The sequence below is a fragment of the Sorghum bicolor genome, chromosome 3, assembly GCF_000003195.3.
Source record: "Sorghum bicolor cultivar BTx623 chromosome 3, Sorghum_bicolor_NCBIv3, whole genome shotgun sequence".
In the NCBI taxonomy this organism is placed as follows: domain Eukaryota; kingdom Viridiplantae; phylum Streptophyta; class Magnoliopsida; order Poales; family Poaceae; genus Sorghum; species Sorghum bicolor.
In genome coordinates this window covers 71253501-71323656 of record NC_012872.2, presented here as the reverse complement: position 1 = coordinate 71323656, position 70156 = coordinate 71253501, and the positions used below count along the sequence as shown (strand labels likewise).

Sequence of the window (70156 nt, the reverse complement as noted above, 5' to 3'; positions counted from 1 at the left end):
GCGGATCACACGCACGCACAGCGGCACGGTCTGGTCTGCGGATGAGAGACGACGGGTGGAGAGTGAACGGACCGGGAGCGCAAGCGAGAGTCCCGTGCGCGGACGCGTGACGACGGATCGATCCCATCCTCCATCCATGGATATGCGTCTACGTCTGGACGCGGGGGAGCCGTGCAGATCTGCCCGCGCCGCGCGGATTGGGTTATCCGCTGCGCGGCGCGCAATCCAGGCGCGGGGGGGTCCGGGTTGGCTGGGGCCGCGCGCTCCGAGCCCCCTCCGCTCCCGTCGCCTCCACGGGCTCATCGCGACGCACACCTCACATCGCGCGGCACGGGTGCGTGCGTGGGTTACCTCTCCACGTTTAACCACCTCGGCCGCAGCTTCTTCCGGCGCTGCCGTTCATTGCCGAACCAAGCGAAGCGAGCGATCCCGATCCATCGGGGTCCTCAGGTGGCCGTTTCGACCAGTAGTTTTTTTGTGTCGGGTGGATGGGGTTTCAATTTCGTGTGCAATCCATCCAAAGCGCATGCAGCAGCGGCGGCTAAAATGCAGGGGACGGAGCTTCGCCTTGGGAAATATCGTGCGCGTTTTCGGTGGCGCCTGTCGTCCGTGCTTTCATTCGGGGCGTCGCGTCTTTGATGTGATCCCGATCCCGTGGAGAACATTCGTGGCCGTCCCGATAGCAACGTTTGAGTTATTGGTCAAGCCATGGATTTTGTGCAGCCAGCGAGGTTGAAATTGAAAGGAAAAAAGAAGGTGCTGCCGAAGACATATGTTTGTATTATATCAATAAGAGTTGGCGTTTTTTTTATATAAAAATTGTATCTGTATATACGTACGTCTTTTTCGCTTCCAAAACCCATTAAACGCTCAGGCCCAAATATATGGTACATCGTTTTGTCTCGTCCCATCATCCATCCTTCTCTTCGCATCATGGGCGTGCCGTCCTGGTGACAAAGTCCACAAGGCTGCGCAACGCTCCTATTCTCAGTTCTTAATCATCATGCTAGTGAACACATTATTACCATCCTTTGACACGTCGAATTTCAAAATCCCGTACTGATTTTCGTGAACTGTCTTTGTAGTCAACATTTTCCTTGAAACACGTGCTGGTGCACGTGACCAGTAAAATTGAGAGCTATGAGTGTTATAAAGTTTGGAATAAACTTGCGTTACACAACTAATAACTAAAATTGCTGTGTAACACAAACTTTCTTAAACACCATATATATCCGGGTTGATACATTTTAGTTACAAGTTTATCTAATACCCAGTCATGCTATGTTCGTTTTTATGGCCGACGCCAAGAACCTAGGTTATCTTCTTCACCGAGGAATAGGCTAGCGTCATATCGAGTCGAGGAGGGCATCGGCTTTGTTGAAAATCTTTATGTCACCCCGTTGTAGTCAAGATATTCTCTCTTAACACAAAAATGTGCAAGTCTTTTTGTGTGATCGTGACCAAAAAAATGTTCGTGCACCTCCATGTATGCCTAATATTGTGTTTATGTCAAGCCATACATAGTATTTTGTTATGTCAATAAACCCATGCTTTCATAAGTACATCCCTGACACGTTGAGTTATTTTAGTAGTAATGACACTTGTGGGTGATTCAGAAGGGTATACAGACTAGATATAGTTTAGAGTAGATTTTAAGTGTTTGGATGTAGATTTGGCGTGGTTGCTCTAGAAAAAAAAAACAAAAATAGATCTGATGACTAACTGTTAGTATAAGTGATTAGCTGGATGATTCTAGCTGTTTATGTGTTTGTAGCTAAAGCCTTTAGGGTCATGAAATTTTGCTACGCATGTCGTGATAAACAAGGTGGTTGCTCTATAAAGAAACCCCCAACCAGCAATAGCACACAATTGTTCTTTTTAATACTATCAAACTCCACATCTTATTTCCTAGCTGTCGACCTCTACACCACGTCCATGTCCTTCGTAGGTACATTGACACCGAGCTAACATTGTCCTGGTAGGCAAAAAAAAAAAAAAAAAGGTCGTCGTGACATCCAAAGATGTGATAGACCTAAAAAAATTTAAGATTTCTCGTTATATTGAATCTTACGACATATGCATAAAGTATTAAATATAGACGAAAATAAAAACTAATTACACAGTTTATCAATAATTTAGGAGATGAATCTTTTAAGTCTAATTAGTTTATAATTAGACAATAATTATCAAATACAAACAAAATGTTACAGTACCCAAAATCTAAAAACTTTGCCAACCAAACAAGGCCTAATTCGTCCATGTTATCTTGGTTATCTATGTGGCCTCTAATTTGTTGATAACAATACTCCTAAAGCCTGATCCGACGCTGGTCGATGCTACCATGTAGTAACTGTGTATCCGATGATCCACCAGGCACGATCACGAGGACCACAGCCTTTTTTTCCGCATTCCTGAAGAGATTGACGAGATCGGTACTCGGCTTTCTTCTTGAAGAAATTTGCAGTTTGCATGTACCACATGGATGGATGGCATGTAGCAAGGCAGGTCACATTGACAGCACATGCAATGCAGCCACTTCCGTGTGTGTTGCCTCGCTGCTGACCGTGCTCTGCGCCTCCCTCTGCGGGCGCATGGCATGGCATGGCATGGCATGGGGGAATCCTCCTGCTCTCGTGAAGGCCCTGGCAGCACCCGACTCGTGTGATGCTCTCCTTGGCCGTAGCAGACGGATAGCCGAGCGCCGGACCGAGTGATGAATACTCTAGAGGTGGAGGGGACGGACGGACATGGCAAGGGATGGGCAATAAAGAAGAGCGGGGTCAGGGTCAGAGGGCGGCAGCGGCAGGCAGGGCGCGGCCACGCGAGGCAGGGAGAGGGACCCGAGGCGCGACACATGGAGCGCACCGCACCGCACCGCACCGCATCGGCAGCGTCGCGCCACACGCAGGCCGCCGCGCCGCCCAGCACGGCAGCCAAGGAGGATCCCGGTTCTGGTCGACCCACCCCCACCCCACCCCGAGACGAGGCGACGCACGCAGACCCAACCCAACCCAACCACCCAAACCCAACCACAGGCAAACCAGCTGACGACCTGCACCACCGCCCGCCGCTTCAAACGCCGGCCGGGCTGAGCTCACTCTCCGGGTCCGCGGTCAGGTCAGGCCGGCTGGGGGCGGAACGCGGGGGCTCCCTCTCGCCAGCCAACGCCCACCTGCCTCACCGATGCGGCGAAAAGGAGGTCCTCCCCTGGCCTTTGTCCTGTCTCTCCACGCGCCGATGCATGTGGCTGCTCGCCGGGCACCAACGACTCGGCGTCGCTCCTCACGTGCCGCCGCAGACGGGAACCAACTGCCCAAGTGCGGTGCGGTTCCCTATCCGGGAAATGTGGCAGTAGGGCAGCAGTACACTTCCCGATCCCGATCCGAGCAGTTTTTGCATCTGCGGGGAACACTTCCCGCATGTACTACAGTTGCACGGCGAAAAGCCGTTTCACTGATGGCATTGCACGGGGTATCTTTCTCATCTCTTTCAGCCTTTTGTTGTACAAGTACTCCTACATCCGTTGAATTTTGATAACCTGACCCCTTTTTCTTTTCCATCTGTTGTAGTACTACGTGGCAATACTGATGAAGGCCCTTTTGTATACTTGCCTACTCTAACTCAAGTAGAATTTAAATCTATGCAGTATGTTTGATAAGTTTGCTAGTAGTCGCACCCTCTGGGTCTTTGCAGGCAACGTTCTTCTACAAATTCCCTTGCTATCACGAGCAAGCTCAATTGGCTCGTCGGGTCTCGCAAGTCTTAAGCCTTATGTATAGCAAGGCAAGATAAACTTAATAATTTGGGATCTGTGTGACATGACTTCTTTAGGGGATTCAGAGTCGTTTTGAAGAAGTTCTAATTTGTGGCTTCGTCAAAACAGCTTCGTCATCAAGGCTTTTTTACTTAAAGTGTGTTTGGCATGACTTCTCATGAGAGACTTCTCTAGAGGAGCCAGAGCCGTTTTAGAGCCATAATATGTGGCTTCGCCAAAATGAATGTGGCTTCTCTACTTATATTACTTAAAACGGCTTCTCCAGCAAAATATTTGATACGACTCCCTATATGAGCCGAAGCCGGAGAGGCGCCCTACCAACAGGCGTTCAAAAATCCTTTTTCAGAAAAACGTTTGGCAGAGATCCTCTGGAGGAGTGAGAGCCGAAGCCAAAGAGAAACCCTACGAAATAGGCCCTTGGTCATATAAAAATATCATTGACATAGTCATAGGCTATCATTCATGCAAGATGGTGTAGTCTAAGAGTGTATTTAGATCTCGAGCATGGCTTCAACTTACCTTGACTAGCTAGAAAATATAAAAGTATCTTATTTAGTTTGTGACCCTCTATTCGCTTGGCTAATAAGTCGTGGTTGAAAGCACTGTTCGTTGATTTATTATGATAGAAAAATAATACTGAATGGCTGATATATTTGGCAGATAAGCTCAAGCGAACAAATTTCTATATTATAGCAAATATATAATTATAGTTATTAGTATTCAATTATAAACTAAGGCCCTGTTTAGATTGGTGATGAAAATTTTTTAGGTGTCATATCGTATGTGTCGGAAGGATGTCGGGAGGGGTTTATAGAAACTAATAAAAAAACAAATTACATAGCTCGTCTGGAAACTGCAAGACAAATCTATTAAACATAATTAATCTATCATTAGCACATGTGGGTTATTGTAGCACTTAAGGCTAATCATGGACTAACTAGGCTTAAAAAATTCGTCTCGTGATTTTCAACCAAACTGTGTAATTAGTTTATTTTTTTGTCTACATTTAATGTTCCATGCATATGTCCAAAGATTCGATGAGATGGATAAAAATTTTTAGGTGGAAAAACTAAACAGGGCCAAATTAGACTTAAAACGCTCATCTCGCGAAATAAATACAAACTGTTTGTATATATGTCTTAACATTCAATATAATAAGACGAAAAAAATTACATAAAAATTGAATAGAGCCATAACTATGTTCACCAGGAGCAATCCCCACTTTTAAAAAAAGGACAGGCAATCCCACTCGTCTAGACCAGCAAGGCAAGACTCGCTCGAGAAGACTAGGCAAGACATAATTAGGCCTTGTTTACTTTAAATTTTTTATAAAATAGAAATAATAACATTTTCGTTTGTATTTTACAAATATTATCCAACTATGGATTAATTAGACTCAAAAGATTTGTCTCACAAATTATAAGTAAACTATGTTATTAGTTATTATTTTTATCTATATTTAATGCTCCATATATATATGCCGTAATATTCGATGTGACGTAGAATCTGAAACTTTTTTTAAAATTTTTTGGGAACTAAACAAGGCCTTAGCCTAGGAACCGAATACATATCCTAATTTTGGCAAATCATCCACCTAAGTCCCATACATCGCCTAAACGACACCTCCATGAACAAACCAACAAAAATTCTAGCCATTTCAGATTGTCAGATTGGTCATATGCAATTTTTACAATCTGCTACGGGCAAATGAGAGGTTTATAGTCGGATTGTTACAATCTACTATGTTAATTAAGATATTATAAAAGCTCTTTATACAAACTGTCTGTTTGTTCCAACTTCCTACTTACAGTAAAAGCCACCGTTACAATGAGAAACTGAAACGAGGGCAGACAAATTTTGTAAGCTTTAAAGTCATATGAAAATAAAAGCAATCAACAGTACTCCATCCTTCATCCGCATCTGCTACGAGGTAGTAGTATAGTACTCTGTCGAGGTAGTAGTACTCAGTACGGGTATCATTCGTCTCATTCTGACTGTACTCTCCCCGGACGTTAAACAGTTCAGTATAGTTAAATAATTATAAAGTTATAAATATTAAGGCCTTGTTTAGTTTAAAAATATGTCAAAATTTTCTGTCACATCAAATATTTGGACACATATATTAAACATTAAATATAAATATAAAAAAACTAACTACACAGTTCATCTGTAATTTACGAGATGAATTTTTTAAATCTAATTAGTATATATTTAGACAACAATTATCAAATACAAATAAAATTTTTGTAGTACTCAGAACTAATTTTTTTTGACAACTAAGGCCTTGTTTAGTTCGCAAAAAAATTTATTTTTGGCTACTGTAGTATTTCGTTTTTATTTGACAAACATTGTCCAATCACGGAGTAACTAGGCTCAAAAGATTCATCCCACAAATTACAGGTAAACTGTGTAGTTAGTTTTTATTTTTGTCTATATTTAATGCTCTATACATGCGACCAAAGATTCGATGTGATGGAGAATCTTGAAAATTTTTGCGAACTAAACAAGGCCTAAACAAGGCGTTAAAAAAAAAAAGGGACGGTGAGAGCACTAGCCACGTACTCTCTCCGTCCCAAAATAAGTGTTGTTTTCGCTTTCCGAGAAATAACTTTAACTAAATATATAGTAAAAAATATTAGTATTTATTGTACATAATTAGTATCATTGGAAAGATCTATAAGTCTAGTTTTTTAACAAATTTATTTAGAGATATAAATATTGCATATATTTTCTACAAAATCGAATCAAACTTGTGGCAAAAAACCTAAAACGACACTCTTTTTGGACGGAGGGAGTACGACGGTACGAGTACTCCGGTGGAAAGCGAACGCAAGGAGCCAGGTCCAAGGATGAAAGAGAGGAGGAAACTCCCGCCTTTGCAATGTCCTTGTTTTTCGCAGGCTTTTCCCTCAGAAAAGCTGGCGGTAAAAAGCAGGAAAAGCCTCCCCACAGCCATATCAAAAAAAAAAAAGCCATAGCCAAGCAAGCATTGATGCTTTTCATTGAAGAGGTGGCCGCGCATTCGCAGCACTCATGCGGTCAGCTCTGCCCCTGCGAATACTACTGGCACTGGCAGGGCATTAAAAGCAGTAAAAACTGAAGCAACCTCCAATGACTCCTATGACAGCCCGGGCCCCCGGGGCCCGCAGTACGGCCTGAGACGCTCCTCCTCCTCCTGAGTCCTGACCTCCTACTTCTATATAAAAGGCCTCAGGCTTGCTCGCCCTTTAGCACACAACCACACCGCTCCGCGCTCCCTGTCGTCTCCCCCGCTCGTCCGCCCCGCGCGGCCGTTTCACCTTTCTCCCCACCGCTTCCCATCTCTCCAGCGGCGACGACTCCTGCGGAGATACACAGAGATGAGGACGAGGAGCGGGTCCCGGTATTCTAACGGCGGCGAGGTCGTTGCCTTGGTGGGGCAGAAGAGGAAGAGGTCGGCGTTGGCCGTCGCCGGTGAGTGCGCCTGCGGCGGGCGCAGGAAGCGGCTTGCCGGTGGGCCGGACTACCTGGACGCGCTCCCCGATGACCTTGTCCTCTCCATCCTGACCAAGCTCGCCGCCTCCTCCTCGGCGCCGTCCGACCTGCTTTCCGTCCATCTCACGTACGTTCGTCCGCTCATCCTTCGCTTCGTCATCGACTTCTTGTGTTCCATCAGACGGCGAACGCAACCTCTCCCTCGCGCCATCCCTGGAATGCGTGGGGGAGTGGGGGCAGTTCTGCAGTTTACGGAAACATTGGGGAACGGGTGATAGATAGGGATAAGGTGGAGGCCAAGGATCGTGCGCTGACATCTTTGTCGTTTGCAGGTGCAAGAGGCTCAACGAGCTCGGCGGCCATGACATGGTGTTCGCCAAGGCCTCGCCGGCGTCGCTGGCCGTCAAGGCGGCGGCGTGGTCCGAGCCGGCGCAGAGGTTCCTCAAGCGCTGCGCCGACGCCGGCAACCTCGAGGCCTGCTACATTCTCGGCATGGTACGCCACGCGCCCACACAACCCTAACAAGTAGAAAGTCGAGTCGATCGGATCGCTTCCGTTCTTCTCGGCTCAGGCGCCGCATGGCATGATGGATGAGTGGCTGACCTTGAGCGCATGCATGCTTTCTGTCTTCCCCTGCAGATTCGGTTCTACTGCCAGGGCAGCCGCAGCGGCGGCGCGGCGCTGCTGGCGAGAGCGGCCGTTGGCGGGCACGCCGCGGCGCTCTACTCGCTGGCGGTGATCCAGTTCAACGGCAGCGGCGGCGCTAAGTCGGACCGCGACCTGCGCGCGGGGGCGGCGCTGTGCGCGCGCGCGGCCGCGCTGGGTCACGTCGACGCGCTTCGCGAGCTGGGCCACTGCCTCCAGGACGGCTACGGCGTGCGGCGGGACCCCGCTGAAGGCCGCCGCCTCCTGGTCGCCGCGAACGCCCGCGAGCTCACCCTCGCACTCTCCGCGGCGACCGCCTCGCGCCACGCCGTCACCGCGCTACCCTTCGCCGCGGCTGCTGCTGCTGCCGCCGCCGCGGGCGGCGTCGGTGGCGGCGGGTGCCCGCTCCTGTCGGACTTTGGGTGGAGCCTCCCCGAGGCGGAGCCCCACGCGGCGAACCAGTTCATGGTGGACTGGTGGGCCTCCCGCTGCGCCGCCCAGGCCGGCGGGAAGAAGCCCGACGGCGACAGCAGCGGCGTGGACGGCAGCGACGGCGCGGAGCTCCGTCTGTGCTCCCACGTACGGTGCGGGCGGCGCGAGACGCGGCGGCACGAGTTCCGGCGGTGCTCCGTGTGCGGCGCGGCCAACTACTGCTCCCGCGCGTGCCAGGCGCTGGACTGGAAGCGCGCGCACAAGGCGCAGTGCGTGGCCATGGACCGGTGGCTCCTCGCCGGCGTTGGCGGCGGCGGCGAGGTCCCGCAACCGCAGCAGTGAGGAAACGCCGTTTCTCCCAACGGCTGACATGACGTACCAGCACTCCCCTAAACCGGGGCCGGACCACGGCTCCGCCGCAGCGGCCGTGCCGGTCGGCCCACCGTAGACCGGGCGTAGCGAAAAGGCGCGCAGGAGGAGGAAGGCGTTTCACGGCTGTTTTTTTCTCTCTTTCCACCGCACCAGCTGATGAATTGAATGAGGTTTCTCGCTGCCGTTTGGGCCCGGGTGTCGTCTTTGTCAGATGTACGTATTCTACTAGGAAAAAGCAGTAGAGATCCTCTTTTGTTTTTGTAATCTTCTGGTATTTCTAAAAGCTAGAAGCGGAGTACTAGTAGAATTCCAATTTCCAAGCCATTTTGTAATGGAGCTTTGGAGTTGAGGTTTCCATGGTGTTTTTCTGTCGCCATGTGTTTTGGTGTTTTGGATGGACGCTGTGGAGGTACGCCCAAACGGCAGTTCGGTTCGTGCGCATCGAGTTTTTGTGTATAATCGGGGTGCGGGGCGAAGTGATTAGCAGCGGCAATTGGTTGGGGTGTGTGCTGTGTGGCGAAACTTTTCCGTCTCGGGGAGTGCGAGGCTTGGAGCTTTCTCTCTGGCTGCTCATGCTGTTGGGAGCGGTGGCGGTGACTGCAAAAGTGACGTGAATTTTTAGTGGGGTTTTGTACTCACCCCTAGGGCTAGCAAAAGACGCGCCAAGATGATGAGTGCCCTGCCTTTACCGCTCCCAATACGCTATACTCCCTGCCTGCCTGAGTAGTATAGTACAAGTAGGAAAGATACGTCCTACTGGATATGCTACGTCCTAGTGCATGACACATGGCCATGGCAGCCCAAAATAGTTGCCTGTGGCTCCATTGTTTTCGTTTTCGTTTTCCTTTCTTTTTTTTTTTGGAAAACTTTCTGGTTGCCAAGGAGCTTTTCACTAAAACCTTGTTTAGTTCTAAAAAAAATTACAAAATTTTACAGCTTTTCCGTCATATCAAATCTTATAGCACATGTATTAAGTACTAAATATATATAAAAGAAATAACTAATTGCATAGTTTATTTATAATTTGCAAAACGAATCTGAAACTAGTTAGTCCATGATTAGATATATTTATCAAATATAAACGAAAGTGCTACCGTGTTCATTTTGCAAAAAAAAAAAATTGAACTAAACAACGTCTAAATGTTTTGGTAAAATTGCTGCATCAAACATCCCATGGCTCTTGTATCTGGTAACCAAGCAAAGTTGCGTGAAGACTCTTTTGGAAGTCATGCACGCATACCGGGTGGAGTACAGGAGACCGGACCTCCATCATCAGCACACACAAAAAAACTGTTCGTTCAAAATAGAGGGAAAAAAAGCGGTACTGCTTCATTGAGTACGAATATTGACACCCACATTCCAGAAACCAAAAAAAAAAAACAATGGGGGCAAGCAACAACGGCCACAGTAGCAGCAGTAGTACGAAACTTGTAGGCTCTGAACACCACCGCGTCACGCACGCACGCGAAGCACGAACCAGCAGCAAAATCCCAGCACCGGCGGCAAGCACTGCGCCCCTCGCGCCCTCCACGGTTGCACCACCCCTCTCCCCGTCCGAAGCGTTGGTTCAGCCAGCAGCCCCACCGACGCAAACGCGTGGTGTTCCAGCGACACGACACCTGCGGCAGCTCAATGCGCTGCAGCGGCACACGTATCGCCAATCAGGAGCCGCTGCGTGCGTGCGTACGTACGTACGCCCTCGTAGTATATTCCGATGAGGTTTCCTGGCCTTGCCGGCGTGGTGATCCGAACCTAGCAGATCCCATCTCGCAGTCGCAGTCGCAGTCGCAGTAGCCTGTCGCTCGGGGCGGCCGAGCGCCGCGTCGTTTCGCGACCGGCAGGCAGGCAGCTTCGTTCGTCGTCGCGCCGCGCCGCGCTGTGCGTGACCTCTGCCACCCGGCGTTCCACAGGTCGCTCTCGTGCACGGACCCGCAGACAGGTTTTCAACCTCAGCTGCACGTCCAACCAAAATCTATCTCCCACGCTCTCTGTCCATCGTTCATCCAGGGATGCATGCATGCTGACTTTTCCGGGTGCGGGACTGGAGCCTGGAACGAACTCAAGTGGATCGGACATCAGCTGCTGTGGGGAACGGGGATCATCGTGCGCGCGAATTGGAATAGAGGCCTGGTTTAGTTCGCAAAAATTTTCAAGATTTCCCGTCACATCGAATCTTTGGTCGCATGTATGGAGCATTAAATATAAACGAAAATAAAAACTAATTGTACAGTTTAAATGTAATTTGTGAGATGAATCTTTTGAGCCTAGTTACTCTATAATTGGACAATGTTTGTCAAATAAAAACGAAAGTGCTACAGTAGCCAAAACCTAAAAATTTTGCGAACTAAACAAGGCCAGAATATGGTGGTTGCAACATTACATTACGTTACATTTCATTTCATTGCAAGGTGGTGAGGAATCGAATACGGATGGATCGATCGGCGACGCTTTCGTTGTTGTCGTGGGACCCTAGCGCGTATACATTTCACCACTTATTATTCGTCGTCTTAAACGTGGAGCAAGTGTGCGAATCGTGCTTTCGTCGTGCAACTCGTCCACATCCACATGGCACGATGAAGATGATGTGGGCTCAAAGCTAAACAGCTCTGGTGTGTGTTATCTGAGGTTTTCATATTCATTTAGACATTGTTTGGACGTAGTTGATCAATTCACCGTGAAAATTCGACTACATCCAAACAAAGATCTTTTGGTGATTCCTTTAAGTTATGTCGGTAAATAGTGGCTTGTACTGAGACATCGTTTGGTTAGCCCCTTTTGAAGTTTAGTCATCTAAATCTAGTTTGGTTTAGTTAGTTTTTAACCGACCACTATGACTAAATGGGAAGGGCTTTAACCAACTAGTCACCAAATTGTGACTACAAGAAATTGGACCTCATTTTTCAATCACTTGATGCCAAACACTCTGACTAAAAGAGACTAAAAGACCTCTTTTAGTCACCCAACCAAACACCCAGTGATTAAAGTTTAGTATTGGTTCCACCTCATCTTATCGTATGTTTGGACATATGTATTGAGTATTAAATACAGACTGAGACTGTTTTAGGAAACGAAATTTTTAAGGCTAATTAGTCCATAAGGACCATGTAATGCTATAGTAAACATGTTTAATGACAAATTAATTAGGTTAAATAAATTCGTCTAGCGGATTACTAATGGATTATAATTTTTTTATTAGTATCTGAACACCCGATGCGACACACATCTCGTAAACTTTAGTCCTAGATCTAAACATTAAATGACTAAACTTTAGGATGGGAAAACCAAACAGGGCCACCGTATTTAAACATAGTTATTACTTCTGCTGCTCTTTGGAGCTCATGGAAGCTAAAAAAATTACAAGTTTTCATAACGTTGGCCAGAAAGGGATGGATATCGTGGTGAACAAAATTGATTATGCGGTATAGAATTGGGCTGATTCTGTGTCCGGGGAGCAAAAATGACTCGCTGTCGAGAACGATTTTGGAGATCAAGAGGGAAAGCTTCTTTGGTGTTGTGGCTTCCTCCTTGAAGAATGTTGTGGGTTGGACGTCTACATGGAGAAGCAACAAGTGGTGGACAAAGTAATTATAATGGATAATAGGGCCGTAGAACTTAAGAAAATGATGATGCACCTCGCCTAACTCAACATGTGGAACTATGGAGCAATTTTGTTTTGCCTGAGTAGAGCTGATCTACCAATGTAATCTCGTTCTCCACTTTATGCTGGGTTAACCTCTCTGTCATTGTAACTGTTGGTGTCAGTGCATACTCCATCCACCGGCTTAGAATAAATATTAAATCATTCACGTGAAGCGCTCATCCCTCCTGTGCTTCATAAAAAATAATGGGATATATGGATTTACTTCCTCCACTTGACAACCTCTGAAAAAAAAAATCAGGTACGAGACTCCCATATGCAGCACCATACGGCTGCCCAATGAACGCATAACACGTGGATCTTCTATTGCGAGAGTGGTTAGCTGTAGGATGCCACATACGGGAGTCTCATGTCCAATTTTTTTTCCCACAACCTTTGTGTCTTCTCTTCCCCTGCTCTCATTAGTTGAGCCTGTTCGATTGAGCTTATCTATCAGATATGTCAACCATTTAGCAATGTTTATCTCTCATACTAAATTAACGAATATTTTAACTATGGTTTTTCTGTCAAGCAAACATGTCATTAAAAATGGATGCGTAGATGTTTATATAATGTAAGCATAATTATTTATGTGCCCATATGTTTGGCTTGTAGGTTCGCTGGGATCGAGCTCACCGGATTTTGTTTAGAGCGGAGCCAAAAAGCTTATTCATTCCTGCCTGTACAATTTGCGGCCCCTAAAACATTTTTTGTGGCCATGCATATGGAAATATAGTCAAGCTAAGCTTTGTTCCTCCTAATAATTCATTGTATCGTGATCGTTAGGAACCCGGCCGTATGACTTTTTGTTGGCATGCCACAGAGTTTTACAAAAGAGAGAATCAAGTTATACCTTTGGCTCAATATCGAAGATTATTTAAAAAAAATGTGGTCTTCCGTAAGCTAGGAAACAATTTTATGATAGTACAATGCATTGTAAGAGTTGGTAATACACATTGGTGGTACATGCAGTGTCCTCTTATTAGTCTTTGTGACATATCAGTCTTGACTCTTGGAAACATGGTAATTTCCCTGATAGTGCACTAGTACTACGGCCTTGTTTAGTTCATCCAAAAAACTTAAAAACTTTTTTAAGATTCTCCGTCACATCGAATCTTGCGTCACATATACGGAGCATTAAATATAGATGAAAACAAAAGTTAATTGATAATTTTGTCTGTAAATCACGAGATGAGTCTTTTAAGCCTAGTTACTCTAAATTTGGACAATATTTGTTAAATAAAAACAAAAATACTACAGTGACGAAATCTAATTTTTTCGGATCTTTAGGCCGCAGCGCTGCAAAGACAATGGGAGGCACAGCCTAAAAAAGATCGTGAATTTCCACTATCGAGGCCCCAGGCGCAATTGACACTAGGTTTTGTTTAAAGTCAATCATGATAGATGCTGCTTCGTGTCAAGAGCCCTCGAGTGACCGATTAAATACGCCTGATGCTCCCATGATCTCTTGCTGCCATGGTCAATGCCCTACCAAGGGACAGCATCTCTTGAGAGCCGTGTGTGCCGGTTGCCTTGTACTTTTCCGGTAATTGACCTTCGTGCCTACTCCCTCTGTCCAAAAAGAGTGTCGTTTTAGGTTTTCGTGCCACAAGTTTGACTCGATTTGTAGAAAATATGTGTAATATTTGTGTCTTTAAATAAATTTGTTAAAAAACTAGACTTAAAGATCTTTCCAATGATACTAATTATGTACTATAAATATTAATAGTTTTTACTATATATTTAGTTAAAGTTATTTCCTGGAAAGCGCAAACGACACTTATTTTGGGACGGAGGGAGTAGAGGAGTAGTAGTACTACTTTGTCCATAATCTATCGCTGTTGTCACATGAAAGTGCCCGACCGTAGGTTCTTTTCTATTGGAATTGGAAGACCTTGAGCTAAACACATGCATTTCTCCCACCGGGGAAATCTTCAGAATGAAGCGTAGGAACAGAGTTCATGCGCACGTACCGTGCCCGCTGCAACTTGTGTCCATCTTCAATAATCAACATATACAACAATGATACCAGTACAAACTTCTAATTGACCAACGCAAAAACTAGCATATGTCATAACAAAAGGAAAGCAAAAACAAAAGCATGTGTAGAATATTTCCTTTGAAACAAAGTATAATACTTCCGCCAAAAGCTTCTAGAAGTATTCATCAAAACGCCTTTTTATTCACCAATGGCCAAAGCTAAAAAAAGTTTGACTCATAACAAAGACTCTTATATTTGGGACTTTATATTTGGGATTGACACGCGTTTTGTTCTAGAAGCTTTGATAATATATATTGTTCTACACATGTATATTGAGAATATGAGGCTATAGATATTGTATTTATCTTTTTTTTTATCATGAATCATATACCTTTCATAATATATATAGCTTTTAAAAACATACGTAGGCTCTCATATACTACTTGCCAAAGCGCGGTATTGGAGAGTGTGTGGTTGTCCTAAGGACAGTCGCAATGGTTAATTTTCGTAGTATAGTATTAATAAGGATGTCAAGTAAACAAAATATTGATGTGACACTGAAATTAAAGAATAGAGATAAAATAACTTTTTATATAAGAAATTATGTCTACATAGGAACACGACAAAAAAACAGTGATAAGTTCATGATAGGAGAGAAGGTCGTAGGTGGCTGGATACAAAATTTGAACTTGAAACCGTATGCATTATGAATAAAGTTTCCATGTGTAGCCTGTATACTAATTGGCAAGTATAAAAACTGTCTCATGTTTTATAGTTAATTAGGACTACCCTAAGAGGCTTATTTGGATGGGTAGAATAATATCATTTGGAAGATTTAGCGTATACATGTTTTATTTAAATCGGAAGTTCCAATAGCTTGTAAGCAATGTAAATGAGATCATGGCCGGCGTAATATTCTTCCCGGCTGCCATCACTCCTTGTCAATGGTTTTCCAATACCGGAGCCACATCCATCATGTGGCAGATGCCGGAGAGCAACAAGCAAACCATTGGAAAAGCAAGAAAAGGGAGCAGCTAGCAGGCAGCGGCGGACAGATGATTCTGCACTACATGTTGAGACATTTGACCAAGGGCTTTCGTGTAGGGTCGCTGCAACTTGCATCTGGGACAGGTGGAACCGTAGTGCCAGTTTTAGTAGGCAATCATGCCACATTTAGGCTGAAACTAATTAAGCTAATAAAAATATAATTTCTTCAACGCTTTCATTTGTACTACTGTATTTGTTTCTCAAGACTGAGAGTACTAATTAAGAGCTTGTTTAACAGGGCTTCGAGAGCAGCTCCAATCTGACTCGTTTTCCTACTAAGAGCTCGTTTAACAGGAATCATCCAAGAAACGGATCCAACGAAGAAGCTCAAAGGAGCTTGACTCGTTTTCCTACTGAGCGGGCGAAGCTGTGAAATCATGTTTTCTCTTGACCCCTTACAAATTTAGCATAAACTATGCATAACAAAACTGATATTGTAGCTATTTTTAGCGAACATTATGCGTAACAATGAGAAGAGTTAGAGCCAGAGCTCTACTAAATTAACTAGCCCTAACTCAATTCCAAAAATGATGCAATCAAGCCAAAATTTCTTAATTTTGATTCAAGTTTATATGAAATAATATCAGGCTAAAAATAGATAAACTAGGAAAATATATTTCAGGATAAATTAACGATACTTATTTACTTTTTCTACATGATAATTAATATATTTTTATATAAACTTGATTAAACTTAAGCTCTGTTTGATCTAGCACTGTTTTAAAGCTGCATAGAGGGTATTCTGAAATGGCGGTCCATCACGTGACCCCAGCTGCCTTCACTGGCCGTTAGGACGTTGACAAAGCTGGCTGTGTCCTACTAGTACATGCATGCACGGGATGGAGCTGAAAAGGAAGATATGTTGCTGTGCTGCGCAGGAAAATGGAAATGCCGGTGATGCTCCCCGTGGCTGCTGCTGGAGGCTGGAACGCTGCGCAATTTTCTGCAGCAGGCACGTACCACTACCACCCCATCCACCCGGTGCGTGGATGTGGATCTCTGACTGGTCGATGGACCTGCTCCTCTGGCACACCGCACGCCGCGCTGCGCGATGACGCCGGATCAGCAGATCGGGAATCCGATGCGTGTGCGCTGCGGTGTCGGCACCTAGCTGCTGTACTCCGCCGCTCCAGAGGAATACTGGTCGCAGCTCCTAGCAGCAGCAGGTTTCCTAAAAAAAAAAAATCAAAATTCATCGTTAATCTTACGACATATGAATAAAATATTAAATATAAATGCACCAAGATTACACAACATGACACCATTGTTATTGGCGCTAGAACAAGTACTATTGTTACAGAATAGTTGACATAACTTTATTGTAGTACAATTTATTAGGAAGCCAACTTCTTAGCTCAAACTCTTGGTTTCAATCCTTGAGTGTTGTATGTTTTTTTATTTTATTTTAATAAGCTAACAACAAAAATAATTTAAACTTCGTTATTATTAATATGAGAGAACACTATTTACAATTTTCTAATTTATTTTTTGCTAAAATTTAATAAGTAATAAAATAAGAAACAATAGCTAAGTTTGATAATTTTTCTTGTATATAAATAAATTATAAAATAGTGAATAGTGTTATCTCATGTTAATAATAACTAAGTTTAGAGAACACGAAAGTTATTATTAACATGTATTTATATAAACGAAAAATAATCTAAACTTAATTTGCTTATTATAATGTAGCAAAAATAAATAAATAAATTACAAAATAATACTTCATTTTAATAAAAGAAAAAAAATCTAAACTTAGTTATTATTAATATGAGAGAACACTATTCATTATTTTATAATCAATTTTTTGCTATATTAATAAGCAATAAAACAAGAAACAATAACTAAGTAAAAAAAAAATCTAGCACTAGAGGATTAAACCTAGGTGCTTACTAACCAGTTGGACTACAATATAGTTGTGTCAATTATTTTGGAACAATAATACTTGTTCTAGCAGTTTGATGCCAATGATAATAACGTAAATGCTGTTGGCGCCACGCCAAACTAATGGTATATTTCCTGAGAACATTCCGTCAAGGATATATTTGAGAAGATCTTTCGAAAGAAGACTAAAAAATAAAAAAAGATGGGCAGACGCCATCCCCAATCCAGAATCCCAATGGCTTGCCGCGTCCGACAGGCCACGCGCATTATGGTCTTATGAGTTCGTCCGCTGTTATCGGATGGATCGCTGGACGGGACCGATGATCATGATTCATGCATGGATCATGGATGGATCGGCACGGCACGGCACGGCAGGGCCGAGCAGCAAGCAGTTCAGCACCCGCCCGCGATGGACGACCTACCGAACCGACGGTGTTATATTATTTGTTTTTATTTATTTATTTATTTATTTATTATTATGAGAGCTGAGAGCATCTTGTGATCTTCTTGGAATCACGGCCAGACACATGTGTATACTTTCCTAGAGAGTCTCTCGTGATCCTGAAGTGATTACTCCAATCGGAATAATACAAGTACTACCATTGAACCCAAATACCGGAGAAGTTACTCCTTTAGCTTTCTAACCCGACAAAGTACCTGCCTCAAAATAGTATTCTCTCTATCTAGAATAATTACTTTTTATTCATGTCTCATGATATAAAACGTGGTCTCTCTAGACACAGGTACATTGATGCATTAGTAATGATGTTACGAGACAAAATTAAATATATTTATTGATCTTTAAATCAAAGATGATTACGTCTTATATACTAGAACAGAGTGAGTAGTTTTTGGTGGTGGTTTCACTTGGCACAAGAATACCATATGTCTTTACTTTTTTAATTATGCCATCTTTTATTAAATATTTTAGCGTCTAAGTTATCCCAAATAAAAAGAAATTTCAACTAAAAAGTTTTATGATGTATTGATTTGGTATTAATTTGATGGTATTAATTTGGTACTATAAATCTCAATATTCTTTTAGAAATTCGGTTAAAGTTTTAAAAGTTGTATTTAACATAAGTTTAAAAGTTGAAGCTTTTAGGAATAAAGGGAGTATATCTACTACAAATTTCAACTAAAATGTCTTGATTTTTCTTTGTGCATTTATATAGGTTTAAAACAAAAGCGTTTTCTTTTGTTGGAGAGAGAACAGTAGTACTGAGGAGGGCACTCACAATGCAGATTCTATCGTAGAGTCTAATTATTTATTACCTCAAACAATGTGAATTTAGAGTCTAAATAAGACTCCTACCTTTTTTTCAATAAATATATTGTCATATAAGTAAAATATCATAAATAATATGTAATTAATTGTGTTAGACTCTCTGAGTCTATAGAGCGATCGACTGACGGTGAGTCATCCGACACAGGGAGGAGTTTTTTTCTTTGCCATAAATACAATCAATCAACCCTGACGGAGCATTGAAGGCATTGAATAAACGGTCAAAAATCCGTCGCGCGGCGCTGCTTGGCAACATCATTTATTTATTGTACTGTACTCAAATTAACTCTACCGCGCGTAGAAGAGTCAGCCAAGGCCGGGGCCACTTTGGTTTTGTAGTAGATTTCGACGAGGGATCTAACCGAGAGTCACATCACTAATACATCACCAATGCAACATTGTTGCCAACTCCATAACCATCCATCACGGGCGGAAGCGTGGCAAAATCATGGCGAAAAACACTGGAAAACACACTCGAAGCCAGCCAGCGGCATCCATCAGGATTCAGGATCACGCTGCTGGTAGCTTGTGCATGACCCTGACTGGCTGTTTCATGGACGACGGACAGGGATGCCCTAGCGACGAAGAAAGCACGCGAACGAAAACACCGCGAGCGATCGAGGTTTACGCACGAGTAAACAACAACACATATTGCATGGTGACGCCGGCGGGGCACCTATTATTAGTCTCCCTGCTTTGCCTTTACTCGTGCGCTTAGCTTGGGCACGACAGGGGTTCACAAGAAAGCAGCGGTGCCAAGAAAGGGAATTCCTTTCCTGCTCGGCTTCAAAGTCCACTGGGAGCACGAGAGGCGTCACGCGATTTTTGGGCACTCATCACTTTGATCATGGACTCCTTCGCCGGCCTGCTGCTTTTCGCTAGCTGTGAAACCTGGACTTGGCCTTGCCCCTTTTTTTTTAAACCTTTTTGGCGAGTGCAAGTGCAATCGACGCCTTTGCGTTGCGGTTAATTAAGCCTACCTCTCCCCCCTTTTGTTTCTTTTTTTAAAGGTCTACTAATTTACCGGCTGCTTCTTCTCCGGCCCGTCTTCCACCTCAACCACGGCCGGTCAAAAAGAGCACGGGTGGGGTAATAATTAATCATCACTCATCAGAGCTAGCTAAGCCTAAGAGCAAGACCAAATGGGGGAGGGTCCATTCCCACGTCCGTCCCAAATGGAGCCTCCTCAGCTGCTCGTGGCACGCTCTTTAGGCCTTGTTTAGTTTCCAAAAAATTTTGCAAAATTTTTCAGATTCCCCGTCACATCGAATCTTTAGACGCATGCATGGTGTATTAAATATAGACGAAAATAAAAACTAATTGCATAGTTTGGTCGGAATTGATGAGATGAATCTTTTGAGCCTAGTTAGTCCATGATTGGACAATATTTGTCACAAACAAACAAAAGTGCTACAGTACCTGTTTTGCAAAAATTTTTTGGAACTAAACAAGGCTTAGGCAGTGATCCATTCCAGGGAGAGCTGATGGATGTTGCATACAGCATTATATTTGCCTGAAATGGGACCATCCTACTAGTTAAGCTCCTTGGTGTGAGGAATATATAGTGGATTAATTGAAAGGAGATATGGTCCTGTTTCTTATCCCCTTGTATGTATCTGTTTTTTGTACTATAAAAACAAAATCAAACCATCCCTGAACATTTGCATTTTATTACAATTATAAGTTGCTCCTCCCCCTATGCTAGCCCACAACGAGGAAGTATTCAAGGCCTGATAGTGAAATTGAAAGGAATGGGACGGGGGTTAAAGGGACAGATGGTAGTGGGAGCAGTACAAGGAATCCAAGGCCTGAAAGAAGAAAAAGCATCGCATCGGCGCACGCACACACATGCCATTGCCCCATCGGATCCACGCTATCTGCTCACATTCTGTCTTTCCCACTCCCACCTCTCTCACTGCCTCCCTTTAATAATTTCGTCCAAACAAAACCCATAAAAAAAATAAAGCCAAGTCAAAAGCAGAAAGAGGATAGAAAAAAAACGGGTAAAAAGGAAGAACGAGCTCGTCAAAGAGACACTAGAGATTCTCCAAATGCTTCTCTCCCTCACTCTATCTTCTTTTTTCAAAAACAAAAAAAGTCATCTTCAGATTCGATCCCTCAAGCACGACACAACGGGAAGAACAAAAGGCCAACATAATAGACTAAACCTTTTATCCCTCTTTTTTTTTCAAAAAAGAAAAGGAGAAGCAGTAATAAAAAGGGCATGTTGCTCACAAGAGCTTCATGAGTTGTTGTGAGCTGATTTTTTTACCAAACACTTATTTTCAAAACAGTTTTATGAGTGAAACTGTTTTTCTCATCCTCTCGCAAAGACATGAGCTGAGATAAGGCGGCGAAAGCTATTGCACCAAGTGTGTGACTTTTTTTTATTCGGATTTGAAGCCCACTAGCAGCAGGCATTCTCCTCTCGCCGGCCGGAGTGGAGTGGTGACGGCTGCACACCACTGGGCACTCGCAGCTGCAGCTTCAGTGATGGAGTTGGGGGGTCGTCGACGCGCACGTGCATGCGTGTGGATCAAGCCGCTAAGCTAAGCTAAGCTGCTTTATTTCCCAACAAGTCATAAGGCACTAGACGTGCAAGTGGAGAGCAGCCACGCAACGCAAGTAGTCGACGACCTTGTTGAGATTGAGAAAGGCCGCCGGAAGGCCATTGGCTTGATCGTCACGACCCAACTTTGCTCATATCCAATGTGAATTATTGGGGACGATCCACAGGCCGCCCGGGATCCATGGGTGGCGCGTGCCGGGCGATCTGAGTGTGACGAGCGCACGGTGACTGAATCTAGTTCGACAGAGATACTTGTAATTAACTTGAGCTTTTTACAGGCCTTGTTTACTTCCTCAACGAAATTTTTTCGGAACACCGTAGCACTTTCGTTTGTTAGTGGTAATTATTGTCCAATCATGGACTAACTAGGATCAAAAGATTCGTCTCGTAAATTTCGACCAAACTGTGCAATTAGTTTTTAATTTCATTTATATTTAATACTCCATGCATGTGTATAATGATTCGATGTGATGGGGAATCTTGAAAAGTTTTTGGATTTTGAGTGGAAGTAAACAAGGCCACAATGTAAAACTAGATTCAGTCACTAGATTTAGAGGGCTGGACTAACAGAGGACATCCTCTCTGTTAACCTATGCTAGCGTAGGAATGCAAGTTTTGCTTTCTCTGAGTAGGTAGGTCACTGGGTCAGCACAATAACCCGTTTCACTTGTGCTCTGACGCAGTAGCGGGAAATCTCTCTTTTTTTTTTAAATGGTGTTTGGTGGAGCCCCGGTCCATTTTGGCTCCTCCTACGAATTTTATGCAGTCATTTTTATACCAGCTTCCTATATATTTTAGTGTCCTGATCATTAAGGAACGGCCAGGTGACGGCGTAACCGCCTTCCTCCTCCTTGTGCACGTCTGAAATCGAGCACCTAACAGATTACAATTCCCTTTTTATACACGTTTTCTCAACATAAACCAGAGCCGATGAAACCTTTGTTTTCAGCTCCACTAATTTCGTTTCGGCTTCTAATAACCTGAAACAAGTGGAATAGAAATGTACTGTCGTAAGATACAGGTGAAGTAGTAGGATGGTAAAAGGCACCGCCCGTTTTTTTCATTGAACGTTAACTGTGACGTTGATACTGATTTGGGGGACAGTTGGCCCTCTTGTGAACATGCATGGCTGCAGTGTGCGGATGGATACATCCATCTCGTGGAAGCAGATGCGGCCTTGAACACAACAGCAAGCGTGTTGTCAAAGCCACAGGAACGACTCTTGCTCGGAGCTCAGACCAGCAGGACGCCGGAGGACGACCGGGAGCAGCCTGCAGGACCACACACCCTCTCTCACTCTCACTCTAGCATCAGCTGCTAGTGCTAGAGCTACAGCTACCTAACAGTGAGAGCTTGAGCTTGAAAAGGGCGCGGCGGCCGGATATGATATGATATGACCGCAACAGGCATCAGCAGCAGCATTTGAATCATCATCAGAGCACGCATTAAGGTAGGGGATTGCTTTGCATGCTTGCGTAATCAGGGCTTGGAGGATGATTGGGTACGGTGGTGCATGAATGCATCGCCACGACATGCAGAGCAGATGGAGTTTAATACAGATCTCGTCTCTGGGGGTCCTTTTAATCAGGGGCACGGATCCGTGCTTCCTGCTGCTTTTGTTTATGGCAATGGCAGCCCCGTCCCCGGCTGGACGATGATGGATTGATTGGCTTTACAAGGAGCAGCAGCTCATACGTCAGACGGCTGTTCTGTGTAGTGAGAGTGAGAGACCGAGAGTACGTGTATAGTAGTACCTGATTGCAGCTGCACACGGATCGCTTTTATGTTTGTGTTTTGGTGTACGCACTGTAGTACAACGCAGGACGCACAGCCAGGGGGGACATGGACACTGAGGGCCCATTTATGTAGGAGTACTACTATCATCTAACGGATTTTATTTGGTTTGAGAATACAAATAAACGAGTTACTACTTGACGTATACTACTAGGTTGATCATGCGTACTTTTGCAGAACCCCTTGTAGATGTACACATGTAGTAGACGACAGTCGTAGTACTCCTACTTACTATATTTGTCTGATCCATCCATGTGCAGTGCAATGCCTTAATTGTTTCTGAAAACAGAATGCATGAGATGGAAGCAAACCTAACTCTTGGAACAGGCCTCACGATCAGCGGAAACCAACACCCACCTAACTCATGTGCAAGCCACGACCTTTGCGATGACTTGCCATGGCAGCAGGAGGGCTACCTAAGGTCCTAGTCTCTGACTGTACTGCGTCATTAGCTTAAGAGTACCGATGACTGATCTACCGCCGCTCCTCCTCGCCTACCCTAACCCGGCCAACCACACATCAATATCGCCGCTTCAAACAAAAAGACCCAGAAGACGCGCAGCGCCTTTAAACTAATTTTCTGGTCGACTGTCTGATCAAAATGTTCAGTATCTATCTGTTTGATCGCCTTTAACCACATATTCAGATACTTAATTTCAGATACATGTGATAATGTTGATATCTGTTTATTATATCCATACTTAAATGTAAAACTGAGAATGCAGCTGCTCCTACTACCTCTGCATGCATGGCCTCTGCATTGTTGGCTTGTGCGGTGCGTTTTGGTTGCTTCGGGTTCAGGTTCAGGCAGGCCGATCGACCAACTCCGACCACCACATGCGTGCGTGGGGTCTCCTCTCCGGCCGCCGCGTGATCCGTGGACCGCCGAGAAGTCTCCCCGCGGGGCGGGGCACCACCACGACGTATTAGTACGGTGGCTCCGGCCGGCAGGGCGGACGGAGGCGAGGGGTGGATTAGAGCGCACGAAACCGATGGATCGTGAGGGCAGATCAGCTGCCTTTTTAGAGTTTTCTGCCTGACCCTGACGAGATCCCAATCATCAGTACTACTACTTTCTACCTGTGATCTAGCCACCATCTAGCTAGGTTCCGGTTGGTTGGTGATGCTAATTTAGCAAGCTGCTCTCCAATTGCGGACAAGAGAATCGCTGGCATGCACGACACCTTAATTTGCGCTAGCTTTGGACGAAACGAGCCCATGCATAAACGTGCATGCATGTCCTTGCATTGTGTGTCTGCTCGCTCCATCGGGGGACGACGCGGCAAACTCCACGTATTGTCTGTTTTTTCCCCCCTTGTTGCTTGGGCAATTCAAATGACCTGCATACCATTATTATCAACTGGAGTGTGCTGTCATGGGAAACTGGAAGACAGAGAGGTTAGGGTGCGGGGAGTGTAGTTCTTTATGACTTTTCTGGCTCTTGTTCAATCCAATCAAGTCCAGTGTGAAATGAACCTCGGCTTTGCCCTAACAATCAACCTGATTTGACACTGCCTAGACTTATTGGGAGCTGGCTTCAGGTTGAAATGCAGCCATTTCCAAACAAGGCCTACTTATTACAACTCCCCCCTGACCGGCGAGCAACACAAGGCTTATCACATCAAAGACTAACCACCACTAATAATCAACAAAACTCGCAGAGAACGAATTCGGTGGTTTAATTAATTATAAGGCGTTCTCACTTTAATTGCATGTTCAATTTTAGAAAAACCAAGCAAAAATAGCCGGCTCAATTCTGCAGCTGCAGCTCTGCAGGGCGCATGTGAGGCAGAGGACACGCATCAAGTCCAAAAGTGGCGCCGAGGGTTAGTTGGTTAGGGCGTTTTGTGCCACTGTCACCTAACAGGTGTAGCCTAGTGACTGGTGGTGACTGCTGACAGAGCGAGACATGGAGGGAGAGTAGTTAGCTAGCTAGGGCAACATAGGTTGTTGTTGTTCATCAGGGGTCCCAACCCAATGCAATGTGAGGATGCAATTATGCAACTGATGAGAGGAACACACAACAACACACTCAAGTCAAGGGCATCTACCTGTTGCTGTCCAATTAATCAGCTTCCTTGCTATCTCAGCCAAAGCAGGCCGGCCGGCAGCTGGGGGGGAAGAAGAGCACAACTGAAGGAAAGGGGAGCCGGCTCATGCCCATGCTCATGCAGCATGGATGCATGACCAAATGTTATTGTTGTTGTTGCTGCTGCTGCTGCTGCCCGGGCCACCAGCATGCCTGTCTGCCTACTGGCTTGCTTGTTAGTAAATGTTAATAACTGCACATGTGCTTAGTTGCTTGCTTACAGGTGCATGGCTTTGCGTTTCAGGGAAGAGAAAACACACACAGGGATTGGAGTTAATCATGCATGCACGGCCGTCCAAAAAGGCCGTGTGGCCTCACATGCATGCATGCTTGCAGTTGCAGCGGCCTCACAGCTGATGGATGGTTAGATAGAGAGAGCTAGCTTCCTTCACATCGTCTCATCGAAACGAAATGATGGCGCCTCACATGCGCTGCAACTGTCATTTGTAGCAAGATCCACAGTTAATACCACTATTGCCTGCTGCCCGGGGCCTTGCATTCCATTGGGGGCCAGGGCAGATGGATGGATGGATGATGAGACGAGGGAAGCAGCTGTGCTGTGCGCGTGGCCGGCGGTGGTGTATGTTACAGTACCCTGATCACAAGGGAAAAATCACTGTTCCCTGGATTTGATTGGTGCAGCAGGACAACAACAGCTGCCTGCCTGATGCAAATCATGCAACAGCCAGTGCCATGTAGATGCAATAGCCCATAGTGCCATGTAGGACTAGTGAGCATCCATCTTCACTAGTAGCTGCTGCTACATGTGTCATGTGTAGTGCCACATTGATCGGCTCAGCTCAGCAGCTCATCTCTCTCAATTATCTGTGTGTGTTTGTGGCATGCACTGCATTGCATGATGGAAGCAGCTTGGGTTCTGGTGCGGGTGCAGTGCACCATGGCGTGGCAGCGGAAAACACCATCACCGCCGCGGGGTCGTCTCTGTCGATCGTCCACACCGTACCGGCCCTCGCCTTGTTGGCCGCTTGCTGCCGCATGCATGCAAGGTAGGCTCGTAGTCGTAGCCTTTTGTAGGTGTAGGAGCCCTGTTACTCCAGCTCGGCCGTCTGGTGTTTTTTGACTCGCCCCCTCGATCGCCTGGTCAACACAGCACAGAGGGATGAAAATGAAATGAAATCGATCGATTGCTAGCGGCTCCCACACAGACGACACCAAGAATGCAAAAGGGGACCCAGCAACGTACGGCGGTGTCAAGATCTGTACTATGTAGCGTGCGACGATATGTGTATATCTCTCTCTCTCTCTCTCTCTCTCTCTATATATATATATATATATATATATATATATATATATATATATATATATATATATATATATATATATATATATATATATATATATATATATGCACAAGGTAGCATTACGTCCAGCTGAAGGAACCACCGGCCGGGCCTCTTGCATTGCATTGCATGCATTATAGTGACGCATGAGTTTAATCCCATACAGTCTAGTCTACCCCGGTGTTTGTTGACCAAAAACGCATGCAATCAATTTAGTATTATGCTGGTGGATCGAAGTGATGGCGGCCATGCATGGATGGTCCTTGGTTTCTTGGCTTGCTTGGTCACTCGATCACGTGCAGTGAGGTGAGTTGAGAGTCCAGCAGAGGCAGCAGCAGCAGCCGGCCAACACCCAACAGGCCGGCAGGCAGGGGGATGCATGGATTGATCGATCGGTCACTACTATTCATCACTACCACCGTCCCTCCCACGTACAGTGTACCACTCAGCTCATGGCTCCCGTCCCGGACGCTGCTTGCAACGCACTCATGCATGGACCGGCCGTGGGGTGGTGATGAACGAGGGCAGCATGCATGTGCCAATCCATGCGCGAGCTAGAGGCCGGCCCCATGCATGGCGCGCCGCGGTTGCATTGCATTGGTACTGTTGCTCCTCCTCCGACCCGCGCCGCCCGCATGCAAAGTAGAAGTAGCAGGCGTGAGGAGGAAGCATCGTGGCCGTGCCCATCCGGCCATCCCTACCACCACCACGTACTACGTCCCGATCGATCGACATGGCTCCAGCGCGCCTTGAAGACGCGCTTGTCCTTGCCTGGATGGGGGCGAGGAGGGAGAGGCCCAGCCGCCCAGGAGTACGTGCACGCACGCACTGCACGTCTGCACCTGCACCCTGCTGTACGGCTGCACGCGACGGCGTCCATCCATCATCGTCCATGACCATGAGTGGACGTGAGTTAGGTCCTAGGAGACGTGGCCGGTACCTGCAGTTAAGGCCTTGTTTAGTTCGCAAAATTTTTCAAGATTCTCCGTCAAATCGAATCTTGCGGCACATGCATGAAGCATTAAATATACATGAAAACAAAAACTATTTGCACAGTTCATCTGTAAACCGCGAGATGAATCTTTTGGGCCTAATTACTCTATAATTGGACAATGTTTGTCAAATAAAAACGAAAGTGCTACAGTGCCGTTTTTCACATGTTTTTGCGAACTGAACAAGGCCTAACTCCACCAACCCATCATCAGCCCGCTCGAGCCGGCGCGTGGCGTGGCGTGACAGCCACCGGCACCGCCCGGGAGTCTGGCCGGGACGACGCGACGCACCATGGGCCAGGGCCAGCTTTTCGTGACCCGCCAGGAACGCCTGCGCTGCGGCCGCGGCCGGGGCCGGCCCGGGGTTTTATGTGACGGGGCCGGAGGAGGACGGCGACGGGGAGGCCCGAGGGCGGAGGGTCCCCCCCACCCCACGCGGCGGCGACCAGGAAAAACGCGCCGCGCCGCGCCGGGCGGCATGTGCGGCGGCCGAGCCCCAGCCTCCTACCGGGAGACCTGAGACGCGCGCGCGGCCGCGTCAACAGGTGGGTGGTTGACTGATGATCGATCGGGTGGAGACGGAGACCGACACCGACCGCGCGCGCATCGCGTCGTGCCGTGCCGTGCCGTGCCGTCGTCTGAAAACGAACCGATGGAGCTGGTCCGCGATTCAGCACTACTGTACCACCGGACCCGACCATGGTCAGTCTGTCACAGCGTCAAGTTGGGGATAGTTGGATCTGTCACACGACTTAACAACACTCAGCAGTCAGCACTAGTAGTACTACGTCATGTGGTCAGTCGCGGCTGGTAAACAGTCAGATCCTGGATCTCGAATCTCAACAGGATTCGACCAATAACGGGAAAAAGGCAGTACAGACGTACAGTATGCTCTGTCATTTCAGAAAACAACCTTGGTCTCGGTTAAACTTTTTTTATTTGTTTTTTAAAAAGAAGAAAATCTACGCAGCTGTCTGTGTGAAACTAACGTGTTAAGTAGTAGTAGTAGTATCTTAAATCTGAGAACAAGTCGTACTTACACATACTTGCAGTTTAATCAAGAGACTGCGATGGCAACGCCAAGTGTCATAACAGTAAGCCTAGCCTGTGAACTTAACTATGCTGTGAAGTACTGCCTCCCAAAATAGATGACAAATAGCCTAAGTGTCATATTGTTTTGGACAGGGCGAGCCCTTCTACAAAAGCGAGAACAAATACTTAGCACTACAATCTCATAATTTGGAGGCTGGTTCTATTGCTATAGCTCGTAGGATTCGCAGTCGCAGTATGTCAAAACACAAACACATACATTTATTCGTGGTGATGCCACTTTATGCATGGTGCCATTCGAGAACATCCAGTATCATAACCAACAAAACTAAATGTCGCAACATAATGGTTTTAGCCTCGAAACGGTATCAAGGTAAACAAGTACAAAATTATCCAGCAGCCTATGCTGCTTATAAAAGAAACCTCCTCGAGGCTCTCAGAAGGAACAAGCATGAAAATTTGACCAAACCGTATGGAAACATCATTCTCTCCTCTCCATACAAAACTATCACCTAGCAAGATTCATATCTGAGGCACCTTAACATAGGCGTGCCATCATTTGCAAAGCATTCTTGACAGCCGACTCAGTTCACCTGGCCGGTGGTGGCGGTGGAGGCATTGATCTTGCCAATCCAACCCAAGCAAAAATGCCAGCGCCAAGGATCACCCATCCAAAAACATCGTACCAGAAGTCACTATCCTTCTTCTTCTTCCTTGATTGCTGCAAAGCATAATGTTGTCAGTTTCAATAGGGTAGAAAACATAGGCTAAGGCATGCACCAAACCACATATATCATATGAAATCAGCAAACCACAAAATGCCAAAAACTGGTTTAGCTCTGCCACATTCCAGTTATAGTGCACAAATCAAACAGAAATTTTCTATACTATAGAAAACAGGGGCACAAATATTCCAGATATAACAGTATACAGTAGAAATGCCACTTAAATGTTCTTACTTGTAATGAGAACAGTGTATAAACAAAAAAATCATCAAGGAACAGACTACTCATGAAAGATCTCATTATCATGCTAACTGTGGTCATAGAACAGTCCACAATGCATTTTGTTCATACAAAACTAGCAAGCGTCTTCATTAATGTCTGAAAATATGGAACATACTGAATTACCAACCAGGCAACCAATGTTAAGGAATGCTTAATAAATCAGCTGGACCAAAAAGGCCATTCATGCTCAACAAATTTGGGATAAACTACATACTAAACCACTTCATGAGCCTCCAATAGTAGTAATAAATAAAAGGGTAGAAAATACAAAAAATGGTAGATATTAAACAACATGAAACTTTACTGAGACCACACTGACAAACGTTTAAGTAGTTTCTAGGAACAAGATTTCTAGGAACAAGATAAGGTAGAGTACCCTTGGATTTGAGGCTGAGGATGCTTGTGTCGCTGCTTGAGAAACCATTTGCCTCTGGATCTCCAAATGCAGTTCAGGTGCCTGAGATAATTGGAAGCAAATGTCACTAGAATGATACACATGCATTATCGCTAACCACTTATAACAGCATGATTGAACATACTGTAAAAGATTGATTGTTGAAGATGTCAAAATCGATTTTTAGCATTGCAAGTTGTAACAAATATAAAAACTAAATAGTGACAAGCTCAAACAGCACCACTGATTATTGGAATCTCAAACCCAGTATTAATAAGAAAATAAGCTTAATTTAGCCTCTGTAGCACAGAGGCTCCAGGAATCAGTACATGAAAATACTACAGAACAGAAAGGAGAAAAGAACCCACCTTCGTTGACAAGTCTAAAGACTTCCTGTACAGCTCATTTGCAGGTTCCTACAAATAGCAGGTCTGAACTTTAGTTTACAGTCAAACCAAATTGCACCCGACATTGCAGCAGAAATGGAAGTTTTTTGAAAGAAAAAGACAATATCAAAGTTCTTTTATTGATATTCTTCCAGATGCTTGCATGACAACCTGACTGCATGTGGCTCAAGCCCCACGTGAACAGGTCTGCAGGTCAGCCAGGATCACCAGGAACATGGTACTATGCCATGTTCCTCGTCCCAGGAAAACAGAAACAAAAACAATCTCATCCCCGCATGGAAAAAGAAAAAACAGTGACTATGGGTCAGCCTAGATAAAAGGAACTTTGTGACTATGGGTCAGCCTAGATAAAAGGAACAATGTAAATGTGTTCGAATTTAGCTAACACAATAGCGGACTACACATACCAGATCAACAGCCTTCTGGAAACACCCGGTTGCCTTTGCAAAGAACTCATTAGCTATTGCAGTGTCTGGAGTGAAGAATCCATGAGAGGTCTGAGCATTTCCCAAGCACCAGAGTGCATCAGACTTGTTGGGATCAATTTGCAGTGCCTCCTCCAGCTTGGCTTCCGCATCTGTAACAACAACACTCACTCAATTAGTACCACTTTCACTGTTCATTAACAGCTACAAAGTGGCAGAAACCTAGATGTACTCACAGTCACAGTACAATGAAATCCTATACTTGAACTCTGAATACTAATAAAATTTAAACATACAACACTTTGAAATACGAGAATCTGCATTCATGAAATCCTATAGTCACAGCACAACACAACAGGCATTCATGAAGTATGAAAACCTGCATCTCGCATATGACTAAATATGGATAACAAGTGAGCAATCAAAATAGCACTTTGAAGAAAGAAACTGGGAAGCAATAAACCAGTCCCCAGATGATACATCAGCAATATAAGCCACCTGAATTGTTAGTAACAACTGACTGCTGATTCTTCAAAAAATGCCACGGATTCTGGTAGAAAGGATGCACCACACCCAACACAAACAAATTCCAGTAACAGCTTCAATATGCTATCAGATTTTTTTTAGCGAATACCCATGACACTGATGACTATGACAAAAGAGCACTGAAACAAGCGTAAAACATTTGATACAGAAAAGGAAAGGACTAAAAAACAAGCAAACAAAAGCCATCCTTGTTAATTGAAACAGCACCAGCGCAGCAACACAGTGAATCAATCTGAGCATAATAGCAGCTGAGCCAACAAATTTCCTAAATGTCTGGGCCAGCAACACAGTGAATCAATCGGCAAAGGCTAAGACTTAAGAGGGATCAACGCTACCGCCATAAGGGCCTAACATATGACGACGCGGATTGAACTATGGATTTATGAATTTGTAAAGCACTCATTGAGATCCTAATATCATTAGCCGGCACTTCACGAACAAATCCTAAAAAAAACTACAAGTAGTGCATCAAATCACCCAAACAAAAACAAGAAGAACCGTCTAATCTGAGGAAGCAATACCTTCAAGGAGCTTGAGGCCGTCGGGGCCGGCCCGCACCTGCGACAGCTCCAGCAGCGCGCCGCCCCATCGCGTCAGGTTCTGCGCGCACACAAGGAACACACAACCGGATCACATCGTACAGGGTTTGATCCAAGCGGCGGGAAAACGAACGGGGAGAGGAGAGGAGAGCTCGAGATGGGTCGTACGTCGGCGTCGTTGGGGTTCTGCTCGTACACGGCCTCGGAGTTCTTGCAGGCCATCTCGAAGAAGAACAGCCGCTCCGCATCACTCATCCCTCCCATCTCCATGGCGGGCCGAGGGACGGGGGTTCGGCGCTCCGGCGGCGGGATCCGATTCGGGGGGGTTAGGGTTTTAGGCTCTCCTCTCCCTGCGCCCCGTCTCGCTTAGATTTGGGGACGACCGGAGCGGTGGGGGGCGGTGGGGACGTGGCGTGCTGGCTCTCTAGTCCCTTGTATGGGGAATGAGAGGAGTTGTGGATCGACACGGACACAGTGGGATGGGATTGACTTGCGAAAGGGGTTGAATGGGAAAGGAAAATATCTCTTGGCCCAGCTCAGCGGCTGAAGCACTATAATTGAGCCCAGTTGGCAAAGGCTTCCGATGTTAGGAGAAGAAAGAAAACGGCCCAGTTCGTCTCATATTTTCGCTGGCCCGTTTATCGTCCTCTCTTCCAGATCTTCTTTAATAAACGAAAACAATATTGTGTTTTTCTATAAAAAAACTATTCAATCCATCACAAATCATAAACGTTTGATCTTTTCTTAATGCTAAGAGCCTATTTGGTATAGCTCACAACAGCTTATAAAGCTGTTGTGAGCTGTTTTTGTTGCCAAACACTTGTTTCTAAAATAGCTTCATGAGTAATGTTGTTTTTCTTCTTCTCTCACAAAGACATGAGTTGCGATGAAGCTGAAAAAAATAGTTTATTGCGGCTCTCTCCTTCATTTCTCTCTCGTCTATGCAAGAAGTAGTTGGTGAAGCTATTTTACCAAACACTTTTTTTAAAAATAGTTCAGCTTTTATCTAGAAAGTGCTCATAAAACTATTTTCTAAAAAAATAGCTTTACTGGTGAAATTAAACTGTGCCAAACAGGGCCTAAGTTTGACCACTTATTTTATTCAATTTTTCTTTACAATATCATTTTTTTTATCATGACTTGATTTATTAATAAAGTATGACTTAAATCTATCATCAGCACGTATGCGAAGAGGCAGAAGCTTGTCTTGTAGGCTTAAAAGCAGCAAAGGCCGAGGGGGTTACATGTGTATGTGAAAGCTGAGTTTTTGTCACTGGTCATCTAAAATCGTCAGACTTCGACCTTGCTTCAGGTGGTGTCCTATTTAAGGAGTTGCGTCTATTTTCATGCCTTTTGTTTTGGTCCATGGTCAAATTTCTTTTTGACCTCGTGTATGTAATTTTTTGTGCTCATGAGTTGGTCCAGTTGGGATTGGCTTGGGACTCAGATCATCTTAAGATTGGGGTAAGCCCTCTCTAGTTTTGTAAATGATCTGATGATCCGATCGACAATATTCGTCAGGCCTATCAATAAAAGGCGAGATGAGTTTTAAAAATATTCCTATATTTTAAATTATAAGATATTTTAGTTTTCTAGACATATTACTTTTATTATGTACTCCCTCTATTCTAATTTTGGTCGAATAAATATTCCAGTTGGCTCAATAAGGCCTTGTTTAGTTCCAAAAATTTTTGCAAAATAGGAATAGTAGCACTTTCGTTTGTATTTGACAAATATTGTCCAATTATGGACTAACTAGATTCAAAAGATTCGTCTCGTCAATTCCGACCAAACTGTATAATTAATTTTTATTTTTATCTATATTTAATACTCCATGTATACGTCTAAAGATTCGATGTGACGGGGAATCTGAAAAATTTTGCAAAATTAAACAAGGCCTAAATATTATTATCTTAATTATCATATAAATTTAGTCAAATTTTAGATAATTTGACTTTCCAAATTTTTTGAAATGACTTATAATTTGAGACAGATGAAGTATGTACTAGGTAGAGTATATATCTAATAAGTACATAAACATGTATGCATCTAGAAAAACCAAAATATCTTATAATACAGAATGGAAAGACTAATAACCAGACCCTGTTAGCTAGGCTAAATCCTTGCATTTTCGGTTGGAGTTGCTTCAAGGCCTCGTTTGGTTGCTCTCAGTAAAGTTTAACTCCCGTCACATCGAATATTTAAACACATACATGAGGTACTAAATATAAACTATTTACGAAAACGTAGCTAGAGAGTAATTTGCGACACGAATCTTTTAAACCTAATTAGTTCATAATTATATACTAATTAATTGCTCAATAAGACCAAAATACTACAGGACTTATTAAACTACCAACCAAACACCCTTAAGCTAACTAGCGAAGCAGCTAACATCCCCTGGTGCATGGAGATGGAGACGCAGGATAGCACGCATGCCTGGAGGGGCGTTCCTGACCCCGCGAAAGCCGATGGCTAGGAGCGACACATCTGACTATCTCAGATCCGCGCGCGCCTCAGTTGTCGGGTTCAAGCGAAGCGATGGACCAAAATAGCTCTGGTGATCGGCATGGACACAGATTAGCTAGCGGCTAGCGCATGAATGAATGAATCAAGAAAGAAAAGCAGCAGCAAGAAGAAGAAGAAACAGTACGTGTACGTGGCGCGGTGAAGCAGAAGCACCCGCCGGCAAATAAAAGCAGCGCGTAGCGAGCGAGAGAGAGGCGAGGCGGCCATGCAGGCGGTGCGGACGCGGCCGGAGCAGCTCGCGGCGGAGGCGGCGGTGGTGGAGGCGACCCCGCACGGGAGCGCGCGGTCGTGGAGCCCCGAGGCGGAGATCGGCATGCGCGTGGAGGACATCTGGGACAGCCTTGACGTGCAGCAGCGGCAGCTGAGCCACGGCGACAAGCTCAACAGCTGCTTCGACAGCATCCCCGTCGCGTCCTTCCCGCACACCTTCGACGGCGCGCAGCTGGTGGAGATCCCCTCCGACGCCACGCTCGCCGAGGCCGTCGACATCCTGTCCCGCAACAGGATCATCAGCGCGCCCGTCAGGAACGTCGACGCGCCCGAGGACGCCAGCTGGATCGACCGCTACATCGGCATCGTCGAGTTCGCCGGCATCGCCGTCTGGCTGCTCCACCAGTCCGAAGCCGCGGCGAAGGCCGACGACGTAGGCGCCGACGAGCTGGCAGCGAAGCTAGGCACCGTCACGCTGGAGGGCGCCGTCGCCGCCGCCGCCGTCGCGTCCAAAGTGGCGGCGGCGGCGGAGTCTGAAGGAGCCATCGCGGAAGTCTTCGGGGCCCTGCCGTCGTCGGACCTGTTCAACAAGACGAAGGTGAAGGACATCTCCGGGTCGTTCCGGTGGGCGCCGTTCCTGGCGCTGCAGAGCTCCGACACCTTCCTCACCATGCTGCTGCTGCTGTCCAAGTACCGGATGAAGAGCCTGCCCGTGGTGGACATCGGCGAGGGCACCATCAGCAACATCATCACGCAGGCCGCCGTCGTGCACATGCTCTCTGAGTGCGTCGGACTCCTCTGGTTCGAGGAGTGGGGCACCAAGACGCTCTCCGAGATCGGCCTCCCCATCATGAGGCTCAGCAAGATCGTCAAGGTACACCACGCATTCCTGAATCCTGATTCAGAATCCCACCGATTTCCGTCGACAAAAATGGTGCCGGTGATGATCCGGCGAAATTATATTGGCAGGTTCGCGAGGACGAGCCGGCTCTCAAGGCCTTCCGGTTGATGAGGAGAAAAGGGGTCGGAGGCATACCGGTGGTGGATGATAGCGGCAGGGCGGTAGGCAGCATAATGATCAAGGATGTCAAGCATCTCCTAACGGCATCGGAGACAAACAGAGACTACAGGTCAGGTTTATATATATATATATATATATGCACTCATTTATTTACATGGCAACATCATCAATCTCAGAGGCAAGTATGGTTAACAATTATCACCTGCAGGACCCTAACAGCAAAAAAATTCATCGCGAATGCGAGGCAGAGCTCCGGCGAAAGGCAAATGAGCATCATAACGTGCAGTAGAGGGGACAGTATCAAGGACATAATACTGAAGCTGGATGCAGAGAAGAGGCAGAGGATCTATGTGATCAACGAGGAAGGGAACCTGGACGGCTTGATCACCCTCAGAGATATAATCGCCAAGTTGGTGTATGAACCGCCTGGCTACTTTGGGGACTTCTTCAATGGTGTTATCCCTCTACCATCGAATAGCAGGGTCTGAAAAAGTTTAGTCAGATCAGGAAATCTTTTTTTTTACCATGCTCTCTGTTTATTCCCCTTCTCTGTAGAATTTGGTACACTTACTTTCCATTTCTAGTGTCCATAAATTTTTAGTGAGCTTCCTTCGTCTATAATTATCACTTATGTAGATGAATAATGATAGCTTGTCCTAATGCTTCCATGTGTGTCTCTTTTCATGTTTATGTTAAACAAGTTCGATGCCTGGAATATCCTGTTCCTGGGACTAGGTAGTACTACAAGCTTATTGCTTATCTCCACTTTACCTGGCATTTTTTATTTATTGCTAAATCCAAAGGGCTTTCAAGTTTCATTCCATGTAATATGACAACAACTTTTATGTTAAAGATATCATTCCTCTTTCTCCCCTTTCATTTTGTTTTTATTTATCATTTGCTAGAATCTTCTCATTAATTACAATGGAACGTTTAAATTTACTAAGCACATCTTTTCTTTATTTCCCCCCAGATTTTTCGATATCAATTTATTGTCAACCAAAAAAAAGGTTTCCTAGATTTTAAGATTTTGTGGTTTATCATCTGTTGGAATTTTCTCACTGATTACTCTCAACAGCTTGAATCTATGAAGCACATTTTATCCTTCTGTTCAGAATTTTTCATATCAATTTACTGCACAAACTAAAAAGGTTCTCTTTTCACGTCCTATTTATATTGGAGATAACCCCCTAACTACAAATCTCTAACATGTATATGTGCATTAGGCAATATAAGAAACTATTATTAGACAGGTTATTATTCTACTATATCAGCTATTTCCTCAAACATCACAAGTTTTCTGTGTATGGTCAGTGCCTCAGTGGTCTACAAGAGCAGGAAAAAAAACAAGTACCAAACTACACGAATAAGCGAAAGTTTCCAATTAACAATTATTAGATAACAAATGTGCAAAAAACAAATGACACCAAGTTGGATAAACAGAGTTTACAAACTGATAAGTTTAAGAACATTTTAAACCATCATGAAAATGCTTCTTTTACGATCAGAGATTGACAAGACAACAGGACCAATAGCATTCACATAAACTATATGTTTTGTTTATCATTAACGAATGAATATAACAGAAGGCTACAACACATTATAAGGTAAATGTGAACATAACTGCTGGTAGGATTGTACATAGAAGTGCCAAGCATCAACATTTTGAAGTCAAACAATAGCCATGAGATGTTACAATCGACAAAAGAAGGGTAAAATGTAAGAATTGCAATTACACAGCTCATGGCAGATGCAGTTGTCATAATTCCATGTGCAAGCCTCAATGATGTCACCATTCACCCTGACAGGATCAAGGATGACAAGCTAAGCTAAAGTATTCAATTCAGGTTGCTTTGCAGTTCACACAGTTTCTGTCAGTTCAGGAGAAGCTTATATTTCCATCTTCAGACCGTCAAAAGATGTTTGAAGGTCAAGTTCCCTGTACAGTATAGTGCCAAGAAATTTGGAGGGGGACTTGGAACTAGCATCATCAAAATTTGCATGGGTCTTGAGGTTGCATAGTTGATATGGACATCCCTGGACATCAAAAGAGTCATAATAGTGAGTTCCTTGTTCAGACTGATGGAACGATAAGTCGATAAGTGATAGAATTTGAAGAAAAACAATCACCCCTTCATAAACTTTGCAATTGTCTTAAACCATGATCATAACTAATCTATGAAGGACAATATACCATGCCAATATTATCTTCAAAAACACATGAAACACAACTGAAATTAACAGTGTTTTAAAGGAATTGTGCAGGGCTCTGGCTAAACTGTTCTTCTCAGCTAACATGGTATTCTCCTTTTCAAGGGATTAAAATGTGAAAGGATATCTTAGAGGATAAACTGTGGTTCTCAATTAACATGATGTTTGCAAGTGCTGGGTTCACAAGAAACACGTGCTCTTCTGAGAATAAGGCAGCTAGGACAAACAGCTAGAGGCAATTCATATCATAGGACTAAATGTTCAATTCTCTAGGAGATTTTTTGGATTGTCCAGATAAGAGTTAGCAAATTATTGTCAAACTGAGGTATGGCAGGCTATCAGCCTATCACTCAGTTAAATACAAGAACTAGAAACTAGTGAAGAATCTACAACAAACATTGCCTACTAAACTAGAAAACTACTACAAATACTAGCTGTTACAATTACTAGAAATTGTAACTATAAGGTAATCTAAAGATACAATTTCTGTAAAAACTAAATAGCTGAGGCTAATTGTAAAATGAAGGCCAAGGCACCACCATGCTCTTACAGTTTCAACGAAGCAAGAAAAATGAAAAGGTCAATAATACGTCTGAGTTATATATGGGAATACAGCCTGGGAGTTAGCACTCACCTTGACCATCAAGCATTCGGCTTTCTCCCTTCAAAAAAATCTGAGACCTGGTTCTCCAAATCATCAGGGTTGTACTTTATATACCTTGCAGAACCCCTCCCTCCCTCTAGTTGTCCCCGAAATCTTCCAACAAATGAACGGTATGCTGGAAGAACCTTCTCGGAGATGGAAATCTTCAGCTCTTCTCTTAACTGAGGATCCACAACCCTCCATGATGTTTGTGTCCTGTACAACTCCTCGAAGGCCAAGTTGAAGTTTTTGAATCTATCCTTCAGTGCAGCCTTGAGTTGGCTTGATGAACCCATTGTGTGTGGAAGCCCATCGTCTCTCAGGCAAGCTAAAACCCTAGTCCATGACGACCGGAGATACCCTGTAGAGTATTGCCTTATCTGACCACGACGCTTGCGAATCCAGTTATCACCAAGCAATGTCTTGAGCTCTGAATCCTTCACCTTCTGTACAATATACAGCAGATTGTTCATCAAAAATATGTTCTGCAGCGCCTCATCCTCATACAGCCTCGATTTCTCATCAATCTTGCACTGTAGGTGTGTGATCAGCATGAGCACACAGTGCCCCAATGGAGTCATGTTTGGATTATCAACCCCAGTCAACTCAGTATCCCAACATTCCAGAAGCTTATTTAACGAGGCATTGTAATCCGCAAGCAGCCGCACGTAGTTCATGACGTAGCGGGTAAGGGGATGGATCTCCCCACCAGGCAGTGGTCTCCGAGAAGTCTCTCCCTGTATGGCATTAGCAAACTCTTCAATCGTGCCTCGCACTGCATCCCCGAGCCGCGCGAGTATTCCCTCAGCCTCCTCCTTGATGAAATCCTTTGCCTCACCGGAGAACAAACCCTCAAGCTCTGGTAGCACCTCAGCTAGCGCCTCATACATACCAAGGATGCGGAACAGCTTCTCTGTGGACCTCTTCCCAATCGCAATGGCGTCACCAAAGTTGAGCATCTGCAGGACACAGCCCTTGGCCGCCTCAGTGAAGCACTCCTCCTCGGCGTTAGGGTCGGCCGCAAGGATCTGGCTGCAGATGCGGCGCTCCTCAGCAAGGAGGCCCCGGACAACAACCTTGAGCGCCTGGATCCACTTCTTCATCTTGCCGTCAAGCACGCCCCACTCCACCCGCTGCACCTCCTCGAGGCTCATCTTGTCGACCCCGAGCACGGCGAGGCATTCCATGAGCGTGTCCCGGCGCACCTCCCCGTAGACCTGGCACAGCTCGGGCGCGTAGCCCGCGCGCAGCATGACGTCGGCGATGTCCCTGAGGGCGCTGACGGTGTCCGGGGCGATGAGGTAGGGCGAGATCTCGTCGTCGGAGGCGGAGCTCCTGCCGCCCTGCTGCTCGTCTCCCCCCTCGGCGGCGGAAGCGTGGTGCTGGGCGAAGGAGGGGCAGTCTAGGTCTACGGCGGAGGAGTTGAAGGAGGGCACCGTGAGCGAGAGCCGGCGGAGGAGCGAGGCCTGGAGGTCCTCGGCGGCGAGCGGTGGCGCCCCGCGGACGAGCAGGTGGCGGAACTCGTCCTCGAGCCGTGCCATGGCGGCCTGCAGCGCGGCATCGGCGCGCGGGCCCGGCGCGCCCGCGACGCAGGCGGCCGCGGCGAGGTACTCCTCGGCATCCTCACGCGAGTCGAACACCAGCGCGTCCCCAGCGGCGGGGGACTCCCAGCGCTCGATCACATCGGCCGCCGCGTCCCACCTCGCCTCGGCCCGGGCCACGGCGTCGTCCTCGTCGGGGTCGTCCCCGTCCCCCTGGGAGGTCCCCTCGTCCGCCTCCAGGATGGAATCGACGGGGGCGGCGGAAGGGGGAGGAGGGGGGAAGAGGTCGGACATGAGCGAGAGGCGGTTGTCGAAGCCGGAGAGGATGCGGATCATGTCGTCAGCGGCGTTCTTGGAGCTGGCGAGCGACTTGACGATGTGCTGCGCCGCCGCGATCACCTTCTCCTGCCCGTCCGGCGGCGGCGCCGCCGCCATCCTCGACTGCCGCTGGATTTCGGCGGCTGCTGCGAGCTTCTTTGAACGGGGAAGGGAAAAGGGCCGCCGGGGGAGGGGAGGGGAGGGGAGGGGAGGTGAGAAGAGGAATGGACTGGACGGGGAAGCGAAATGGAGTCGACTAATCTGCCCGATGTGCTGAGCTGGCTGGGCGGTTTTGAATGGGTCCACGGATGGTTTGCTTTTGATCATACGGACGTGATTCGTTTGGGCAGGGCTCTGCGGCTGCGGCGGTGCGCGCCTGCGGCTGCCGAGTGTCCAAGCATTAAATATAAATAAAAATAAAAACTAATTACACAGTTTAACTACTCAATCCATCCCAAATTGTAAGTCTTTTGACTTTTTTAATATCAAGTTTGACCACTCGTTTTATTCAAAGTTTTGCACAAAATATCACTTTTTTTTGTTGTGTATTAGTTTATTAATAAAAGTTCTTCTTCAAGAATGACTTAAATTTGATTATATTTGCACAAATTTTTTGAATAAGACGAGTGGTCAAACTTGGAGTAAAAAAAGTCAAACTTGGAGTATAATTTATAAAACGAATTTTTTAAACCTAATTACTTCATAATTAAACAATAATTATTACATACAAATAAAAGTGCAATAGTAACCAAAGCTAAAAAAATTTTTTACAAACTGAACAAGACCTGATTCTCATCCACCGCAAACACAACAGAGCGGCTCCACCTGTTTGAATTTGTAGGTTCCCGTATGCATTTATTTTAGCTTAATTTTCAAGTTCATGTCCATATTTATTCGTTTCTGTATTTCCACACACATTCTGTTTTTGCTCCCGTTTCTAATTATCCTGGTACCGTCCCCGGTGATCAAATGCATAAACAAAGACAGAGTGTTTTTTTTGCGTGTTTTTGTCTATTTTCATACATAATCTCAACCTGACTAATAACATTCGCTATATTGCAAAAAGACACTTTTGTCTTTCTATCTGCTTCTATCCATGTGTCCTACCAATAATAAATAGAAAAAGAATGATATTATAAATAAAATCATAATATATCAACCATTTAGACAGTGGATCCAAACATAACTAAACTAAGGCCTTGTTTAGTTCTGAAAAAATTTCGGATTTCGCTACTGTAGCACTTTCGTTTTTATTTAACAAATATTGTCTAATTATGAACTAACTAGGATCAAAAGATTCGTCTCATGATTTACAGACAAACTGCGTAATTAGTTTTTGTTTTCGTTTATATTTAATGCTTCATGCATGTGCCGCAAGATTCGATGTGACGGGGAATCTTGAAAACTTTTTGGATTTCGGTGTGAACTAAACAAGGCCTAATAGATAGCTACAAATAGTTAGTTAGTCAATATTAATTGTAGAATATTAGTTCCTACTGTATTCAAACAGGGCCTAAGTCAATTGTTCTACATCGTAACTAAAAAAATATTTTTCATTTATGTGTTCAACCTAAATGTTTAAAGTGATGCTAGTATGGTTGTTTTGGAAGATACTTTAGTTTTTAAAAAATTTATCTGCTATAAGTTTATTGATAATATAATTAATATAGAAATATAGTAGTTAAAGTTTAAAATAGTTGACACATTAAAACCTCACTTATCTGTGACCCAGAAGAGTATCCATGTTTGTCCATTAGTTACTCCATCCATCCAAAAAGACTTAACATTAGGATTTATTAATTTTCCTATACAAAACATGCTATTCTAGCATTTACTTCTCTATTCCAAAATAAATGCACTTTCCGCTTCATGAAAGTCAACCAATCTCAAAATTGTTAAATTTATAAAAAAAATAGTATTAATATTTGTATCTCTAAATAAGTTTACTATGAAATATATGATGTGATTAATTATTTATTTGATATCATAAACACTAGTTTTTTTTATCAAACTTAGAATTGTTTGACTCCTCAAAGTGAGAGATGTGCACTTATTTTGGAATGGAGTGAATAGATTAGTGAATCCATGTACTCCTATTCTAAATTATAAGATATTTTGTTTTTTTCTAGATGCATTGCTTTTTATTTTGTATCTAGACGTAGTGTATATTTAAGCGCATAACAAAAGTTACATGTATATAAAAAAACCAAAAATGTCTCATAATTTGAATGGAGTATTGAATTAACCCTTCTTTGTTCCCATCGTCAGCGTCTGCAACCACTAAAAATCAGAACTAGCCCTAATTAATAGAGACATCCATGATCATTTCACATATCTCTTGATCTAATCCAAAAGTTCTAAAAGGTCGAAGTTTTTTTTTTTGACAGATATAGCACTTGCAAAGCAAAGATGTAAGACTAGTTGGAGCCGCACAATTTCTAGATAAAAATAAAAACTAACTGCACAGTTTGGTCGAAATTGACGAGACGAATCTTTTGAATCTAGTTAGTCTATGATTGGATAATATTTGTCAAATACAAACGAAAAAGCTACAGTGTCGATTTTGCAAAATATTTTGGAACTAAACAAGGCGTAAATGGAACATGCTCATCCGGTACATGAAGCAAACTTGCTAAGGACGGCTAGAGGATGCAGGAGGATATCCTAGTCCCCTCACTCTTAATGGCCAATCAGTAATGTTATTATCTTTGTCTAGCTGTTTTGTTGCACTAATCCAAAAGTTTTTCAGCCTGCAGGCTGCAGGCACATGGCCTCGTGCTCGTGCTGTTCGCTTGTCCTTCCGACACACCGTGGCATGGCTTAACCCATTATATTATATATAATCCTCCCATAGTTCCATATCAAGCTCCAACCAACCACCGCTAGCTTTGCAACCAAGCATCGACAAAAAGAATTGTTGCTCTGCTGTCCTGCTCTGCTTGGCTCTCCTGTGATTGCATCATCATCATTTACTAATCCAGGGGAGTGTCATGCTTACTGTCATGTGTGCCGCGTGCATCACTGCATCTTCATGTGCACCCCCTCTAGTTCACATCAGCAGCAGCGCTCTGTATTTTCTGTTCACCTTTTCCTACTACTCCAGATCCTGATGGTCAACCATGCAGGCAACAGTCAGCGCTTTGTTGGAACCAAGAGCCAGCTTTATAGCTAATCTTAGTGCTCGGTGTAGCGAGTCTAAAGTTCAAGTAGACGGTTCATACATGACACATGTCATGGTTCTCAACTCTAGTGCTTTGGTCTCATAATCCTTTGTTAATCCCAATTCCCAAGGACATGGAACTTGGAACAAAGGAGCTGCAGACCATATGCAGGGTACCGATGCCTCTAGTGCTTAATCAACTGCTGAAATACAAATTAGTTCGGGAAAAAGTCGTTGAAAAGTTGCAACTTGAGCACTAAAGATATTATGTACTCCCCCATCAGGCATGTACTACCAAGTCAACGTTATATAAAAACAGGCGAACAATGATGATCCCACAGAACGTTCCTTTCATGCAATCTTTTCAGCAACCTCATTTCCACATTTCTGAACTAAAAAAAGGTTGACCCAGATTCACATCTGATGCTTGGTCAGGTTTGCTTTAAGACTAATGCAGGACCCAACAAACCAAAAAAAGGTACCACCAGAGTTCACAGCAAGTTACCAACCAAGGTGAAATTCAGTAGCGCCATCACGCTATAAGACAGCACAAACTGATATAGTACACACCAACATATTAAAACCTACGTTATTCAAGTCAACAGATTCAAAGAAGCAAACACAGAGAGGAACTGTATCTACCAGCACCAGAAATATACTGAATATATTTAAACTTCCAGTGTGCCAGTACAAAGAAGCTATAGATCCTATTTGTCAGGCATGTCTACTCTATAATGTTACTGTAAGTTTATTTGCCCCCTCTATTTTGTAGCATCAGGGGGAAAATAGGAAGCCGCCACAAAACAAACCAAAAAAGGGTGATAATGTCAGTTCCTGTCAGCAAATAGTTCTGGACTCAGTCCTTCGATCTTAAGATGAGCACTTGGTTCACACTGGACGATGACCGTGGTTTCCATAACACATCGAAAATAACCAGAGGTCTAACAGTGGAAGTGGTAATATGTACACTATCCCCACCAGTCTGGAATTTTTAGTCTTCTATTCCTGTGAATAGCAAGGTTAACTGCAGGGATTTTGTGCCTCACCTGCCTCCATATCATGTTCACCGCATCACCCTTCCTGGGGGGATACTGGAATTCATAATGATGAGAGACATTTTTAAGCTTCGACCACATATCAACCCACTTCTTTTTGGGGATCTGTCTGAGCTGGTTCAGTAAGTAATCAGGTCTTAGAGCTTCTTCAACCGAGAAGAAAAGGGAGAACTCACTGTAATCAATCTCATCTTCAAAAGGGAGCTCAATGCGACTGCTGACTATCACAGGAACACAATGACTGACTATAGCATCAAACAGGCGGCATGAGGAAGGAGTGTCCCCAGCAGGGTGGAGACAAAACTTTGACGACCGCATACCTTCTGTAGACTGTTAGGATCAAACAGATTTGTAAATTTCATGCTCTCTTATAAAGAAGCCTTAATAGAAAAATGTTAATATCACTAAGGAAAGGAGAGTAGAAATGAGAAAAGTGACTTACTATTTTAATGCCGTCGCCTGTAGCAATGCTATCCTCAAAGCGCACCCCTTCCTTACCTTTTAATACCTTCCCAAGTTTTGCCCGGATCTTCCCTTCCTGAAAAAATAAAATGAATGCTATAAACAAATTTAACCTTAAAGTTCTTTAATGCCTAGTAAAATTCCACTAAGGAGAAAAAAAGAGTGAACTAAACTAGCAAATTAACACAGATCACAGAGAAGGGGCAGAGGGTGTTATTACAATCATAAATCAGTTCCATACATCTTTCCTGACAGTACGGCCTCGAAAGAAAAGCAGTGTATGACGAGCCTCAAATGGATCAGGTGGATCGTCATCAAGGAAAGAATCCACAACATGCACATATGGTGCCACAACATCTTTCCTCAGGGAAGCCAGCTCCTTTGTGTATCTCCCAAAGTCTGAAACTATTAGAATAGATGCATTCACCATTGCTCGCAGGAATCTGAAAGCATTAGGGTGATGCATAGGAATAACATGGTCACGGCCTGCAGACCGTTGCCAATATTTAGACTTCCATAGAATGTCCACAATTTCAACCTGCAAGAAAACAAGCAAGATAAATAAAAGAACAGTTAGATTATTTACATGAAAATATTTTCCTGATGTTAAAATGGAGGACATTAGTATATTTTCATAAGGACACTGGATAATAGTGCCAATCCTGATTAACTAATAAACTCTAGAGGAGTAGCAGACTAGTTTTTATTTTTTATTTCTTACCATACATGCCTAGTGTTTTGTGTTGACTAAACAAACTTGGCATAGTGAGATGGCAAAATTAAAAAATTAGGTGACAAGAAAGTAGTGCTATGTTCTTGGAATAATTTTTCTTTGCCTGAAGCACAAATTGCATTATCAAAGGGATCAAACGGTGAAAACAAGATAATAGGCTAAAGTTGTAGATTGATTATGAGGCACAGACATAGGCAAGGATTATCCTGGGATTACGGTTTACAGAAGCAGCGCCAATCAGGGAGATCCTTCCCTATTATCCAGGTGCGGCTGTAGCCTAAACTCAGGCCCAGAGGGCTGACTGAACACACCGAAAAGGCCTGTCTAACAAAGGAAGTACCAGGGCATGGATTAAACACTGTCCTGTTCTCAGTGATGTTGAACGGTACAACTCTTAGGCTTAGCTACTGCTTGTTCTACTATCCTTATATTACTCTCTAAAACACTATCATAGAATGGCTGGCACCTGTAAGTCCATGGAGGTTGCTAATAGTCATGCACATGCACATCAAGCTAGCTTCAGTTCAGGGCCCTGCTGCCCACAAGGAGCTATATTCACTGGCCTTAACATATATGGGAACCATCATTCCATATACATTCAAGAATTTCTCCTACAGATTTAACCATATGTGCAAATCCTGTCGACCTTAGCAGAAATAAGCAAATGCACCATCCCCCATCTCAATTGATTTCAGTTCTGCATAGCAATGATCAAGGTTTAATCACAGAAATACTAAAACTAAGAAACAAGTCACAGTAACTAAGTCCCAACAGTCCAGAATTATCTCGACACACGAGGACATCTGGGATAGCAAAACAACATTTAAATTCTACAGTGACATAAAAGATGCCACGTTGTATCATGAGGAAAGGGGGACATTTGCCGACCTATCAGAGAGATTCAGAATTTGAAAAGAACTCTGTTTCTTGATAGCATGGTTGATGTTGATGGTAACAGAACACCAACTGGCGAGAGAATTGTCAAAATAGCAACAGTTTGTTCCTCTGCGGAACATCTTTGATGTGCTTGTCTTTGTTCAATAGCTCAATGATTTTTGGTAATGTTGTGGCTGTTCTAGTGGACGTATCTGCAGTTTTCACTGGGTAATTTAAGGCTGCTTCGTAGCATAGCAATTTGTTCAGAGCTGTCTCAATCTGAGCCTAATTAAATGGTAATCAATCGTAGGTCCCATGACAACGCAAGAATTATCAACCACCAATGAGCCCAACAGAAAATAATAATAATACGTAGGACTGTAGGAGTAACAATTTGTACAGAGCTAAAAAATTATCTGTGAATGTGATTAATCGCGGTACCTGCAGGAGACGGTCGGCCTCGGTGTCGGGGTCGGTCATGTTACGGCCGTGCACGTTGAAGCTGAGCGAGGAGAAGAAGGGCACGAAGAAGGCGTCGGCGGCGTCAGGATCCCGCACCCTGACGGCCTCCCTTCCCCCATCCGGTCCCGCGGCCCCGTCCTGGAGCGACGCCATCATCCAGTACTCCACGCTGTGCTGGCGCCTGATCCCGCCCGCGGACGGCGGCCACGCGGGGAACCCCGCGCCGTCGTCGGCCCCCATCATGGCGACGTGGAAGCGCGCGGGCAGGTCGTACATGAAGACGCGGAGCGGCGCCGCGGCGGCGGGCGCGCACCTGGCGGAGAAGGGCTTGAGGTTGAGGAGCGTGGCGCGGGTGGCCGCCGCGGGCGCCGCGGAGGTGGTGAGGTAGAGAAAGGCCGAGGGCAGCGCGACGAGGAGCAGCAGGAAGGCCGCGCCCAGCGCCAGCGCGCGGCTGCTCGGCGCCCCCATGGCGCTCGCCGACCCCAACGGCGCCGCGCAGTGAGCACGCCCGTTGGTTGGCTGGGCTGTACCTTCCGAATTCCGGTGGTGGTGGTGGTGGTAAAGTAGTCGGGGATGGGAACTTGTCCCTCGATGAACGGCTGGGTGGGTGGACCAGATGGAACACTGAAACTGGAATGCATGCACGTCTTGTGATTGATCCGATTGAAAAAACACGTCGTCTAGCTTGATCTCGATCTCTTCTAGCTTGATCTCGATCTGGCCAAGGCGTGGACTTCCAGACGGACAATCAATGCGCAATCTACAACGGGATGAACTCTCGTGTCGATCTCCCGTCGTTGCTCTGGTGAGCTATTGCCTATTGGAATGTGGTGATTGGCTGGGGCTGTTGGGGGAGTTTGGGTGGAGCAAAGCAAACTGTGTCCGCTACCGAATTTGCGAGGGACGATGGCGACGGCTGTCTGCGCTCGTGTGCTCAGTGCTCCAATTCTGCTTTGGATCGTGACCGTGGCCACGGTGACTGACTGTTAACCGCCACGCGAGAAATTCAATAGAAAACAGTTTGATTCTTCCAGAACGGAAATTCCTCGGTGCGAGATGAGTACATATTTTGACTTTCGAGCAGCATTTGTGCGGCGCGTTCTTCATTGGAAGTACTACTAACTTCCATCCATAAAATGCCGTGGACGCGTGCTGAACCTGATACTGATAGAACCGTAATTCCGTGAGTTGATCGCAATAGATTCTCCAGCAGGACTACGAAGTAAAGGGACAGCCTCCCCTCTTCATTATTTGACAAGTACAACGATGCTCTATACCCAAGGCAGGCTGCTACCAGCCCGGTGGACGGTGGTCTCGGTCTCGGCTCAACAGGCTGATTCCCACTTCCCAGTGATCAACTTACCAGGGGAAGGAAACAGGGTTCCCACTTCCCAGTGCTTCTGACGATGATTAGAATTCAGAATCCGGACACATGCATTCTTCAGGATGTATTAGTAGTACGGCCTTGTTTAGCTCACCCAAAAACCAAAAACTTTTTAAAATTCTCCGCCACATCGAATCTTGCGGCACATGCATAAAGCACTAAATATAAACGAAAACAAAAGCTAATTACACAGTTTACTTGTAAATCACGAGATGAATCTTTTGAATCTAATTAGTCCATGATTGAACAATATTTGTCAAATAAAAACGAAAATGCTACAGTATCGAAAGCCAAAAAGTTTCCGGAACTAAACAAGGCCGCAGTTACTTTGCTCGCAAAACAGGGGTACATGATGCTTGCAGACACAGCAAGCGAAGTACAGAGTCAGTCACAGCACAGACAGGGCCCGCTTTCCAGAGAGGGCTAGACGATTTCAAAACACATGGCTTTTACATTGTGGCCTTGTTTAGTTCCAAAAAAAAAATTGTAAAATTTTTCAGATTCTCCGTCACATAGAATCTTTAGACATATACATGTAGTATTAAATATAGACAAAAATAAAAACTAATTGCACAGTTTGGTCGGAATTGACGAGACGAATCTTTTAAGCCTAGCTAGTCCATAATTGAATAATATTTGTCAAATACAAATGAAAATGCTACAGTATCAATTCTCAAATTTTTTTAAACTAAACAAGGCCACGCAGTGCTGATTCTCTAGCAAGTAAATGCAAAAAGGTATCAGTCACATACTCGGGCCAGCATGTTTCTTCAGGGATCATTGGGCCGTTGTACCCGTATTGTGCAAATGGCCAAGCATAGTAAGAGCAGTAAGAGATTACATTCATAGACGTTCAATAGCAAATAACAGCTCCACGTAATTTCAGCTTTCAAGAAACAAATGTTTCCATATGCTCATGCTTTCCTGGGGTGGTGGTTTTCGTGACCCCAAAAGTTAGTTCTTTGAGGAACTAGTTTACAGTATGAGAGTGAACAGCAATGGCCACTAACACTGTATAAATGATGCTGAACAGATTGACCAGAAGTTATTGTCAAAATCATCATGATTAAGGCAGCTAATGCTATGAATCAAGTTCTCCCAGTATTCTGGTTGGAAATCAAGCTAAACAACGGCCAGCTGTCGGCCCCTTCATTCCAACTGACATAGCTAGCTTCTGCTCTAGTTGTTTGCAATGTATATCTCACCTATGCAATGTTGGGTAGGACTCTGCCATGATCAGAACAATAAGTGAAGTCCATCCAGTAAATGACCGCGCACCCTTTCCCTTTCCTTTGTTCTTCTGGTCATAGTTTTCCCAGAAGAATCCTGTTTCATTGTAATTCTGCACGATATTCCTGTAAATGTAAAACCGGAGAGTAGCGTAAGCAATCCATTAGACAAGCTACAGTTCAGCTAATTTATTTGGTTTCAACTCAAGAGAAGAATGAACACACCGGATAAGATTTGATCTTAGCTTGTCATACAATTCCCCTGCCCTGCTGCTATATGGTCCATCCTCTACAGGAAAGCACAATGTGAGATCATTGTGCCAGCAGAAGGGTTTGCAAAGGGTATAAACTAGGCACTTAAAGAGCTTACCATGTGCATAGTGATGTAGTGCGGAAAGAACCATGTAGTTCATGTTTATCCAAATGGCACCTCTCCAGTAAGGGGGGTCATGCTCTGTATTACGCTTCATATATATTGAACTGGACCATGTATCAATAGATACTTCAGAACCCGGTTATCAGATGACCAAATAATATATCTATATAAACCATCTTGAAAGGTATTGGGAGCATGAATGCAGTTTGACAATTCCATCTAGTCACATTGAAACATTCATAGGGTAGGAAAGCAAAAGCATATATGCTCCAGATATCCAAACTTATGTGCTCTTTTGGGAGAAGGGTTGGGGGTGGATGAGGGGGAGGGGAGGATGGACAAAATAATAGACCAAATCTGACGATTTACCTTGTTCTAGAAAGCGATCGAAGGCCATAATCTGTCCACAATATAGAAGTATTAGATATCAGATCGAGCTGCTTCTCAAGAACCCACGACTCCTGAGTAGTCAAATGTGATTATTAATTAGGATGGACATCAGAAAAATCATTTAAGTGATAAACAAGACATACAGAAGTAAAGAATATACAGGTGGAATAGTCCCCATCATGAATGGGAAGAGGCTGACATAGCCAACATGGGGTACAAACTGCAGCTGAGGGGGTTGTAATGTTTCTCGCAAGAATTCTCGCCTCATAGTATCCTTGTCTTTCACATCAAACCATCTCAATCGAACCTACAAAAATAACCTCACAATCAAAGTTGAGAATAATGTGTGGCAAACAAAGTACCAAAGCTCAGATGAAGCACAGTGCTGACCTTTTCAGTATGATTACCATAATCAAAATAAGCACCAATTTTGTCATCCAAGTGCAACTGTAAAAATGTCAATAATTACATAACTGGATGTAACAAGCAGTAGTCATCGGGTTGTTTCGATTTTGGAACTAAACCAATATTGTCTCATAAAAGCACAATCGGGTTCAGAACATGATCAATATGTCAACTAGAATAAAACCATGTTTTAAGGCAGAATTTTCTATAACGTACAATTTCCTAGAAGGTTCCAGACATTCACTCTCAAGAGGAGTGGACCAGGTTTATGCTGGAGTCAAGACAGGGCCAAAATACTTGAGAGATCTCCAAAAAACAATTCCAATATGATACAAAAATTCAAGGCCTTCCATGTATTCGTGTCTGCGTCTGTACTTTGTTTCACAAAAAAAAATCAAGCGTTTGACAGCACAGTACCTTGTTAAGTGTTCCAAAATCAGAAAGTTGATTTGACATCTTATAGTAATCCTGCAAAAATTGAACAAAGTTTTCCAAAGAAAAAAAGCCAAAGTCAATGATTGAGACAAATCAACTTGAATTAGCAAGTCATGTTCCTACATCCATACTGAACTACCTTTTCAAGAGAACTATCCATTTTAAGAAACTCTGCAATGGAACGGATGCAGTTTGTAGCCAGAAGCATCCAACAACGAAGGTCAACATGGCGTTCTTCATCATTAGGGTGAGATGCACGGGGATAGTCATCCAATCCAGATGTCAAAGTCTGCAAAGTAATTGGGAACATCAGAAGTGCAAACTGAAGGAACTCTAATATGGCATGACGTGGGCTCAATGAAAAAGCTTTTGACCAATTGATCAGTACGGGAACAAGCCACAATGAATTATGTAAAACCTTTGGGTTCAACTCCCTTCTTGTTATGCTGTCTCTTCCATGCCAATAGAAGGTGCCTTCATATTTACCTACAAAAAATTATGATAAATAAGCCAAAGGTAGAAGTGTTGACACGACAAGTAGAATCATAGATGCAACAGTGAATTTGAGATGTAACAGTTACTTAACTAGCTGAGGACCACAATTACAAAAAGAATAGTTTAGAACCAAATATACTTTTTTCACCAAATTGAGGTGAGAGTATAAAATATGGAGCTACCTGAGATCAGTTCTGCAAATCCGTGTCTACAAAAGGAAGTCTAGGAGATCGACTGGAATGACTGTCAGCTGTGTCAACAATTAATTTCTGCTCAAGCTTAGGTTCATGTCTTGTAAGAAATTGTGCTGACTACAATTATGAACTGAAGCCAGGAGTAACTGAAAGTGAAATTCTGCAACCGAAATATACTCTAAAAATTAATAGCACCCAATGAAGGCTTCAAAGTCCCAATCATATCTCATCTTCTGTTTTTTTTTAATTTTTACTATACAACCACAGTTAGCACCTAATAATAGACTGAGCTAGTGCCTCTTGTTAGGCTTTCAACTATCATCTCCGTACACCATATAACAGCTTGTAGGTTTATCATGTTTGTGTGTTTCAGAAATAACCGTGGCAATAGCATTAAAACTCCAACACTAGTCAATATGAGTACAGCAAATGAAAGTGGAAAAAGAAAGCTCACCTGATTGTGTACTGTTGAACCACTGAAACCAAGAATTTAGCCGTATATAAGCCCTTTCAAGGAAACTGGAAACCTTTTCAGCTTCCTCATCTGAAAACTGCTGTGCATGTATACCACTTGCCAAATCTGTGCCAAGACAAAGGAAATATGACAAAATTAATCGAAAGCAAGACTTTATTACAGTGAAATTCAAGACTTCAACTCTACAGACCTTCATATGTTTAACAGACTTTAGGTGCTTGTCAGTCAACAAATTTTCTTAGCATTCTATGCTTATGTCAAGGGCCTCGAACCCCTGACTGGCCGGACCTCGGCTACGTAGCTCGTAGCCGCCGTCCGTCACGCCGGCGAGGTTATACCCCTCAGCCGTCGGCTTGTAGAGAGAGATGGGAAGATTAGGGATAACTTTCTGCTTAATCTCAACTTGTCCCTGCGTACAGTATATAAGGCCCGTGGCCTAACAGATGGAGAAAGCTCTCCTTAATTGTAGGACTAATCTTAACAAGGAAATAACTAACTAGCTTTCCTCCTAATCCTCTCAGCCACTCGCCTGCCCTTCCTGGGCCCTGGCCGCGCGCTCGGCGTCCCTGCGCACGTCGCGGGCTCTCCTGCGCCGGGCATAAGTTCGCCCGCACATGACAGCTTATAATTGGATAAGCATACACCAAAATGTTACAAACTAACATATTTTGTAATATTCCCAAGACAGGTCTTCTGTTCCTTGAACACTATATGCCGTGCCCTTTTTCATATATTATGGCATTTGAATATTGGAGAAAGAGGAACAGAAAACTGCAGTTTGTAAATTCATTTTATAGGTTATGCTTCAACAATTTTCATTTAAAGGCATGCCATGCAGGCAAGTTACACTAAATATCAGAGGAAACAAAGAGTTAGATATCACAAGATACACTAAACACATCATCAACACGAGTAGGAAGAAAGAAAGTAATGGCTTACCACGTATCGCAAGAAATAAAGTTGGAGGATTTCCATTTGAAGGGTACTGCAGAACAAACTCCTCAGGAACTTTACTGCATGATTGCAAAAGTTGTATTATATAAGAAGTGTCACACTAAACTTATCACTGGTTGTGACAGTAGAAACAACCTTAAAGCTTCAGCTCCTAAGATTTGCTCCCTGGGAATCCATCCATCTGAATTAAGCAGATCTAACCAATGCCCAATGATATCCATAGATATATGCACATCCCACCGCCTGTACATCACCGAGGATGTGCGTTAGAGCATATAGCAGAAAACTTTTGTTGAACACTGAGATAAAATCTAATAGTTACCAAATGACTAATTGATGGAAGCCCTCATCCCACAGAAATCCCCTTGGAAAGAATGAGCGGCTGGGCACAGCGGTATATAACGCAGCAGGCCAATATGGAATATACTTATCCCCATTTTTTTGCTGGCAGAGAAACATAAGCAATAAGTTTTGGTTGTCTGTGAGCTGTGACTTGTAGCTCAGGAATTCAGATGCAACATACTACAAAATAGTATAAAAATAACACGCAGCTATTTTATTTTTTTTAAAAAGTATCCTGAGATAGAATTTCTCAGAACAAGAGCAGATTACAACATATGAACAAATGAAACTGATGTCAGGTGAAGCTCTAAAACTTACTGTAAAACCTTTCGGAAGTGCAATTTTGGATTGCCCATAGAAGTAGCCAACGCCGCCAAGAAGATTTGACAAGGCAGCTCTACCAACAGATAATTCTCTGGAATCAATCTTAATCAAAATGAAAACTACATCAGCATAGGTCAACGACAAAAACTTTAGTCAAGTTTTACTAATTGTCTACAGCATTTCTTATCTAACAGCAAAAATAAATTAACGATTAAAATGTTTTCAACTGTAGTAAATTGAAGCACACAAAGACTTAACACTGAAAGACACTATCATGAACACTGACATATACACAAACAAATACAAGAGCCAATAAAGTAATGCTCATCCAACAAAGGCGCACCTTATTATTTACATTGAAGATTTGATCATATCTCTCTTCAAATTCCTTTTGTTTTGTTTCAAGACTTGTACTCAGCATGGGACCTGACATCATTAGTGAGAAGTGAATAAGACAACAAATATGTTGTTCTTGAATTTCATATTCATCACAAAGACAAGATGTAGATAAAACAGACCCAGAAAAATATGCAAGGATGTAGAACAGGCCAAGAGCCAAGTAGATTTGTTCAAAATGATCAGTGCGTAAAGAATTTGAGTGGTGACTTTGCATCCCATGACAAATCGAATGAGAAGAATCACATATAGTGTTTGCAGTGTGCACTATGCAGCAGAATCACCTGTTAGCTTGCTAATCCGCTCTTCAGTCACTGGAGACTTTGAGGCAGACCCTGACAAGAATACTAGGTCTATTTGAGCAGGAGTCTTTATGGAAACCTATCAAATCAAAATAAAGTAAGCATAAATCATAATGCAATAGCTGACAGGAAAAAACAACATAAAGCCTAAACCACAGCAAACATGGATCAGAAGAATTAACAGAGGATACCAGTAACATTTGGTTATATAATATATAAAGTAGAAAACAATAAAATATTTTATAACATAGTTCACCAAAAAAAGAGCCTTAATACATCCTCCATGTGTCCAATCCATACATATTACTACTACATAACAGTGAGTATAGCTAATGTGCTAATATATTTCTATTGCTAATGCTTAACTGAAATATGGCGTGCCAGTGATCAAAGTTATGGCATGCAACACCTGCTTCTCGACATTATACTGACGAAACAAGCACACGTTGCGCATCATTTACCATTTACGAAAGTCGAAAAGAAATAAGATGGTGTTAATGACTCTTTCTATCGAAAGGCTGCACACATACATGAGGAATACAAAATTATAATGATGGAATAAATTTCCTTGCCCTCTTCCAGTTACCTGATAGACCATTATATTTGAAGAATCTTCAGTAATGTCTGGTAGGTTAAGGTTTCCAGTTTGCATTGCCTAGAGATAAATCCATATAAGTAGCTACATTGAAAGGTAATTAATGAAATACAAAATGTTCTGATTTTTTCCCAAATACTCACTCCATTCCAAATTGTAAATCATTTTAACTTTGTTCTAAGTCAAACTTTTCTAATTTGACCAAGTTTATAAAAAAAAATATACAAACATCTACTATTTCAAACTATATTTATTAGATACACCATGAAATATATTTTCATAGTGAATTCATTTGATGTTGTAAATGTTAATATATATTCCTATAAACTTGGTCAAAACTAGATAAGTTTGACTTAGGATAAAGTCAAAACGCAAAACAATTTACAATTTGGAGCGGAGGGAGTAATAAGGTAAATGATGAGGAGTTTAAAATACATTAGTCGCGACAGCTTGTTGTACTAGGTCACTCAGATTATGCATACTCATTGATTTGAATCCAGCTCTGTGAATTTCCAAATTGTCCTGTGAGAAACAGAGTTGCATATATCCATATGAGAGTTAGTCAAATGGAGTTGCACCAGCATATCCCAGTCGCAAACAATACTGAGTTAACAAGGTAAAAAACAATCAAGACAGATACCTCTGATCTCAAGTGCAATTCCCAATCACCAATCTCCTCATGCGACCCAGATGCCAAAAGAACAGGGCCTCTTGATGAAGGTTCATATGAACCCATAGTGATCTGATTTCCAGTTTCATCAGCAATGTAGAAAAAAAGATGTGTGGTGCTTTCTTGAGCATCACTTAAGCCTGACCTAGAGAAAGTTTAACAACAAGGAATAAATTTATTTTGGTTTGATAACTTTGCAGGGTTGCAAGTAAGTAATCACAGGTGATATCCTACTGAGCTGAGATCAGGCAACGAAGAAAACAATTCAGACTTATTATTCTTTCCATCCTCTGTTTAGTATGTTTACAAACTGAGATGCATTAGAACATCTTTTCCGTAAGATTGAAATGATCTTTTCTTCAATTTGCAGATAATGAAAGTATATTTACCTCTCACTGTTAGCATCCAATCGAACTGCCCAGTCTCCACCATAACCACTGTTCTCTCCTTTCTCTTTCAGAAAACTAGTAGTCAAGAATAAGCCATGATCAACCAGCACTTGACGTCCATAATCCCTACCATTGTGAGCTGTCCACCCAAATGTGCTCAGCTCATCAGAATCTTGGCAAACATGGCGAAGAAAATATTGTCCATTTTTCAAGCCAATCCACATCAGTCCAGCAATTAGAGACAGAGGGGTTCTGAAATAGAAGTAATATTAGCAAGAAATTCTTGAATCCTTGGTTCCAAAGAATTCTCATTGCATGAGGACGGTACTTTCAGCTAAAAAATAGCATCGTGTATTGTTTTAAAAGCCACAGTATAGAAGTAGTTTCATTGTATAAAGATGATTGACTCCATACGAAGGCACATAGAAACTGCTCAGTGTCTATAAGATTCTAACTTTCATGACAGTAAGGAAACATCATCAAAACTATTTTACACGAGGAACATGAACTTTCAAATGTAGTCCAAGCAGTAGAGAACTACAGGAAGGGAATAATTTTCAGTAATTAACTTGCTATAAAGGAGAATAGGGAGACTTTACAAAAGTTTAGCACCTTGCACGAAATCCAAGGTACACATTTGGTCTATAAGTGCCCCAATACAAACTTTCCTTGTGGTTACTTTGAAACTGCAATCATTTAGGCATGAACCATCAGAAAGGTAACATGGTTACTAATAAAAGCTAAGGATACAAAAAATGAGAGCCTTTCAATTATGCATCATTCAGAAGGGAAAAAAAACCTAGATCAAGAGAAAATCAAGTGCATACTAGAAAAAAAGTACAGATACATATATTAGTGAGCATTTTATCAAAAGCAGTGTTTGGTTGCTAGGTAGCATATTCATACTTCGTGACAAACAAATTTCACTAGCTACTACTGCGCTTCAACATAACTCTATCATCGTTAAATATGAAGTGAAGTACGATTAATAGCTCATGGTGCCAATCTCAGCTGATGCTAAATCATAGTCACCACTGCTTCACGAATGCATAAAGCAACCCTTACAAAATCAACTAGAGGCCCTGAAACTACAGTGGCATACTTCTCTACTAGCTTTACCTGTCGTGCAATTTCAACCTTCGGCTTCTAGACAGTGCCACAGAACATAGAACACTCGACAAAAACATGGCAAACAAATGGACATCACCTGAGGCAGATCCATCATCCTGGGTGCTGACAGCGGCGTTACGGAGCGCATGACCTTTCGCAGCGTCGCCGCTCCCTCCCCTTCCACCTCCTCCCACCACCCGCCAGTATACACCACGAAGGCGACCGATACGAGAGCGAAGGAAGCGATCACGAAGAGCGCGAGGGTTCGGGGGGCCACGTCCATGAGGCGCAGGGGGCCATGGTCGCCACGGCCACGGCGCCGCGCCGCTGCGGCCGCGGCTCGGCGAGCGCCCGGCTCCGGCTCCGAGGCCTCAGAGGGCCTCCCGCGGCTCCTGGCCGCGGCGGCCGGACGCCGGGTGCTGCTGCCGCCGCCGGTCATAAGAAAACTCGCCGGCAATCTCGCCGCTTCTGCTGGGGACCGTGACTCAGTCGAGTCGTCACTTGGGGACTTGGGGTCTTGGGACTTGGGAGACCGGAGGGGGGTTTCGATACGTACTTCGCACATTTTCGCCTCGCTTTTTCCGTCACGTAATGTCGGAATTACGCCTAAGCCCATCCTTACCCTGACTAATAATATATTCAAATCCGATCAGGATACAGTTTTTTTTTCTCTATATATGTTTTTCCCCGGACGTTTGTCGGAATCGATATCCTAGGTACCAAATCCGCGTCGGTTTTTGTGGCGCCCATAGCTGACCATATATTATATTCATCTGAATACACAGGGCCAGGGCGGGATTGAAATCGATTGGCAAAAACAATCGACCGGTATGATCCACATGCAACCCAAACGGATCCGTCGGATGACGCCGGTGCCAGATTCGGATGGCAGTAGCAACCACATCCCTGATGACATAATCTTCTTCCAAATTCTCGTGCTGCTTCCTGTCAAGTGCCTTGTGCGCTTCCAGTCCGTATGCAAGAGTTGGCGTGCCACTATACTCAACACTCAATTTATCCGCTACCACCTGGAGCATTTCAGGACTAGATTGTCAATGGTTGTCATGCCCCGAAGGTACGAGGAGGACCATAAAAAGTTTGGCCTTGAGGGTGTCACTTTCTACAGTTTTCAGCCTGGGCAAAGCAAGGTTGCCGAGCTCATCCTAGATAAGAGGTGTCCAAGAGGGATGCCAGTGTTCAGCATGCCTCTGTATTGTGATGGACTTATTTTGATCCCTTGCACGACAGGACGGATGTTTCTGTGTAACCCGGCAACCAGAGAGTTTGTTGAATTGCCACGAGGAAGTCGTAATGTCGCCGGGGACCATAGGGTCGCCTTTGGTCTCGACCCTTGTACTGGCAAGTATAAGGTTGCTAGGCACTTCTTCCGCTCCTACTCCGAAACGTTACAGGCAGATGGAGAAGGCACAGTTCTAGAATACAGTGCTGGGCATGAGATCTTGACCATCGATGATGGACTAGATGCTTGGAAATGGAAGGCAACCATAGACCCACCTTATGCTATCAATGCCAGGACTCCAATTTGTCTTCCTGGGTTCTTCTATTGGAGTGCTCTCCGCTCCATCACCGGCCATGGAATTAACAAGGTCAGTTCACATGTCATCCTTCGGTTTAGCTTGCACGATGAAACGTTCACCGTGCATCCCAACCCACCATGTCGTAGTTTTCTAAGCAACAATGACACACTGTGCGAGCTTGGTGGTAAGTTATGCTATGTCCACTCTTCCTCACCATGGGATGTGGACATTTGGTTAGCAGAGGATGGACCAAACCTTGCTTGGCTTCGGCGTTGCCGTCTCTGCTTGCCCCTGCCAAGGTTGTTAACCGTTTTCGCTTGTGCTTCGGCTGATAGAGACAAGATATTTCTGTCCATCGATGCCGGTTACCTTTTGAAATGTGATCTAAGTAATGGATCACTTGAGAAAATAATCGACATGGCGGACTTGGTGTACGACAATCGGGATGGGACAAAATTCTGCTCGGGTGTGCAATCTGCTGTACACTACATGGTTCCTTGTGTAGAATCACTTTTGCGTATTAGACCACAGTAAAATTGAGCGAGCAGATATTCTATGGGATCAATAATAGTTGTAAGCTTACATGCACCTTAGTGCCCAATTCTTTTTCTGTGAGACTTTGTAACCTGAGTTTGTAAAAACACTATTGTAATCTATTTTTTTTTACTTATGTTGATTGTTTGGATTCATTATATTATCAAATCATTGTGTATACTTGTGACATCCCTTGGTGAGAAACGGTGGACCAAAAAGTAATGTTGATCTGGTCTATTCTACTACTGTATGCGGGGTAATTTTTGGACACCAACTAGCTATGCAAGATACTCATACCTCTAGCTCTTGTCTCACTTCTATGGCTCCAAACCAGGTCTATACTGATGTTGTTGTTGCTGCAAATAGTGCACATACGCCATGCATGGTATTATCATTCCAATCACAAACAATCCGAAATGAGCTATTATCATGAAAGGTCATTCTACTTGCAGGTCTGTGAAATGTTTTGAGATAAACAAACAATCGGAAATGTCTTTTGATGAATCATTTATTATACTTGCAGGCCATCGGAGATGTCTTACAAATCAGCAAGCGGTTGCTTAGATGTAAGCAATCAATCTTGTGTTTCTACTGCCATAACATCTTTATTTAGGCATCAATTAGAATATGCAATTCTGCTTTATAGCACTGATAACCTTTTTTTGTACTACGCATGAACCGAATTTTGTTACTGATGGATAATGAAATTACAAGAGTTGGTGCTTCAGAGTTTTAACAAAACCGGTCCCTAGTCCTGCTCACCGAGCACATAGGGCTCAGCCTGGAAGACCACCACAATGATCACCCACAAAATCCCAGACACATCACCCAAAGTCCAAGATTCAGAATTAACACAGCTAGCAACAACTACGAACACTTGTACTCCCTCCATCCCAAATTGTAAGTCATTACAAAAATCTTGTAGAGTCAAATTTTTCTAACTTTGACCAAATTTATATTATAAAATAATAATAATAATGGTACTAACTAAGTATCATTAGATTCTTTCTTAATTATATTTTCATAGTATACTCACTTTACGTTACAAATCTTAGTATTTTTCTCTATAATTTTGGTCAAACGTGAAAATGCTTTGACTCTCAAAGATTCTTGAAATGACTTACAATTTGGGATGGAGGAAGTACTATTTAGAGGCGGGCCTTATAATGGATGGTGATCCAGCCCTAACCCAATCTCAATCCTGAATATTTTAGAAATGGCTCGATCCTATTCTAGTTTCCAATCCCTATTTTCAGGGGTATAATCTGATCCAGCCCATTAATTCTCTCTTAAAGATATATTCTGCTTCTTGTCAATTCTAGATCCTTGGGCCTGATCCTTTTACACTATAGGATTATGCCTGCATATTGCTACGAGAACAAAATAATGTCTGACCACCTCAACACGGGTCGTGCGGTAGTGTCAGGGTTATGATCCGCGGGTGTCTCAAGGCATTGACTAACTAGCAGGGCAAGCGACCCAGGGTACGCCAGTTGAAGAAAGCCCAAACGGCCAAGCCCCAACTGAGCTAAGCAAACTAGGCCAAGCGCTAAGGCCAGGGTCAACCACGACCCTTTCATGACTTAGATGCACATGCAACAAGGAGCCACGACCTCTCCGCACCTTGACCTCTAGAAGGATGGGGCAAGGACGAGCCCAGACAAAGCGTGCTCGCTCTAACATGAGCGGACATGCCACACTGACCCCTCAAGGATCGAGGGACAACGAGCATGTCGGTCAACACCATCCCTGCGCCACACAGTGCAAGACAAGACAACACTGCCCAAATGCGGCTGACGTGACATATGTATGATTCCACCCACCATGGGATGGGATCCACGACGATGGCCTTGACTTAGAGGCCAGCCATGGCGACGAGGGGCGCCATGATCCCATGACTCGGGATCATGACCACCAGCTCCACAAACCAACAAAATGCTTAGAGACTGGGGGCGGCTATGAACCCTAGTACAACGCCCTCGGGAGATCAGGAGGCGATGGCAAAGGTCACAGCGGAGACCATGTCACGTAGGACGGCTAGCGAACCACCACCGTGTCTACTATGCCGCCACGGCCGACACAATATGCCACACCTTATCGTGACGTGGACACAAGACCATGACGATAGCCACGCTTGGACATGCACTAGGACTACGTTACTTGCAAGCCAAGTTAGTTTGGTTCCTCTCTTAGGCTCATGACCGCATTGTCAAGACTTTGTATGAGCCCTGGCCCCAAGCTCTATATAAGGTTAGCCAGGGCACTTGAACGACAGATTCATTCTCATTCTTACCATAGTAGGGCTGCTGAAGCTTCCCTTCAGGCAGTCCGTCTCCTAGCTCTAGCTCTCCTATCTCTTTCACTATTCTTGCACCCTTCGTTGTAAGAACTTCAGAGCATTCAAGCGAGGAACGCGCACTCGATCATCTCTGAGATTGGACGTAGGGCTCCGGTATAATTCCTCGTGTCTTTTAGATGCTACCATCATCTTCCTTGAGTAGCGTGACATTCGTATAAATTTACTAGTCTGATTTACAAAACAAAGACAGTTGACACACCAAATAGAGGATAGTTGCACTCTCATTTGTTGAGAAGGAGGCGATGGCTCCTTGCACCCTTGATGAACAAGCTCGCGAGACGTCCCTCGGTGGTTGCATCCAAGAGCTCACCACAACGGGAGGACCAACATCCTCCATTGTCGAAGGCCACGCCGAGTTCTCTATTTCAAAAACTCAGACCCCGCGTCCAGCATTAAACAGTAAACAAGCTCGCGGAACGGTGCCCGGTGGCCACATCTAAGAGCTCGCTATGGTGGGAGGACCAACATTCTCCCTTGCCGAAGGCCACGACCAAGCTCTATGTTCTAGAAACTCAGACCCCGTTAGTTAACATAGAAACTACGCTACACAATGTAGATGTCTTCGCATAATAAATATTATACTTCTCTCCTTAAATCTCTTCCTCCATCTAATACTCTCTCTCCTCTCATTCTCTGCATCTCTCCCAACTCCAATCTGACGAGCAGCAAGACCAATCTGAGGAGCAGGAAGCCTAGCTGCATGCCTACGTCGTCACCAGTCCGGCGGCTTGCACGCATGCCGCTGCAGACCGCAACCGGACAATGCCGCCCACATGCGATTCATCTCTGATCTATTGCCTGCCCGCACGCGAGCCTAGCTGCAAGAAGGCGCGGCCTGCGATTTCCATACAGAGCCAGATTTCCTCGAGCATCCTAGGATCCACTTCCGTGGCCACAGAAGCTTCTTAATTAAGCATGGAAATGCGGTATATTTTTGCTATAGCACCATCTTTCATGTGACGGTGTGCTGAACTCCTGACGTTGAATTTTGATGCCACCTTGCATGTGACATTGTGCCGAACCTCTTCATTTGCAGGTTTAAATATTTTACTACACTACGATCAGTCAGTCAGTAACTGAAGAAAAGTAAGATTGAATCACCAGTAACAAGCAGCTGTGTATTACTGTTGATGCAAAACTGATCTGCAAACACAAAGGGCTAATACCCGATTCAAACGTTAAGGCGTGCCAACCGATTTGACCTTGCTATCGGCAAAGGTGATAACTCGAATACTTTAGTCCTGACAACAGCGATGCGCCCGGATGTCACGGCTAAGAGGTACTCACGCGGAACTCGAGAACACGCCGAGCTTAAGTCGACGAATTCCTAAGAACTCGTAATAAAAAAAAAAGAAGTATGACGAAGTCGTCGAAAAAGTAGATGCTAGAATATGAGTAAAACGTGTGTTTGATTGATTTCTTGATATCGATTATAAGGTCCTAGGGTTTATATTTATACCCTGCTCAAAGAGCTACGACCAGACACGATTAGAATTTGAATTCCAAATTACACGGAATCCATATACAAAACGATGCAAATAACTAAGGAAATAATAAAACTATCCTTCGTGACAAACCAAAACTCCTCCACATGACAACTGGCAGCTCCCGGACTCCTCCTTCGCGTCATCGGCAATCCCCTTGCCATAGTCATCGGCAGACCTCTTTACCCAGTCATCGGCACCATATTACTGCCTGTGGACTTAGTCACATTCAACCTCTCCCTCATCGGCAACCATCCTCATCAGCAACCCGCATCGTACTGCTACCCTATCCTGCCATCCTGGACACGTGCTCAAAAACGGTGTCAACACATGCCCCCCAGTTTCGGAGTATAAAACTATTAATGCTCCGAAATTCTCTGCAATAATGATGCCTTCTCCGCAATTAATGCTCCTAATCTGGTAACCGACAACCTCAATCTGAACAACTCTGATCCTAATCCTCCGCAGATTCCTCGAAATCCCCAACTTCCTAAATGGGCATCTTTCTTGGTCGTACATCGGTAACAATTCCGTTACAAAGATCTGCCGATGCTCCGACCAGGATATTCGCAAAAAACGGTTACCCCCCGTCTATCCGCCCATCGGCAAGATGACCGTTATAGAATATCGCCGATGGACCGACCAGGAGATCGCGCACAGTAAAATATCTTTAGATAATGACCGCTTCCTGTCAAATCACCTGCACAATCCCTGGATTACCGTGCGAACAGTTACCATATCCACCTGAGTACCCTCGGGCTTCTCGGATGCGGCAAAGAGATAAGTCGGATTTGCCCTTGCCCATCTTGTCCTATAAATAGTTCCTTCTTGGGTACTCCTCCCCCATTACACCATTCTACTATCCAACTTTGCTTTTCCAGCGGTGGCGCCATCTACAACCCTCAAGATTTCCGACAAGCACTCCTCTTCATCAACTCTGGTGCCCTCCGACGTCTTCTTCTCGACAAGATGGCCATTGGTTTTGTCGTCCCTGAGGTCAGACTCCCATCTCATCTGCTGTACCTTTTTCTCGCATTCCTGTTCATCTGCGATTCATCTTACCGAATATTTTCCTTTTCCTTTTTCTTTGTATTTTCATTCCCCAAAACACTAGGAGTTGTCCAACAAAATTGTCATCCCTACCGATCAACCACACCTTCAGTGCCTCGGCCCTCTAGGGGATCCAGATCCAACCGACCTTATCAATGCAGAAACCAACAGGATTCCTTTTAGAGCTGAAAACTTTTCTTTGGATCTGTGGAAAGACACCTTTCGCTCTTGGCCCAGTCCTACTGTAGGGTGGAAAGATTGGTTCTTGAGGGTCAGCAATTCTTATGAAGTTCAATGGGGTGAGAGGAAGTTAGCTCAATGCATTAGGCTTTCCATTGCCGATATGCACAGGAACGAGTCATTGCTGATAGCTGCATCCTACTTTTGGTCAGACACTCTCAATGCTTTTGTTTTTGGCCACAGCCCTGCTTCTCCTACCCTTGCCGATGTAGCCATGCTTACTGGGCTAGATATATCTTCTGCCGATAGCACCCACTTTTTTGATACCGCCCCCAGTGCCAAAGTGGAGACTCGCACTATCGGCGGTTGGTCAGGGTACATCCAGAAGTACCGCGGGAGAGGGCCTGTCACCATAAAGGAGCAAACCACCCTTCTGAACATGTGGCTGGACAAGTTTGTATTCTGTGGTCGATCGGCAGGACCGACTTCTGTCTATCTATCGGCAGCAGAAAGACTGGCTAGCGGCGGCCAATTTCCTCTCGGCCAATATTTGCTCGGCGCTGTTTATCACCTTCTCCATCAGGTAGCCCAGAAACTCCTGTTTGGCCAATCCATCGGCAACTTGGGAGGCCCCTGGTGGTTCATTAATATGTGGCTCAATCTGCACCTGCACAAGCGCCTTGATTTCAACTTGTTCTCACAGCACTTTCCAAGAGATATAGCCGAGAATCATGTGTTGGGTGAAGAGGAATCGGCAACGCGTGCCCCCTTGAATTTTGGTGAAGCCGTTATAGTCTTACCCGGTTCAGGGAACAATCCGGATCAGACCGGCCGATTTTTCGAGACTCTGTATGAGGGTCTGGCCAGAGATGAACGACCATGGCTGGCTTATGACGATCCAGACAGCATGCTCCCTCTGACCTTCAATCCATTTGATGAAGCTCTCGACAGGGACAATGAGGTGATGATGGCAATTGTGACTCCCAGAGCCATACCAGTGAATTTCTTCGGTAGCACGAAAACCTCTCCCCAAACCTATGAATTTTATAATCCATCGGCATTAGCTCGCCAGCTAGCTTTCGGCCAATTGCCGATTGCACTTCCTTATGCCGATGTAATAAAGCCCAGAGAACCCATCGCCAACCTCCTCGAGTGGACTCGAGTAGCCCAGCTACCACCAAATGCCGATACAGATGTGGATCTGTCAGAATGGGTTCCAGCTGCCTTTATCACTCAGGCATACAAGCTATGGTGGGCAGAATGGAAAGAGAGTCTATTCTGCAGATCGGCCCTCTCATACCGCGGCATAATCGACCCCGAATACGAAGTCCCTGATGACACTGTAAGTATTTTAAACCGATGTCTCATTTTCCAACACTATTTCCATCGGTAACTTACCCCTGTATTCCTTTTGCAGATTGACAACACCCCCCCATCGGTTAGCAGGAGTGGCAAGCCGATCGACTTATTCCCATCAGGCCCGATCTCCTCAATCGGCCATAATGCCCCCACTCTGGCTTCCATCGTGCACCGGGGTGCGCGCCTCAAGAAAGTTACCACCCGGAAAACTCAGACATCACCAACGGTAACTGCTTCCACTCTGGCGCAAGCTCTCAAGGCAATCTGTTAAAACCTTTTTCATTTATGCTGACTATCTTTGTATCGGTTATCTGTGCTCATAAACTCCTTTTTATTGTTGCAGCAAACTGGTGCATCGGCAAAAGCCAAACGCCAAGGTGCCGATGCCCCCCAGTCTAGCCAGCCAAAGAGGAAGGGCATCCAAGGTGCTAAGGCTGGAACAAAGCGCCAGAAAATGGCAACTCCTCCTCCTCCTCCGGTGTCTCCAATCCCGGTGGAATCTTCCCCTTCTTCTCCAGAAGTCCAGACACAACAAGCAACATCTCCTCAACCAATACAGGAAGCACCACAGATGGAAGAACCCCAGCGGGAAGAACCTCAAACGGAAGGTACATCGGCTGACGTAGGTGAACAAACAACTGGCCCGGCAGGTCCAGTTATATCATCGGTGGTTTCCCCGATTCAGGCAGCTGTTGTTTCTCCTCCGAGTAACATATCTCAACAATACTTCCACCGATAAACTTATTCTCATTTAGTCTCATAATTCTTCCTGTCTTCTTTCAGGCGATATCGTTCCATCGGCAACATTTGCCGATCAACCTGTAGCTCCATCGACATCTTTGAGTCAAAGGCAAGAAATCGCCTTGAAGCAAGTAAGTCATCCAATCTTCCACCAGTACCGTCTGCCGAAGTTTTGACCATAAAACTGACTTATTTCATCTTCATTTTCAGGAACAATATTCTCCTAACAGCTTATTCTCCTTCGCCATTGATATCTTCGAAGAAGAAGGCGAGGAAGCAAGCTCCTCTCGGGCAGTTGGAACTGTATCGGCAGAAACCAGAGCTAAGCTGGAAGAGCTATCAACCATACTTCATCAAGACACAACTCAACTGGTCAACGATTCTGACCCAGCCAAAGCCCTGTTCAAGACCCTTAGAGGCCAAATTCCTGCCGATGCTGAAGAAACACTCTTCCATGCTGCACACCTAGAAAGCCGCCAGCTACAGTACCAGAGAGCTACTCGACGCCTCGCCGATAGAGCCGCTCAAATCCAACTTTCTGAGGAGATGATGAAAGAAAAACTCTTAGACGATGAGAAACATAAGAACATCGGCACCTTAAAGTCCTCAGGTGATGCACTGAAGCAGAAAGTGTCTGATCTATCGGCAAAGAGAGAAGCTCTCCTGGCCGAACTCAAGCAAGTAGAGGACGCTCTGTCCCAAGCCCAGCAAGAAGAGAGTCAACTGCCGGAGACCATCAAGCACCTTGAACAAGAGCGAAACGTCCACGGCCGCAAAGCGTTGCAGCTGAAGAGGAAGCTGAAGCCGATAGAAGGTTCTGCCGACGACGATATCAAAGAGATAGAGACAGCCAATCAGATCCGGCTGCGCGCCATATCGGCAATCCAAGCGCTGCTGAACATCTGAAGCTTTCATCGGCAACACACCTTTGTTTTCCTGCTTTTAGCTTTTAGTCTAGCCGATAAGACTGTTATTGGCATCTTTTGAAACATTAAGTCTGCCCCCAAACATTTAAATCCAGCCGATAGGAGTGTTATCGGCACTTAACTTTTATGCATCGACCCATATGCTGGGGTAGTACTTTTTTAAATATTTGCCATTTAATGCTCTGGGAAATTCAACTCCTTCGAGAGTTTCTAGAATATAGGCATTACCAGGAGCCGAGTGTCTTATCCGATAAGGACCTTCCCAATTAGGAGACCACTTCCCAAATTTTGAACTTTTAGTCCCAACTGGCAAAATCAACTTCCATACCAAATCCCCATCGGCAAACTCCTTAGCCTTTACTTTCTTATCATACCATCTAGCAACTCTCTTCTTATTTTCTTCTATACTCATTAAAGCCTTTAACCGATGCCCTGCTAAATCATCTAACTCATCGGTCATCAAAGTGGCATAATCATCGGCAGCCAGTTGATCTTGAAAAGATAATCGCCTAGATCCAGCCTTAATCTCCCAAGGTAGCACTGCATCATGCCCATACACCAATTGATAGGGTGACACCTTGGTTGATCCATGACAAGCCATCCGATAAGACCACAGTGCTTCATTTAACAATGTATGCCACCGCCTAGGATTTTCTTCAATCTTTCGTTTAATAAGCTTGATAATTCCTTTGTTAGACGCTTCGGCCTGCCCGTTGGCTTGAGCATAGTAAGGAGAAGAATTCAACACTTTAATTCCCATACCGATTGCGAATTCATCGAACTCCCCCGATGTGAACATGGTGCCCTGATCGGTAGTAATCGTTTGGGGAATCCCAAATCGGTAAATAATATGCTCCTTCACAAAATCAATCATATTGGCCGATGTGACTTTCTTCAAAGGAATAGCTTCAACCCACTTAGTGAAATAGTCAGTGGCAACTAGAATGAACTTATGCCCTTTGCTAGATGGTGGATAAATCTGGCCGATCAGATCGATGGCCCACCCCCGGAACGGCCAAGGTTTTATTATAGGATTCATAGCCAATGCGGGTGCTCTCTGGATATTACCGAACTTTTGACAACCTTGACATCCCTTGAAATATTTAAAACAATCTTCAAGTAAGGTTGGCCAAAAATATCCATTCCTTCGAATCATCCACTTCATCTTAAAAGCTGACTGATGCGCTCCACACACTCCTTCATGGATTTCCCCCATCAAACTTCTGGCTTCATCATCACCCAAGCATCGGAGAAGAATTCCGTCGATAGTTCGATAATACAATTCATTTTCAAGGAGCACATACTTGGTCGCTTGAAATCGAACCCGTCTTTCAACCTTTTTGGATGGATCTTTTAGATAATCAATAATTTCTTTCCTCCAATCACCGGCACTGACTGCTGATGTCGTATTAATCATTGGCTGATATCCCGAGGCATGCTGGGCTAACCGATTAGCGTCTTCATTATGCAATCGGGGAATATGCTCCAATCGGAAGTCCTTGAATTCCTTTAACAGTTGCATACTTCTCTCGAAATAGGTTATGAGAACTTCACTTCGGCATTCATAGCTTCCGGCCAATTGATTTATAATCAACATAGAATCCCCGAATATTTCAACAGCATCAGCACGAACTTCTCTCAACAACTCCAATCCCTTGATCAGAGCTTGATACTCAGCCTGATTATTTGTTGATGTATCAACAATCGGCAAGGAAAACTCATACTTCCTCCCCTTAGGGGAAACTAATACAATGCCGATTCCTGCCCCCCGGTCACAGGTAGATCCATCAAAGAAGAGCGTCCAGGGTGCAATTTCCAAGGTTTCCACTAGACCGCAATGCTGAGTCACAAAATCGGCCATAATCTGCCCTTTGACTGCCTTAGCCGATTCGTAACGCAAATCGAACTCCGACAGCGCTAAAATCCATTTACCGATCCTACCACTCATAATCGGCATAGATAACATGTATCGGACCACGTCATCTTTGCAAACAACAGCACATTCGGCCGACAACAGTTAATGTCTCAGCTTGATACATGAAAAATATAAGCATAAGCATAGCTTCTCAATGGCCGAATACCTGGTTTCAGCATCAATCAACCTCCTACTCAAATAATAAATTACCCTCTCTTTCCCTTCAAATTCTTGAACTAAAGCTGAACCGATAACCGATCCGTCGGTAGATAAATACAATTTGAAGGGCTTCCCTTGTTGAGGTGGAACTAAAACTGGAGGATTTACTAGATACTTCTTGATTTCATCCAGAGCCAACTGATGTTCTTCTCCCCAAACAAACTCTCGATCGGCCTTCAACTTAAGAAGAGGACTGAACGCACGAATTCTTCCAGATAAATTCGATATAAATCTTCTGATAAAATTTACCTTGCCGATCAAGGATTGGAGCTCGGTTTTATTGGTAGGGGCCACTATTTTATTGATGGCATCAATAGATCTTCGACTAATTTCAATACCCCTCTGATGTACCATGAAACCAAGAAACTGCCCTGCTGATACGCCAAATGCACACTTGTTGGGATTCATCTTCAATCCATGCTTCCTTGTGCACTCCAACACTTTTCGTAAATCGGCAAGATGCTTTGAGAAATCTCCAGACTTGACCACCACATCATCAATATAAATTTCTACGATCTTGCCG

General features: G+C 44.4%; 7 protein-coding genes across 8 annotated transcripts; 3 read left to right on the top strand and 4 right to left on the bottom strand.

The window, feature by feature from the left end:
- On the top strand, positions 6979–9069 carry LOC8079805 (F-box protein At1g67340). Its single transcript, XM_002458954.2, has 3 exons — positions 6979–7376; positions 7582–7744; positions 7889–9069. The coding sequence occupies exons 1-3, from the start codon at positions 7135–7137 to the stop codon at positions 8666–8668; spliced, it is 1185 nt and encodes a 394-aa protein (XP_002458999.2). The 5' UTR covers positions 6979–7134; the 3' UTR covers positions 8669–9069.
- Positions 28565–32082, bottom strand: LOC8059370 (probable mitochondrial import receptor subunit TOM20). The gene is made up of 6 exons (XM_002456812.2): positions 31811–32082; positions 31625–31703; positions 30540–30709; positions 30094–30141; positions 29708–29788; positions 28565–29045 (listed from the first exon to the last, which is right to left on the bottom strand). Exons 1-6 carry the CDS (start codon positions 31910–31912, stop codon positions 28914–28916), a joined length of 612 nt encoding a protein of 203 aa, XP_002456857.1. The 5' UTR covers positions 31913–32082; the 3' UTR covers positions 28565–28913.
- LOC8079804 (SNF1-related protein kinase regulatory subunit gamma-1) lies at positions 33621–36080 on the top strand. Its single transcript, XM_002458953.2, has 3 exons — positions 33621–35255; positions 35351–35511; positions 35611–36080. The coding sequence occupies exons 1-3, from the start codon at positions 34377–34379 to the stop codon at positions 35888–35890; spliced, it is 1320 nt and encodes a 439-aa protein (XP_002458998.1). The 5' UTR covers positions 33621–34376; the 3' UTR covers positions 35891–36080.
- LOC8079803 (exocyst complex component EXO70B1) lies at positions 36937–40362 on the bottom strand. The gene is made up of 2 exons (XM_002456811.2): positions 38248–40362; positions 36937–37439 (listed from the first exon to the last, which is right to left on the bottom strand). Exon 1 carries the CDS (start codon positions 40230–40232, stop codon positions 38256–38258), a length of 1977 nt encoding a protein of 658 aa, XP_002456856.1. The 5' UTR covers positions 40233–40362; the 3' UTR covers positions 36937–37439; positions 38248–38255.
- On the bottom strand, positions 43851–47831 carry LOC8079802 (probable arabinosyltransferase ARAD1). Its single transcript, XM_002456810.2, has 4 exons — positions 46843–47831; positions 45034–45330; positions 44773–44868; positions 43851–44660 (listed from the first exon to the last, which is right to left on the bottom strand). The coding sequence occupies exons 1-4, from the start codon at positions 47329–47331 to the stop codon at positions 44244–44246; spliced, it is 1299 nt and encodes a 432-aa protein (XP_002456855.1). The 5' UTR covers positions 47332–47831; the 3' UTR covers positions 43851–44243.
- Positions 49096–57839, bottom strand: LOC8059369 (alpha-glucosidase 2). Of its 2 annotated transcripts, XM_021456495.1 has the most exons (22): positions 57426–57836; positions 56831–56904; positions 56219–56470; positions 55800–55974; positions 55595–55681; positions 55151–55219; positions 54547–54643; positions 54210–54292; positions 53861–53968; positions 53523–53644; positions 53336–53443; positions 53186–53259; positions 52226–52351; positions 51501–51568; positions 51222–51371; positions 51065–51115; positions 50633–50689; positions 50403–50549; positions 50222–50313; positions 49847–49956; positions 49702–49765; positions 49096–49602 (listed from the first exon to the last, which is right to left on the bottom strand). In XM_021456495.1, exons 1-22 carry the CDS (start codon positions 57765–57767, stop codon positions 49449–49451), a joined length of 2610 nt encoding a protein of 869 aa, XP_021312170.1. In that variant the 5' UTR covers positions 57768–57836; the 3' UTR covers positions 49096–49448. The 2 variants fall into 2 exon arrangements, with proteins under 2 accessions (XP_021312170.1, XP_021312169.1); XM_021456494.1 differs by having other exon boundaries at positions 49702–49956; positions 57426–57839.
- On the top strand, positions 58192–59860 carry LOC8079801 (putative F-box/kelch-repeat protein At1g12870). Its single transcript, XM_002458952.2, has 2 exons — positions 58192–59050; positions 59853–59860. The coding sequence occupies exons 1-2, from the start codon at positions 58192–58194 to the stop codon at positions 59858–59860; spliced, it is 867 nt and encodes a 288-aa protein (XP_002458997.2).

Bases quoted from the DNA above. Each gene is read 5' to 3' on its own strand.
- LOC8059370 (XM_002456812.2), bottom strand. From the start codon at position 31,912: ATGGAGATGGGAGGGATGAGTGATGCGGAGCGGCTGTTCTTCTTCGAG. The intron at 31,704-31,810 runs GTACGACCCATC...GTGTGCGCGCAG, and splicing joins AGAACCCCAACGACGCCGAC to AACCTGACGCGATGGGGCGG. The intron at 30,710-31,624 runs GTATTGCTTCCT...TTGTTGTTACAG, and splicing joins CGGCCTCAAGCTCCTTGAAG to ATGCGGAAGCCAAGCTGGAG.
- LOC8079802 (XM_002456810.2), bottom strand. From the start codon at position 47,331: ATGGGGGCGCCGAGCAGCCGCGCGCTGGCGCTGGGCGCGGCCTTCCTG. The intron at 44,869-45,033 runs GTATGGAACTGA...TTATTTTTTCAG, and splicing joins GCCGTACTGTCAGGAAAGAT to GAAGGGAAGATCCGGGCAAA. The intron at 44,661-44,772 runs GTAAGTCACTTT...TGATCCTAACAG, and splicing joins CAGGCGACGGCATTAAAATA to TCTACAGAAGGTATGCGGTC.
- LOC8079805 (XM_002458954.2), top strand. From the start codon at position 7,135: ATGAGGACGAGGAGCGGGTCCCGGTATTCTAACGGCGGCGAGGTCGTT. The intron at 7,377-7,581 runs GTACGTTCGTCC...TGTCGTTTGCAG, and splicing joins CTGCTTTCCGTCCATCTCAC to GTGCAAGAGGCTCAACGAGC. The intron at 7,745-7,888 runs GTACGCCACGCG...CTTCCCCTGCAG, and splicing joins CCTGCTACATTCTCGGCATG to ATTCGGTTCTACTGCCAGGG.
- LOC8079803 (XM_002456811.2), bottom strand. From the start codon at position 40,232: ATGGCGGCGGCGCCGCCGCCGGACGGGCAGGAGAAGGTGATCGCGGCG.
- LOC8079801 (XM_002458952.2), top strand. From the start codon at position 58,192: ATGACGCCGGTGCCAGATTCGGATGGCAGTAGCAACCACATCCCTGAT.
- LOC8079804 (XM_002458953.2), top strand. From the start codon at position 34,377: ATGCAGGCGGTGCGGACGCGGCCGGAGCAGCTCGCGGCGGAGGCGGCG. The intron at 35,256-35,350 runs GTACACCACGCA...TTATATTGGCAG, and splicing joins GGCTCAGCAAGATCGTCAAG to GTTCGCGAGGACGAGCCGGC. The intron at 35,512-35,610 runs GTCAGGTTTATA...TATCACCTGCAG, and splicing joins GAGACAAACAGAGACTACAG to GACCCTAACAGCAAAAAAAT.
- LOC8059369 (XM_021456494.1), bottom strand. From the start codon at position 57,767: ATGACCGGCGGCGGCAGCAGCACCCGGCGTCCGGCCGCCGCGGCCAGG. The intron at 56,905-57,425 runs GTGATGTCCATT...AAATGATTGCAG, and splicing joins GGATGATGGATCTGCCTCAG to TTTCAAAGTAACCACAAGGA. The intron at 52,352-53,185 runs GTAAGCCATTAC...GTCTTGGCACAG, and splicing joins TTTATTTCTTGCGATACGTG to ATTTGGCAAGTGGTATACAT.